Here is a 72,089-nt window from a genome sequence, read left to right as displayed (position 1 = left end):
AACATCTAGCAAAATTAATTCAGACTCCAAATCCCACACAAAAAAATCAAACTTCAAAAGTTAGATCACAAAAACTTGTATACCAGAACCCTGATTTAGCCGCCTCAGCTCATCACAATTAAATCAGATTTTGGAAATAAAACCCCAAATTAATTTAGCCTCCAGACCTCACAATTAACTTAGATCCAATATAGAAACATTTAATCTGACTTGAGAAGTCAGACCCCACAATTAATTTAGATAGAAGATTAGACTCTAAAGGCCCCATTACACGGGACGATATATTTAACAATATGTCGGCGGGGTCACAGAGTTTGTGACGCACATCCGGCATCGTTAGAGATATTCTACCGTGTGACACCACTGAACGACTGTGAACGAGCAAAAATACTCACCTTATCATTGCTCGTTGACACTTCGTTCATTTTCATAATATCGTCACACCTTCTCTGCGCCGGTTGTTCATCGTTCCCGAGGCAGCGCACATCGCTCCGTGTGACACCCCGGGAACGATGAACACAGCTTACCTGCGTCCCGCCGACAATGCGGAAGGAAGGAGGTGGGCGGGATGTTATGTCCCGCTCATCGCCGTCCCTCCGCTTCTATTGGCCGGCCGCTGTGTAACGTCGCTGTGACGCCGCCGAACGTCCCTCCCCCTTCAGGAAGAGGATGTTTGCTGCCCACAGAGACGTCGTCCGGGAGGTAAGTACGTGTGACGGGGGTTACCGACTTTGAGCGACACGGGCAACAAATTGCCCGTAACGCACAAACGATGGGGGCGGGTGCGATCGCACATGCGATCGCACGATAAATCAAAACGTGTAATGGGGCCTTAAGATTAATTCAAATCTCATAACAGACCCTAAATTATCCAGACAAACTATAACCCTAAATTAATTCAGATATCTGACCAGTTACCTCAATTAATACATACCCCAAACCAGACACAAAATGTATTCAAGTCTCAAAGCAGACATTAGACCATAGATGAAATATCTAAACTAATGAGACTCCACACTTGACCTCTGAATCAGACTCCAGGTCAAATCTTAAGTCACAGAGCAGACTTCATATGTCCGCCAGCTCAAAGGTCCTACAAGGCAATGGGGCTGTCTGCTGTGTATGGGCAGTATGAGGTACCCTTGTTAGGAAATATTGAATTATATATTTTCTTTTTCTTCCTCTGATACCTGGTGGCCACATAATCATAATTCGGTGAGAAGAATAAAATCTCAACATTGTTGTCCAAATTCTTTTGGTTTCCAAGAAGATGTGACATATTTGTAATGACTGATACAATAAAATACTTATTTATGAGCTGTTCTTTGGAGACACTACCTTAGAAAAGCCGCTTTCCCACTGCATTCCAATCTCCGTTCAGTGGTTCCATCGGAGCTCCCATCAGAACCGACCCTAAAACGGGTTTCGGACATATGCGCCGATGGGGTCATTGACTTTAATGGTGCAGACAGAGTCACCGTGTGCTCTGTCGTGCACCATTTTCAGGAATATATGCTTTTTGGAGGTGGACAGAAAGTGGGGTGGTTCTGATGGAAGCCCCGATGAGGACAATTGAACGGAGATCAGAATGTAGTGTGAAAGCGGCCGAAGGCTCACACAGATCAGATTTAATACAGTTACTTATAGACTCTTAGGACACTAATTTTCTAGCCCTAAATATTTTGTTTACGTATGCTTATCAATAGTAACATTGGGCTTGTTTTTCTTTAAAAAAAAAAAAAAAATGCCACAAAGGAGAATCCATTTTTTTCTAAATACAAGTGTGTCAAAGCCTAAGGTAGAAACAAAATGAGCATATACCCTGCTGTAAAAAATAAGTAAAAAGTAATAGTGCATATACATAACATAGGGTACTTGGTACAAACTGTTTTTGAAATAAAATAAAAAAGCATAAAGCCATCCCACCGCGACAAGGTGTACCCAACCGGGACAGTCCCTAATCCTCTAATATTAAAACTTTATCTACTGCAGTGTTTCTCAACTCCAGTCCTCAAGATCCACCAACAGATCATGTTTTCAGGTTTTCCTCAATCAGATTTTCAAGATTTCCTTAATGTTGCACAGGTGATTGAATTTTTCCCTGTCCAATATTGAGGAAAACCTGAAAACATGATCTGTTGGTGGGCATTGAGGAATGTAATTGAAAAACCCTGATCAAGTGTCAAACGGTGTCAATGTACATAGATGGGGGTAGAGAAGGACCGGGGCCAGACTGCCATGGCTCATGGTGGGGTGTCTATGCAGTAGGGCCCTAGTCTCTACCTTATCTATATTGACGTCATTTGACACTGGATGAGGTTTTAATATTAGAGAATTAGGGACCACCTGGATTGGGGTACACTTTGTTACGGGGGGATGTCTTTACACTTTTTTTTTTTTTATCTAAAACAGTGCATATTAAGTACCCTATGTTATTTATACTTTTACTTTTTATTTACAGCAAGGTACATGCTTATTTTGTTTTGATCTTAGGTTTTGTCAGTTAAATGGTCAAAGTGTGAACATACTTCTATGATGTGCATGTATACCAACTTAAGCCCGCTTTACACGCTACAATATATCTTACGATGTGTCGGCTGGGTCATGTCGTAAGTGACGCACATCTGGCATCGTAAGGTACATTGTAGTGTGTTACAGGTACGTGCGATTGAACATTAAAACGTTCATCGCATGCACGTCGTTCAATTCCTAAAAATTGAACGTCAGATTGTTCATCGTACCCGGGGTAGCACACATCGCAGTGTGTGACACCCCGGGAGCAATGAACAGATCTTACCTACATCCTGCGGCTCCCGCCGGCAATGCGGAAGGAAGGAGGTGGGCGGGATGTTTACGTCCCGCTCATTTCCGCCCCTCCGCATCTATTGGCCGGCTGCCGTGTGACGTTGATGTGACGCCGAACGTCCCTCCCAATCCAGGAAGTGGACGTTCGCCGCCCACATCGAGGTCATATGGACAGGTAAGTACGTGTGACGGGGGTTAATCCTTTGTGCGGCACATTCAACAAATTGAATGTGCCGCACATACGATGGGGGTGGGTACGATCGCATGCGATACCGTATGCTGGATCGTAGGGTGTAAAGCAGGCTTTATACTCTGGCTCATGTCTTAAAGGGGTGGTTCACTACTCTGCAATAGTGGCCACATCTCTGTTAGGCCCCCTTCATATATGTTATTTTTTTATACATACCAGAATCACTGACATACACAGACCCATTATAATCAATGGGTCTGCTCACACTTCAGTGATTTTTCACTGAACGTGTCTCCGTGCAGCGTACACCCGTGGCTGTGATTCTGCACAGAGACAAGTCAGTTTTTTTTCTGGCATCACTGATAACCCACGGACTACACTATGGTGTGATCCGTGTGTGATCTGTGAAACACGTACCAGAAAATCACGGACATATTAAATCTTAAATATTTTCAACTTACCTTGCCTGCGATTCGCTCTGCAGCCTCCGCTCTCGGCAGCTCCTGCCTGGCTCATGAATATTCATGAGAGCAGGAATAGCCGACCAGGAAGTAGCTGCTGAGAGCAGTGGGCGGACGCTGCAGAGCTGGAGACTTCAGCACCATGGACAGCAGGAACGAAAGCAGGTGAGTAATGTCCATATGCAATCACGGATCACGGATTGCACATGGACAACCCACGTGTGCCGTGAATCACATGTTTTACATGTCAGTGAAGAACGTCAGTGTTTTTCCTGCTTGTGGCTCTCTGCAGCAAAGGAAAGCATGCACGACATGCTGGGCTGTAATGAGCAGTGAAACACCACCCACAGACCAGTCACTCAGGAAGTCTGCAACCTGGGCTCAGTGATGTCAGGTCAACTGGAAGTTGGTGTGACATCACCAGATCTCAAAGGTCACATAGCTTGAGGGGGTCACTTCATGAGGATGAGTAGACCACAATAGCGCCACTCAGAGGCAGAAATGGCTGAACAAGGTATTCAGAAAAGCCTTCCCTATCAGTTTTACAGGGATGTGGCCACTATTGCAGAGTAGTGAACCACCCCTTTAAGTTAAAAATATATGTGTGGTCAATACAAAGGACAGGCACATGACTTATTCCTTCAAAAGAACATGCAAAGGACCAGGGGACATTCCAGGGGACATTCTTTATATGTGGAGGAATGGCGATTCAGGCAGCTAAATATGAAAGGTTTCTTTACAGTTAGAGAAGTCAGACTGTGGAATGCCCGACCGCAGACAGTAGTAATGGCAAATAATATAACAGCTTTTAAAAAAGGGCTGAATGATTTTCTCATGTTAAATGACATTGTGGGTTAATCTAACAATAGAAAATCTATAACTGGTGGAGAAAGATTGAACTTGATGGACCTATGTCTTTTTTTAAACCTATATACTGTAACAATGCAACATTAATAGGTTGTATGTTTCATAGTTATTGTTGAAAAAAAAAAACTATCACAGAATCATCACTGCAGCTATTGGTCATTCATAGTTTGTCTATGACATTTCATGTCAAATATTTGCAATACAATCCAATAAGATTCTGCAGAGAAATTCCTAACAAGGGAGTGTCTGACTTCATCATTGAAGCCTCTTAAGCTTTAAAATAAAACCGTCATATGACAATAAGTAGATAATTGTAATAGGAGCAATTTTATCATTTTGTTGTTTTATATTATTAGAAAGTTCTAGTTTTATGTAAATGTTTTATCTTACTTCTGCTTGTACATTAATGACTTATCCAAAACTGCAATAATTAAAAAACTTATACACATTCTTTTTATTGTAAGAAAAAGGTATTTTGTTCACAATAAAAATAATTTGGTGCTATGCTAATAGAATCAAATATATAGCATGGATACACTAACAAAAATAAGCTTATTACTACATATATACAGTAACAGAACCCAGCTTAACACATGGTATGGTAATAGAACCAAGCATACTACACAGACAAAACCAAGCCTACTGTATAGATAGAATGCTAGAACCAAGTTTAGTTCATAGACACAGCTCCAGAACCAAGAATACTACATGATGCAGTAACAGAGCTAAGATTACTACATAGATATGAGAATAGAACCAAGTTTACTACTTTGTTACTATAAAGTAACCAAATTTACTACATATATATGATTATAAAACTAAGCTTAGATACATACATAGATACAGTAACAGAATCAAGCATTCTACATAGATACATTAAATTAGCCAAATTTACTACATAGATACAGTAACAGAACCAAGCTTACTACATACATATAGTAAATTAAACAAGTTTACTACATTGGTATAGTAACAAAAACAAGCTTACTTACATAGATACAGTTACAGAACAAAGCTTTTTTTTTTTTTTTTTAATCAGATACTTTTTTTATTAAAACAGAATACATACAACAGAATAACAAATCGGCATCCAAATTAAGATTATCACATCTATTACCCCTTTAACTCCCCCTCCCGCCCCCTCCCCCACCCCGACAGCAACACTTCTCCCCGATACTACATCCCATTTAGTACACACTTAGAATACCCTCCAACTGCAGTATAGCAATCATCCCGTTGTGCAGGAGGAACAACTAGTAACACAAATAAAACAAAACACACATCAGAGGTCTCCAACGGCTATCCCGGTCCCAAATCAGTTTACGGGTCCATCACTCGTCCTATTCACATTGCAGCCAAGGAGACCATAGCTTCTCAAACATTTTAACATTCCCCCTTCTTTCATACACTCCGTGTTCCAGCTGAAGAATACATTTCAAGAACAAAGCTTTTTACATAGATATCAACCTCCAAACAAGCTTATTACATACAGTAGATATGGTCATCAAACCAAATTAGTACATAGGTATGGTAATAAAACCAAGCCTACTATATAGATACAATACCATAAACAAACTTATTACATAAATACAGTAACAGAACCAAGCTTACTAGGTAGATACAGTAACTGAACCAAGGATACTACATAGATACATTAAATTAAACAAGTTTACTATATTGGTATAGTAGCAAAACCAAGCTTACTTACATAGATGCAGTGACAGAACAAATCTTTCTACATAGATGCAGTAGCAGAACCAAGCTTATTACATAAATATGGTAATTGAACCAAATTAGTACATAGGTATGGTAATAAAACCAAGCTTACTATATTGATACAATACCGAAACCAAACTTATTACATAGATACAGTAACAGAACCAAGCTTACTACATAGATACAGTAACAGAACCAAGCTTACTACATACATACAGTAAATTAAACCAGTTTACTACATTGGTAAAGTAACAAAAAGAAGCCTACTTACATAGATACAGTTACAGAACAAAGCTTTCTACATAGATTCAGTGCATACAGATCACAGTGAAGAGGGGGTTAATACTCGAAACGCGTAGACCGATGGAATAAAAGAATAAGTTTATAACATCAACGTGCTACATCTTCATTTTGGCTGATGCGCGGCATTAACCCCCTCTTCACTCTGATATGTATGCACATCCACGTGGCGCTGCAGCAGACGCCATCATCCTATGCTCTATCAGTGGTTGTGACTATCACAACCTTTTCAGGTGAGTGTATTTTTCCTGATCTACCTCACTGATCTGTTGGTATTACACTATCAGCGCTCCTTATTTTTCAGTTTATACATAGATTCAGTAACAGAACCAAGCTTATTACATAAATATGGTAATTGAACCAAATTAGTACATAGGTATGATAATAAAACTAAGCTTACCATATAGATACAATACCGTAACCAAACTTATTACATAGATACAGTAACAGAACCAAGCTTACTACATAGATACAGTAACAGAACCAAGCTTATTACACATTTACAGTAACTGGTCTAAATTACTACTTAGGCATGGTAATAAAACCAAGCATACTGCATAGATACAGTAAAAGAACTTAGCTCCGTTCTATTCGTAAAAATTACCATGTGATTTGCAAAGGGCCCAAAAATTGCCATCCATGTTTAAAACGTCTGCAACAGTTGCAAGTAACATGCTAATTGTGTGAAGTTATTCACCCACAGGAATAATAAAAGTCACAAATAACTTATCAAGAATTTGTAGCCACCGACTTAAATGTAGCTTAAGGCTTTGTTCGCATTACTTTTGTGACGTGCATTTGGCATATATGTCAAGAACTAATTATATACAGCCATATGTATATGTAAAAAGTATTTATCTACTTTTTCCTCCCTGATCCTCTGCATTTGTCATGATTTTAGTCATGTTTCTTATGGTTTTTTGTTTTTTTTTTATTTTAAATCATCAATAGTTAATTTATCTGCAATTAAGAATATCTGTATGTTTTTATGACTTTTTTGTTTTATGTGTATTTTTTTGTGGGTAGATGGGCTATTTATGTTGATACTTGCCAACAAGTGCGTTATGGTAAATGCTGCCCTGGTAGCCATCACAGCCATGTCCTTCTAAGTTTTTGGGGAAAAACAATGAGTGGTAATTCATGGTTGTGATTGTACGGTTGTCAAATATATAGTGATAAATGATGAAATGTGATGAAGACAAATAGAAATATGACATTAAAGGGAATATGTCACCACTTTGACCTTTTTAAATTGTTAATATGGGCATATAGATAATAGAATGCTGGAAAAATCCATACCTGTATGTCTCATATATGATGCCTTGTTGTGGAAAATGATCTTTTATCACTATGTAAATGAGCTCTTCCAGGCTATGGGGCGGATGCTCCCTGGAACTTAACTCTCCCTCCCCTTTTATTTAAAATAATCTCTGAAGGCGGAGTTATCTTCCAGGCAGCATCTGCCCCATAGTCTGGAAGAGCTCATATACATGAAGTGGTAAAAGATGATATTTTCACAAGACATCTGATATGAGAAATAAAGGTATGGATTTTTTTTGCATTCTATAACCAATATGCCCATATTAAAAGTTTAAAAAGGTCAAAGTGGTGACAGATTCCCTTTAAGTGTTGGGTCACCACTATCAAAAACATTTTAAAAGCACAGAGAAAGGGTCACTTATGTGTCATACATAAATTAAGCAACAATTTACATAGAATTAGAAATGAGCCTACTGTATTCATAAGCCTGGCATTACGGTAATTCTCTCACCAATGATTGACAGACCTCAGTGTGTAAAGGCTTATAGATTACTTTTCGTCAGTCATTCTTAAGCATATGATGATGTAAAAGTGCTATAAGATCAATAAACAGATACATACAAAGAAAACAAGGATGAGAAGCATAAAGAAGTATAAACTGAGAGGAGGAAGGAATCCAGTATGATGCAACCAAAGCAATGAGGGTCATAGTTGAAATCTGCATGAGTCGTCTTCTGTTTAGTGGTTGTGCTCTCACATAAATACTGTGGTAAAGAACTCAATTGTTAAAGGGTTATTCCCATCTCCAAAATCCTATCCCAATATTTAGTAGGTATAATAATAATATTAGCAAATACCTGTACTTAGAAATGTAGTATAGTTCTCCTGATATATCCATGTCTCTTACCTTATGTGCAGGGCATTACAGCTTAGGTATCCGTGGTTACATCCACTCATATAGCCGTAATGCCCTGCACATGAGGTATGAGACCTGGCTATATTAGGAGAACTATACTAAATTTCTACAAGCCCTGGCAAAAGGTATGGAATCGCCTGGCTCTGAGGATGTTCATTCAGTTGTTTACTTTTGTTTAAAAAAAGCAGATCACAGACATGGCACAAAACTAAAGTAATTTCAAATGGCAACTTTCTGGCTTTAAGAAACACTAAAAACATCCTGAAAACATAATGTGCTGGCCAGTAACTGTTACTTTTCAAGACCAAACAGGGGGAAAAATTATGGAATCACTCAATTATGAGGAAAAAATAATAGAATCATTCTGAAAATTTTCATTCACAAAACTAATACCTGCATCAAATAAGATCTGCTCGTTAGTCTGCATCTAAAAAGGAGTGATCACACCTTGGAGAGCAGTTGCACCAAGTGGACTGACATGAATCATGGCTCCAACATGAGAGATGTCAATTGAAACAAAGGAGAGGATTATCAAACTCTTAAAAGAGGTTAAATCATCACGCAATGTTGCAAAAGATGTTGGTTATTCACAGTCTGAGTCTAAAATATGGACCAAATACAAACAACATGGGAAGGTTGTTAAAGGCAAACATACTGGTAGACCAAAGAAGACATCAAAGTGTCAACACAGGAAACTTAAAGCATTATGTCTCCAAAACAGGAAATGCACAACAAAACAAATGAGGAACGAATGAGAGGAAACTGGAGTCAATGTCTGTGACCGAACTGTAAGAAACCACATAATGGAAATGGGATTTACATACAGAAAAGTTAAACAATAAAAAGATGAATGCCTGAAGAGAACATGTTAATTTACACAGTCATTGATGATATTGGGCTGCATGTCAGGTAAAGGCACTGGGGAGATGGCTGTCATTACATCTTTAATAAATGCCCAAGTTTACATTGAAATTTTGGACACTTTTCTTATCCCATCAATTGAAAGGATGTTTGGGGATGATTAAATCATTTATCAAGATAATAATGCATCCTGCCATCGAGCAACAACTGTGAAAACATTCCTTGAAAGAAGACACATAAGGTCAATGACATAGCCTGCAAATAGTCCGGATCTCAATCCAATTGAAAATCTTTGTTGGAAGTTGAAGAAAATGGTCCATGACAAGGCTCCAACCTGCAAAGCTGATCTGGCAACAGCAATCAGAGAAATTTAAAGCCAGATTGATGAAGAGTACTGTTTGTCACTCATTAAGTCCATGCCTCAGAGACTGCAAGCTGTTATAAAAGCAAGAGGTGGTGCAACAAAATACTAGTGATGTATTGGAGTGCTCTTATGATTGTTTGTTTTTCATGATTCTATAATTGTTTCCTCATAATTGAGTGATTCCATAATTTTTTCCCCGTTTGGTCTTGAAAAGTAACCGTTACTGGCTAGCACATTATGTTTTCATGATTGCTATTAGTGTTTCTAAAAGCCAGAAAGTTTCCATTTGAAATTACTTTAGTTTGGTGCCATGTCTGTGATCTGCTATTTTTTAAACAAAATTAAACAACTGAATGAACATCCTCAGAGCCAGGGGAGTCCAGAATTTTGCCAGGTGTTGTAATTGGAGTTATTTGCTAATATTATTATTATTATTATTATTATTATTATTACACCTGCTACATATTGGGATAGGGTCTTGGAGATGGGAATACCCCTTTAAATCGGTTTTCCCACGAACAACATACATTTTACTCAGCTGATTTTGGAATAATAATACGTTTCACAACTGGATCTGTTAAAAGAAAATGTCCGTGTGCCAGGCCCGGACTGACCATAGGGCAATTCTGGCAAATGCCAGATGGGCCGGTCCCTGTTGTGGGCCGGTCCCTGTAGAGGGCTGCTGCATCTGCAGCCACCGCCACACTCCTTAGCAGTGTGTGCATGGCGGGCACACTAGCTGCAGCAGGACCAAGAGGCACCGCTGTGGTGTGCCGGCCCTGCTGTGTGATAGTGTGCCCGGCATACACACTGCTGAGGAGCACAGTGGTGGCGGTGGCGGTGACCACAGCTTCCTCCTTCTGTTCCTATTCAAATGTATTTGCGTCTTTCAGACGTAAATACATTTGAACAGTGCGCCCGGACTGGGCCTCTCCCCCGACTTGCAGCAACGTGATGAGATCAGAACTTTGCTGATGTCATCACAGTGCTGCGGGCGCCACACTTGATGCATCAGGCAGCAGTAAACGCTCCATGGAGGAACCGAAGAGACAGGTTTAATTAATGGGGATAAGTGGGGAGGGGCTGAGGACACATAACGGGGAACACTTGTGAAGGAACACAGCTTTGTGACAGGCAGAGGAGGAGCACTGTATTCCGAGGGAGGGGGGGGGCAGTAGTGTGTAGTGATGGGGTAGTGTAATTTGTGTGTGTAGGGTGTGATGGGGGGTGCATTGTATTATGTTTGGGGAGGGGGTAATGGAGGGTGCATTGTATTGTGTGTGGGGGAAGGGGTAATGGGGGGTGCATTGTATTGGGTGTGGGGGGAGGGGTAATGGGGGTGCATTGTATTGTGAGTGTGGGGAGGGGGTAATGGGGAGTGCATTGTATTGTGTGTGTGTGTGGGGAGTGGGTAATGGGGGGTGCATTGTATTGTGTGTGTGTGTGTGTGTGTGTAGTGGGTGATGGGGAGGTGTATTGATTGTGTAGGTGTGTGTGGGGGGAGGGGTAATGGAGCATGCATTGTATTATGTCTGGGGAGGGGGTAATGGAGGGTGCATTGTATTGTGTGTGGGGGGAGAGGTAATGAGGGTGCAATGTATTGTGTGTGTGGGGAGAGGGTAATGGGGGGTGCATTGTATTGTGTGTGTGGGGAGGGGGTAATGGGAGGTGCATTGTATTGTGTGTGTGGGGAGGGAGTAATGGGGGGTACATTTTATTTGTGTGTGTGTGTGTGTGTGTGTAGTGGGTGATGGGGGGTGTATTGTATTGTATTGTGTGTGTGGGGGGGGCGAGGGGTAATGGAGCATGCATTGTATTGTGTGTGTGCGTGAGGGTAATGGGGGTGCATTGTAGTGTGGGTGTGGGTGTAGGGATGGGCGCGGAGTCATTAAGCGAGGACTAATTAGTGTGATATCAGTGATATTAGTCCTGGACCTGTCCACACAGGTACAATCCCATGTAGTGACTGTAAGACACATAAACAATTGGGCAATGCACATCTCGTATTTAATGCAAATGCCACTCCATAAGGGACATTCAGAAAAAAGATTGAGAAAAGGAGTTTTCAGGCTGATTATAAAATATAACAACTTTATTTGATATGAAAATTTAAAAGAAATTCAGTTTATATAATTACAATATCAAGGTGCAAAATAATGGGTGAGAAACCCACATGCTAGTGAGAAAGCCCAGGCAAGAACACCCAAGGAGTGGAAAGTCCAGAGAAGCAGGACTCAATAACAATATAGTCCCATAATAGCTGACAGGTGATGAGCCCTCATGCATATTCAAAGAGATAATAGATGAATTAGGTTATCACTGACCAGTGTCAGGCTATTTCTATGCAGAAGGCAACAAAACGAGTCAGCATAGGGTTAAGAAAAATAATGTCCTAGGACTTACACATAGCTAAGGTGGTCGCCTGGACGCCTCACAGCAGCAACCACGCACATTTTTCACGGACGTGTCAGAGGTGCGTTTTGCTGTGTTTATGGGCTCCGTGTGTTATCCGTGATAACACACGGAGAACGGGAACTTTCTACTCACCTGTCCCTGGCGTGGCTGTCCGTGGTGCTGATCTTCGGTCTCCGGTCCTGCGACTCCCCGCTGCTGCAGCTTCCGGCCGCAGGTAAGAGAATATTCAATTAGCATAATGAGCGGCGGTCGGCACCAAGTGACAGCAGCGGCAGAGACAAGAGGGCTGGAGAAGGTGAGTAAAGATTTGGTTTTTTTCTCACAGACATGTCTTCTCTCCAGTGCGTGTCACACGGAACACCTCCGTGTGGTCCGTGTGTGTTACGTGTGACACGTTTGCGTTCTGTGTGACACCCGTGATGCCGGAGAGAAAACTGACATGTCGGCGTGAGAAACACACTGACACACGTAAGTACGGAACGGACACACGTTCCGTGCGCAAATACTTACGTGTGTCCAAAACTATAGGAATACCTAGGTCTACGTGTGTACGTGTCTCCAGTACATGAGAAAACTGCCAAACACGTACCAGAGGCACGTACGTGTGAAAGAGGCCTTAAAGGGATTTCCCACCAACAAAGTTAATTTTAAAGTTGATTTTAATCAATAGATCTTTGAATAATAATAATTTCCACAATTGAATGTATTTAAAAATGTTTTCCTGTGCTGAGATAATCTTATATATGTGTTCCTGCTATGTACTGTGTAATGGCTGTGTCTGACCGTACAGGGACATGGTCTGATCATACCACATCTCCTGGGCAGGGGAGCATGCAAAAAAGTATATAGACCCTTAGAGCGTGGGATTGCAATTGATTCTTTCTTTGAGGTAAAACATTTTTATAAACAGACAGGGAAATGTTTTACCTCAAAGAAAGAATTATATGCGATCCTATGCTATAATGTTATGTTTGTATCATTTTTTTTTCTACCTCCCCAGCCCAGGAGCTGTGGTATGATCAGACCATGTTCCTGTACACGGCCATTACACAGTAAATAGCAGGGACAGATATAAGATTATCTCAGCACAGGAACATTTTTTTAAACACATTCAGTGGCGAAACTTATTATTATCCCAAGATCTATTGATTAGAATGAATTTTAAAATGATCTTTTTTGGTGGGAAAACCCCTTTCAGCAATGGTTTAAATATTAGTTGGCCTGGGTTTTCTACCCTAATAGATCTTTAAATATTATTTCTCCTAGGATCCATATAAATACTTTGCTTTCAAGCTGCAGACTGACACTAGGATTTAATTGACAAAAGAACATTTTCTCGTACCTAATCCATTCTGTTTTAAAGGTAAAAAATGTGTTAATGGAGGCTTATGGTGTTTGAAGCTTAGAGGTAATTTTACTTCTAAATTTACTCATCAATTTGAAGATACTTTAGTATGTAAGGGGTCATAAACATTACCTTACAGGGCACTCCTCTGAGCTGTTACATGATTAAGGAGCCATAAATAAAGTGTATTGTATTTTACCAATGATTGGCAAATTATGTGCTTAGAAACAATGGGACAAGGATGTGTGTATTCAGAGGTGAGCCAAATTATATGCTCCAATTGGAAACATTTGCAGCGTAAATATTTCCTTATATGAATTTGCTGTCTATATATAAGGGGTGTCCTTGAGGATGTCTTGGTTCTTGCAAAGTCAGAAGTCAAACACTTTCATGCATTAAGCTTCTGAACTTCATTGTGGAGATGCTACCAAAACTTTTCATGATGATTCTTCAATTTTTGGTCCTTTTGCTCTTGTGTGATCAGAGCTTTTCTGCAATAACTACGAGTAAGTACCATTAAAATGCAGAGACCTCTTTACCAATGCGGTGTCAACTGATACTCCACTGGAGGTTTATGATTAGGGATGATCGAATACTTAGATTATTTGGCTTCGCGAATATTTTCCGAATACCTCGCCGCTATTCGACTATTTGATGCACAATGTAAGTCTATGGGAATCGCAAATAGTTCTGAATAGTTGTTATTCGGGTTTCCCATAGACTTACATTGTGCATCAAATATTCGCTAATAGTCGAATAGCGGCGAGGTATTTGGAAAATATTCGCAAAGCCGAATAATCGAAGTATTCGATCATCCCTATTTATGATACTATATTTGTTGCCCTTTTTAGATTTTTTTTTTTATAAATCTGTCTCCATAAATATAATGCATGTTGTGGCCATATCCAGGGTGTTCAGGCATAATGCTATGATTTCGCTGAGACCTGGACCAGGCACATCACTTTTTGTGCTATCACAATATTATTATTTTTCGATAGTAGCACCTTATTATTAAAAATTTACTTCTGCTGCCTCGACAGCAGACTAAAGTTCCTTGGCCTCACATTTCAGCAACATACATCATGGGCATGACCACATAGGATAGGATATATCATTGGTCTAACAAGGTACTTGTAAATCATGTCATAAGAAGTAGATGCTGGTGGCCAATATCAGACTGGGGTACCAAGGTCTCACTGTTCAGCTACGTGGAAAAATAACTTGACCCTACTACATAAATTAACTTATACTTTTATATAATAATAAACTGGAAGTTTGTTTAGTTAATTATTAGATTCTTTCTCTGTAAATATTTATTCATGTAGCTGGGGCCACCAGGGGATTCTCCTGTTCTCCGGTGGGCCAGTAGCATTTTGATCAAAAACAGTGTTTACTAAGTACCCTATGTTTATATGCACTATGCTTTTATTTAGTTACAGCAGGGTATTTTTTCACAATTTTTTTCCTTGGTTTCTCTTTGTCTCATGGCCAGTGTGAACATGGTCTCACAAGTACCATGTATACCATCTCATACTCCGGCTCACTTTTTTGTTTTTATGTAGTTTTTTTGTATTCAGTACAAACAGGGAGTGGCCCCCTTCTCAGCGAGCTGGACATTTCATTCTGTGAATCCCCCTGACTGTGTGTGTCCTGTTGGGACCCGGTCGCTCTCAGCCCTTAGCCACATTGAGGCCTATTTTAGACCCATGGTAAGGTTTTAATATTAGAGAGTGTAGGTACTATCCCAACTGGGTACACCTTGGCGTTGGTGGGATAGCTTTATGCTTTTTTTGATCAAAAACAGTGTTTACTAAGTACCCTATGTTTATATGCACTATGCTTTTATTTAGTTACAGCAGGGTATTTTTTCACAATTTTTTTCCTTGGTTTCTCTTTGTCTCATGGCCAGTGTGTGTGTCCTGTTGGGACCCGGTCGCTCTCAGCCCTTAGCCACATTGAGGCCTATTTTAGACCCATGGTAAGGTTTTAATATTAGAGAGTGTAGGTACTATCCCAACTGGGTACACCTTGGCGTTGGTGGGATAGCTTTATGCTTTTTTTGATCAAAAACAGTGTTTACTAAGTACCCTATGTTTATATGCACTATGCTTTTATTTAGTTACAGCAGGGTATTTTTTCACAATTTTTTTCCTTGGTTTCTCTTTGTCTCATGGCCAGTGTGAACATGGTCTCACAAGTACCATGTATACCATCTCATACTCCGGCTCACTTTTTTGTTTTTATGTAGTTTTTTTGTATTCAGTACAAACAGGGAGTGGCCCCCTTCTCAGCGAGCTGGACATTTCATTCTGTGAATCCCCCTGACTGTGTGTGTCCTGTTGTCTCATGGCCAGTGTGAACATGGTCTCACAAGTACCATGTATACCATCTCATACTCCGGCTCACTTTTTTGTTTTTGTTTTTTTGTTTTTAAATATTTATTCATGTAGCTGGGGCCACCAGGGGATTCTCCTGTTCTCCGGTGGGCCAGTAGCATTTGCTTAGCACCAATGTCGCCTTCAAAGAGAGTATTTTTCTGCTAAAACTTTGGAACCTTGTTAAAATAGAGCCATATTATTGCATCAGGGTCTGGGTCCCCACCAGAACATTGTTTAATACTCTGGTCAGATCATCCGACCTTGAACTGTTGCTAAAGCAGGAAGTTGAGGAACCACAGACCATAAACTTCTCACCATGCATAGATGATTTTGTTAAGGCCAAAGTGACCATTGTTTGATGATTTTGTGGTGTATTTAAATTCCCCATAGGGAGGTGTCCCATGTCTCTATGGGCCCCTTAGCTTCTATTGTGCCTACATCTATGGCACTTTTCTGAATGTATAGGTTGTAAAATACAAGTGTACAGTCCAGCTGTATGGATCTCGGGCATCTAATGGCGTGTGAAGTGTTTTCCCCCAATACACAGATTTTGTAAAGTTCTCTCTAGCTTCAACTATTCTATACTGAAGAATTAACACATTACAGACATGTATCCGACAGCACAAACATGCCCACACTTACATGTTTAAGGGTGATTTGCTATATTTCATAACAAGATGTAACTGTTTCTTTAACTTTGCAGTTTAAAATTAATTAATCTTTAATGAACTATCAACAGTGTTGGTTTAAAGGGGTATTCCCATTTCCAAGATCCTATCCCAATATCTAATAGGTGTAATAATAGTAATAATATTAGTAAATTCCTCCAATTAGAAATGTAATATAGTTCTCTTGATTAGTTGTGTCGCTTATCTCATGTTTAGGGCATGGCAGAAGATAGGTATCCATGGTTACAAGCATGCAAATAGTGACAGTTAGTTGCTATTTATCGTAACCATGGATACCTAAGCTACTGGAATACCCTGCACATGAGGTAAGTGACATAGCATATCAGGAGAACTATACTATATTTCTAATTGGAGGTATTTGCTAATATTATTATTATTATTACACCTACTATATATTGGAAATGGAATATGTCTTTAATGTTTATGTTTTAATTGTATAGGTCCGTGTATATAAAAAGTGATTAACTTATCAGCTATAAAGCACTTTATAGAGTAAGTTAGTGCACACCTTCAAATCACTACTAAAATACTTACAAATCTTAAATCATTCCTAGTGGGGAATAAAAAACTAATCAATAGGCGCTATATATAAATTGGGCCAAATATATAATCTTGTAAATTGTGACATAAGCATTGATATCTCCCATGTTTTGTTTTTGCAGGTCCAACCACTTTTAATGAGAGATGCCTATCACAAACAGGTAGGAATATATTGCTAGACATTTAAGCTTTGGGCAGCTATGGATGTTGGGTCCATTTTGATGTTTTCTTCCTCGCATGGAGATTTGGTTATGGCTTAAGTTAAAGGGGTTGTCCTGAAAACAGCTGATCGGGGGAGGGTCAAACCCAGGGTTAGTATCAGCACCTGCTGAACCCAGGAAAGTGCCAGAGCCTACAGCACCTACTTTGTGAGACAGTTATGCCCCGGCCATAGCAATGTCTATGATACGTCTACCTGTCCTTTGTCTTTTTAATTATTTCAGTAGGTTATTTGGATAGTAAAACAAAATCTAATCCAAAAATAAGTACAGTATGTTATATATGATAAGTAAACCTACTCCCAATTCAGACCTGTCACTTCAAAGCCATGGGTTCTGGACCTGTTTTTCTAATTTCTTTTCTAATTTGGACTTTTATGTATATCCCTTCATAAAGCATAGATTGTCGTGAACTTTTTGGTGTTCTACAGAATTTAGTAAACTGGAAAGAAACTTCTCTCTTCTTTTTCTTGATAACTTATGTTCGGGAGGTTACAAAGAGGTGGTAGAAGACAGTATGGCTGCCGGATCCGATTAAGTAGGAATATGACATTTATGTACTTTTATTCTATTACTACAGACACCAAGTCCTCTTCTCTGACATATGTGGTGGACGTAAGTGGTTCTATGACCGATGATCTAAATCAGCTTAAATTGGTGAATGGTTGGCTTCTTGACCGAGTTTCAGCACGATTTCCATGCGGAGTTCGCCAGTATACAATGGTGGAGTTCAATGATCCAAGTAATATATTTTATCTTTTAATTTTCATCCCATATATGAAATTAAAATATGTAAAATAAAATATGACCTGATACACCATGTATAGTAATATTTACAGCTTAAGAATCAAGATCTCCAAACCAATAGATATTGCCCGTGGTTTATACTTAGCACTGACTTCCTTATAATGATGTATGGGATAAAATACTTATAGGTTTTGTCTACTATAGACCTCCTATTATTTACTGTATTATAGCATTTCATACAATAGATTGGACCTCCTAATCTGAAAATAGTGATTATCTATTTAGATTAGAAATCAATAGCAATGTACTAGGAACAGAATGGTTTCCGTATGCCCACAGGAAGCAGTGATATTCATAATAAAAGCTTAAAGGAGCCAGTCGCTGGATATTTAACAGTTAAACTAAGTACTTCTTCCAACTGCTGTTGTTTTCCTGATTCTGGACCAGTTTTTCTTTTTCTTCTGTGCCCCTTCATTCTAAAGTTATTCTCCCGGGAATAATGGTATAAAGTTTCCCTTCAATCAACTGGGCGTATACCATAGATCTTCTCAGTGGATGTTTTGATTGGCTAGTGTAAGTGGTGAAAAAGGAAACGCCCACAAAGAAGTTCTATGGTGTAAGCCCAGATGGTTGATGGGAAAATTTGCACCTTTATTGCCAGTGGACATAACTTTGGAACAGAGGGGCACAGAGGAAAAAGGAAAACTGTTCCAGAATCAGTGGATCCGTGCCAATTGAAGCAAATACTCAGTTGAAATAAAAAAGAATCCAGTGTAAGGTATAACTCCTCTATAATCATTTCTGTATTTCCAGTAGACATATTAGGAGCTCACTGCAGACCCCCAATCATCTCCCCTCATTTGCTGTTGCTACATTCATTTGCCCTATGCCCAATTTTATGAATCCTGCATGTGCTGTATCTATCATGTTAATATAATCAGTCACAATTACTAAATACTTTATCTTCACACTTGCACTTAGAAAAAACTGATTATGTACATTGTTTCTAATCACTTAATCTGTTGGATACATAGATGTCAATCAAGATTCTACCCATAAATAAGCAGCATGTCTGACTGACTCTGCCCCGATAAGAAGCTAAGTTCAGTCAAAATGAACTCCAAAGGGTTTAGAGAGTGCAAATATGTATAAAGTTCAAGCAGATAAAGAGGCGCTGTGTTCTCTTTATAGAATGACAGCAACTGACCATCAACATTGATGTGTGAATAGGGTCTAACTCCTTACAAAACTCTTACAAGTTGTATTTCATTCTTTTAGTGATTGGACCAACCAGAATTACCGATTCAAGAAAGGTGTTTGGATATTTCTTTGATAATCTGTACGCAAGTGGAGGCGGTGATTGTCCTGAATTGGCTATGGGGGGTCTTGAAATGGGCCTGGAAACTTCACCTGACAACTCCGTGATCATGGTCCTAACTGATGCGTCTGCAAAAGATTACAACAATAAAACTTCACTAAACAACATATATTCACTTATATCATCAAAGAACTCCCAGGTAATAAGAATATCTATCTATCTATCCATCCAACCATCTATCCATCCAACCATCTATCCATCCATCAAGCGTCCCTGGTACATACCAAACCATCCAGATAAAAAGAAAAACCTTTTGTACACCTTAAGAATGTACAAAAGTTGATTATTTATATGCCCATTATAGTGACATTTTCTTGACTGCTGTATCTGCATTGTATAATACGCTGCATACAATGACGAGCAAAAGGGTAACAATGTTTTGAACTTTTTCACTTTCAGGCTCCATATCTCACCATCCGCTACAGCTTTGAACATGAGATGACCTTCATTTTATATACAATCATATTGGCTATCTCATACACATATTTGACTTGCAAATATTTAACATATGATTAGTTTTGTAGATTCTGGTCATGTCACTGCATTGTTATTGTTTTGCTCCGGTACTGCAGGACGGCTCAGATTCAAAGAATATCGCAAGTGGTGAAAACCGCCATAACATTTGCAGCATAAATTGACATCCTGCAGATTTCTAATATTCTCTTGCCCAATGCTGGTACTCTAAAAAACAGAAAATGTTCAGTCCGAAAAATCAACCTAGAAAATCTGTTGTTTGTGCCTTATCGAAAAGTAAATGTAAAGGTTCCAAAGCGACACATTAACCATCTCTTTTCTCTTCTCACCTGTCGATGTGTATATATTTGTCACATAGTTCAGTATATATTATTGTGGGGGGGTTTTAACAACCACTCTCTCTTTTTTGTAGGTTTTCTTTTTGATCACTGGTCTGTGTGGTGGATTAGATGACCCTCAATTTTTGATCTACAGAGACATTGCATATAAGAGCTTTGGCCACGTTTTTCAAATCAACCTTTCACAAATAAGCCAGGTAAATCAGCGCACCACCTATATTACTATCTCAATAGTATATAAATTATTGTAATTAATTAGCTTGCTGTTTAAATGTAGAAAGAGTGAATCTCGCCAGTCTCTCTAGTTTATATATACTTACTGATTCTCTGTCTGCACATACCGGAGACACAGACACAGACACACACAGATCCATTAAATTCAATGGGTTTGCACACACGTCCGTGTTTTCACACAGATAGTCTTTCTGTTTGGAGCACACGCATGTCCGTATGCGCCACATGGTGACTTGTCCGTTTTCTGCCCGCAGCATGGGTGTCACACTGATGTGATCCATGTGACATCAGTGTGATATGTACCTGAGAAAACACATGTCACTTAAAAAAATAATATTTTATACTTACCTGTCTCTGGCGCTGCTGTAACACTTGCTTCTGGGTCCGCTCATTATGCCTCATGAATATTCACTGAAGTGACCTTGAAGCAAGTGTGACAGCAACGCCAGAGACAGGTAATTATACAAGTTCATGATGTCCGTGTGCTTTGCGGATGTCACACGGAGAGCACACAAACAGCACACGTTACACACACGGACACATATATGCACCTACACCACAGACCGCGCAAAATGTACGTTTTTTGCACGGATGTGTGAAGGGGGCCTTATCTGTTCAAACGACAGAAACACAGCTTTAAGACCATGACATGTGACTTTTTTTTTTTTTTTTTTTTTTTTTTTACATTTTTGTCATGTGATTTTTACGTTTTTTCTTTTTGTGACCTTTCTGTTATTCAGACAATTTATAAAATGCACTTCTAAGATTAGCATAGGGAGTCACTATGTGATCGGTGGTGGTCAGGCAGGCCATGATTAGCAACAAAACAGAGTTAAGGGTACTTTACACGCTGCGACATCGCTACTGATTTATCGTCGGGGTCGCGTCGTTAGTGACGCACATCCGGCGCCGGTAGCGACATCGCAGCGTGTAATACCAATGAGCAACGATCAATGATCACAAAATTGTTCAAAAACGGAGATCGTTGACACGCCGTTCATTTCTTTAATATCGCTGCTGCCACCGGTACGATGTTGTTCGTCACTCCTGCGGCATAAAACATCGCTGTGTGTGACACTGCAGGAGCGACGAACATCTCCTTACTTGCATCCACCGGCAATGAGGAAGGAAGGAGGTGGGCGGGATGTTACGCCCCGCTCATCTCCACCCCTCCACTTCTATTGGCCGGCCACTCAGTGACGCCGCAGTGACGTCACTATGATGCCGAACGCACCTCCCCCTTGAAGAAGGGATTGTTCGGCGGTCACAGCGACGTCGCTGACAAGGTATGTGCGAGTGATGCTGCCGTAGCGATAATGTTCGCTACGGCAGCAAGCACCACATATTGCATGAGCGACAGGGGCGGGTGCTATCGCACTCAACATCACTAGCAATCGCTAGCGATGTCGCAGCGTGTAAAGTACCCTTTACTGAACACTGGTGATACCAGAGCCTTAAGGGTACTTTACACGCACACGCTCATACCTTGTCCGCGATGTCGCTGGAGATATTAAGGAAATGAATGACGTGTGAACGATCACCGTTTTTTGAACGATTTTGTGATCGTTGATCGTCGCTCATTAGTGTTACACGCTGCGATGTCGCTACCGGCGCCGGATGTGCGTTACTAACGACGTGACCCCGACTATATATCGGTAGTGATGTGTAAAGTACCCTTTAAGGGGGGTATTACATGCAACGATATATCGGGCGATATGTCGTCGGGGTCACGGATTCCGTGATGCACATCCGGCATCGTTTGACATATCGTGGCGTGTAACAGCTACGAGCGACTGTTATCGAGCAAAAATACTCATCTTATCGTGGCTCATTGACACGTCGCTCATTTTCATAAAGTCGTTCCTCCTTCTGCGCGACGGTTGTTCATCGTTCCCGAGGCAGCACACGTCGCTCCGTGTGACACCTCGGGAACGACGAACTGCAGCTTACCTGTGGCCACCGGCAATGCGGAAGGAAGGAGGTGGGCGGGATGTTACGTCTCGCTGATCTCCACCCCTCCGCTTCTATTGGGCGGCCACTGTGTGACGTCGCTGTGACGCCGAATGTCCCTCCCCCTTCAGGAAGAGGATGTTCGCCGCCCACAGCGAGGTCGTTCGGGAGGTAAGTACGTGTGATGGGGGTTAACGACTTTGTGCGACAAGGGCAACAAGTTGCCCATGACACATAAACGATGGGGGCGGGTGCGATCGCTCATGCGATCGCACAATTTATCGTTCCGTGTAACGCCGCCTTAAGGCTGCTTTACATGCAGCGACATCGCTAACGAGGCCGGATGTGCATCACGAATTCCGTGACCCCAACGACATCTCGTTAGCGATGTCGTTGCGTGTAAAGCCCCCTTTAGATTAAGTTCTGACTTTTTTTTAAAGCCAAAGCGAAAATATAGACAATAACATATACTATATATAATTAATGTGAATGGTAATTCTCCATTGTAACCTTCACAGTGCGTAGTTATTTCTAACAGGTAATTAAAAATGCATTAATATCAGAGCCACAATTGCTATGAAGGAGGGATTTTCATGTAGCAATCAAAGTATTTTGACAGATCACATTCTTTTATAATTGCTCAATTAGGCTTTTGTAGCATGTGTAGTGAAAAAAAGAACTAGGAAATAATCCCTGATAATCCCTGGTGTTATTTATTCATTAAACTCATCATAATGAATTAGAGTGTCCAGAACAATGAAAAGAATTAGTTATTAATATACCAAAACAGCTATTATAATGACACATTCTCAGCCAATTCTCCTTTCTGGTATAATACTATAATTTATTATGACTAATTACTGGTATCATTGAGTTTAATGAGGAATACGCTCACTTTTATCATGACGTCATACACAGCACACAGCGGGTAGACCATACTATAAATATAAACAGCAAAAAGTTATTGAGGGTTTATGACTTATTTCCTGTTAAATGCTGCAAGTTATTGTCTTCATGTTCTCCGTGTGTCGCTCTGGTTACAACTCCGTACCCTCAGTGGTTATGTCGCCTGTCTCAGTCACCTCTCAATATTGCAGATAAAAAAGTGCATTGGGATCCTCTGCACCCCTACCGGCTGCTCACTCAGTTACCATTTACCAGTCTCTTTGCCACCTTCGTGGTGGAAAACTTTATCTATCCCCACAGGCTTCAAAGGTGGCGTAACTAGTGTCCTATGGGATCCAGGTCTAAAATTGGACCTGGGACCCTCATTAGATGTATATCCAGCCACTTTAAAAGACTGTGTGTTAGCCCCCCATAAAAAAAATATTACTAATACAATGTATGAATCTAAAGGCCCCGTTACACGCGTCGATTTATCGTGTGATCGCATATACGATCGCACCCGTTCCCATCGTTTGTGCGTTATGGGCAATTTGTTGCCCGTGTTGCACAAAGTCGGTAACCCCCGTCACACTTACTTACCTTCCAAATGACCTCGCTGTGGGCAGCGAACATCCTCTTCCTGAAGGGGGAGGGACGTTCGGCGTCACAGCGACGTCACTCAGAGGCCGCCTAATAGAAGCGGAGGGACGGAGATGAGCAGGACGTAACATCCTGCCCACCTCCTTCCTTCCGCATTGCCGGTGGACGCAGGTAAGCTGTAGTTCGTCGGTCCTGAGGTGTCACACGTAGCGATGTGTGCTGCCTCGGGAACGATGAACAACCTGCGTCCTCCACAATCAACGATATTTTGAAAAATGAACGACGTGTTAACGATGGACGATAAGGTGAGTATTTTCCATCGTTAACGCTCGTTCGTTGGTGTCACACGCAACGACGTCGCTAACTATGCCGGATGTGCGTCACGGAATCCGTGACCCCAGCGATAAATCGTTAGATACGTCGCTGCTTGTAACGGGGCCTTTAGTGATACTTCTAACTAATAACCAAATAACTAATATTACCCCCTTTACTACTACTAAAGAAAATCCACTAGACGAAGACAAATACACCAATAACTGCATCCACACTATGACCATGTATTACCACCAAATTTTGTCCAATAACACCATATTGATTAATTAATATCACTGTACTACAATATTTTTTCCACCTATTATTCCTCTTTGTGGCTCCCATATCTTACAATGTCCCTTTTATTTGGCCTCAATACATTAATAATGTTCTTCTATGTGGCCTCTATATATTAAACATGTTCTACTATGTGACCCCTATATATTAATGTCCTCCTGTGTGATCCCCATGCAATAATAATGATCCTCTAGGTGTCCCCCATTGAGTAATATGCATTAATTATATCCCCCTATGTTGTACCTTACTTTACAGGTGGCCACCTATGTGGATCCCATATTGTAATGTCCCCCTACATGGCCTCATATATAATAATTTCCCCTATGTGGCACAATCCACCATACATCCCCCCCCAAAAAAATGCCATGTATCACTTTTCTTATACGTAAAGATGAGTGAATCCGAATGGTCTGAATCAAAAGTGCTCCAGTTGCTGTGAAAGGATCTCTTATGTTCTGAGGACTTTCCAGACTCCAAATCAGAATAAATGGTTAAAAATAATAAAACATTTTATACTTGTTTGTCCTAGGCCCTCCTCTGTCCATGTGGCCCATCTTTCATGGCCGCAGCTCCTCCTCTCCTCAGTGCAGGTCTTTAGTGCTCCCTACTGGAGATGAGACCAGTGATTGTCCTCAAGTGGTCATGAAGAGCATTGACCCCATGTGACAAATTGGATTTGTTATGGATCGATTTGTTCATCTCTAGTTATAGTTTTAATATTGGAGATATTGACATAGAATAGGGCAGCAGACTGAAATAAAAAGGTCCAGTCCAAGTCAAAAGTATTGGACCTACCTGTGTATGGAATGGTATTCCTTGTTCTTATTGAAATGTGCACATTATAGATTCAGAATGAAAGCAGTAAAACAAGGAGTAAAGACACACGAGTGAAACAAAACAGAATATGTGTTAAACTTTAGATTTGCCAAAGTATATCCTCTTTACTGTGATGACCACTTTATACCCCCTTGGCCTTTATGATCGATTTGCTGCAAACAAACCGCTACTGAGGACCACGAACAAGAAGAGATTTAATTGGACCAAGCAACATAAGGACTAAACATTAGATGAAAAGCTGAACTATGGTCGGATGAGACAAAATATGAGATTTTTGATACCAACTTCCATCCCTAAATGTTCTACCATGGCCTGCAGCATCTCCAGACTTGTCTCCTATTCAACACATCTGGGATGTCATTCATCGGCAATTGCAAATAAAGCTGTCAGCAGTGGATCTGGATGATTCATATGCCCTAGTGCAGTACATTCTTTAGATAATCATTAATAACCTCATTGATCGCAGTCAAGCCATGTAAGTGCTTGTATTTCTGCGCGTGGTGCTCATACTCAATTTTGAATAAATCGAGATGCTTCTGTCGCGGGCGGAGGAGGGGACGCTGCGCTCACCCACTGCTCGGGTCCGGCTGCTGCTGCTCGGTGGTGGCTCGAGCGGTGGCCGGATCCCAGGGACTCGAGCGGCGTTCCTCGCCCGTGAGTGAAAGGGGGTGGTTTGGTGTGGTTTAGGGATATTGTCCGTGACGCCACCCATGGTTGTGGTGAGGTTGTGACACCACCGCTGCTCTGGACGGGGATCCCGGGAGCGATGACAGGGAGCAGCTTGGATGTTGGTTCTCCCCTCCGTGGGTAGGGGGGTTGGTTGTCCCGGGGCCCAGTGAGGGGTAGGGATGGATGGCAGGCGGGTTACGGGCCTGGTGAGGTGCAGGGTCGCGGGGGCAGCGCTGTGCCGCACGGCACGGTGGTACTCACTCAGCCAATGATGAACACAAAGTCTCCGGTAAAACAAACGGCTGGATGGACGGGTCCCACAGACGGCTGCGGTGTTTCTCCTCCCGGCAGGTTGATGGTGACTGCCTTTCCCTGCACCTGTGTAGTGTGTACGGTTCCAATGGGTTCCCACCGGTAACCCGCTCCCCAGCTTGGATGGGTGCCGAAGGAGCCCCTTTTGCCCGCAGGCTCTGGCCCTGGGAACTGTAGCCTTGGCGGTGACTGTGTTTCCCTCTATCATTTGAGCTGTTGCCTTCAATCGGGACTTGGCTGCTGGGAAACCCCGGAGGTTCCCTTCGCTAACGGATTTGACAATTTCAACGGTGACTCCTAGCCTTGTCGGGGTCCGTAAGCCCTGCCGGATGGTGCTGGCTTCTCTTCGCGCACTGGTCCGGTACCGCCGGGCCACCGCCCATCCACGGTCCTTACGGTTGGCTCCAATAGGCCTCTCCTGCAGATGGTCACCACCGTCTGCCAACCTTGCTGTACCGTCCGGGCCACACACCCGGACCAACTTCAGACTGCTCTGCTACCACTTCTCCTGAACTCCAAAACTAATCTCATCTTCACTGCTGTCTTTCCCGCCTCCAGGACTGTGAACTCCTCGGTGGGTGGGACCAACCGCCTGGCCCACCCCCTGGTGTGGACATCAGCCCCTGGAGGGAGGCAACAAGGGTTTTGTGTTTGGCTTCGGTGTGCCTAACCGGGGTGTAGGGTGTGTTGGTGTAGTTTCTGTGACGACCGGCTTGTCCAGGGCGCCACACTTCAATAATTAGATTTCAATATTTTCATCATGTTTATCCATTCTGTGGTTTCTGTAATTCTATGACTTTGCATTATTGGTGTTGCAATGTTGATGAGGGCATGTATGATTACAGGGAGTCTGACCACTTGGACCTCAGAATTAGGGGGTCCCAAAGTTCTCCTTGTGAATGATGTGGAAGTGTGCGTGCATTACCAAAGCTCCATTAAATTCTATACAGACAAAACAGCTATGTAGGTCAGTCTTATGAAAATGAATAGAGTGATAGTGATACATGTGAACTTCCACTTCATTCACAGAAGAGACTTTCAATCAACTGAACCCTATTCTTTTGACCAGTAGAGGCCCTAGTGGTGTGACCATCAGTGATCATACATCTAGTTCCTGTCCTGTGGGTAATAAGTGTATTTAGTGTGAAAACCACTTTAAAGGGTTTCTCTTATGATCTTCTGCAGGAGCACACCACTCCTCAACCTCCTGGCTTCCTGCTTGCTGGGGGTGTGGTGTTCTACTGCTGGATTAACTGTTTAGCTCAGTTTACAGAAATAATGCTGAACTATCCAAGGATGGAGAGCGGGGGCTCTCACATATCCAAAAGAATTAATTCCACCTACTGTATGTATTATATTCTGTAGCAGCTGAGATAATCATCTGTTGAAATGTTCTACCTATAAGAATTCACTTTCTGAGTGTCCTGTTGTTCACAGGTATTTTATTATTTGGATTTCACCCTTTCAAGACCAGTAAACACATCAGCACGACTCCTCTCAGTAGAGTACCAAGGTGGCAATAATTCTGACCAATTCGTTATTGCTTTGGTATTCAGTGAAGTCATAATAATGACCGATGGAATACTGACCACAATATCCATAGTTGATCAGGATGGTGAGTACTATCTACAGGTGATATTTCCAGAATACTAACATTTCAGTATCTATAAAATTAAAGTTTGTTTTTTTTAATGATAGGAAACCAAGGTCTTCTTTTTCCAAGGAAGGCGCTTCTAATAGCCATGGTTTCTGGTATAACAGCTCATTTTGTTTAAAAAAAAATAATGGATTAAGATGCAGAATTAAATGTTGTAATGGACAAGGGTTAGGATTGGAGCTGTTACTGGCAATTCTGAGTATAAATTATGCAATTACATAACTGGAAATTCTTTAATAGGGATGATCGAATACCTCAAAATTCGGCTTCGCGAATATTTTCCGAATAGATCGCCGCTATTCGACTATTCGCAAATATTCGATGCACAATGTAATATAATATAACAACTATTCGGAACTATTCAGGCTTCCCATAGACTTACATTGAGTATCGAATATTCGCATAGCGGCGACCTATTCGGAAAATATTCGCGAAGCCGAATATTTGAGGTATTTGATCATCCCTATTTTTTTTAACACATACTTTTCAAGAATTAGTTTTCAGGGTGTGATAACACGCTCGAGGATCGCCTTTGCTGGGTTCAAAGGGCACGTATTCACCTCAGGCAGACAACCGAATTCAAGGTGTAACTGACGCTTGGTCAGGTTTATTGCAGTGAAGCATAAAAAAAAGAAAAATACCAACAAAATAAATCCTTACCTGTCCGGCGCTAACTATACAGGGTGATATCCTAACTACAACCTGGAGGGCTTCTCCTTTCCAGCTAAACCATACAGACATCAAGCACTGCTCCCACTCAAAAGTGTCTCCTACACAGACAGGCTTTCTGTGTTCCCAGCTGGAGACCCTCTCCCAACTTCCCAGACTCCTTTTACATCAGTCCTTCACCTCCCATTAATCCATTAGTAGCCAGGTTATCCTAACCAGACTAAGTCACATAGGACCGATACCGGGGTGAGATATACCTGCCCTCATCCACTAATCCCACATGAGTCTCACAAGGGCTTCAGGAGTTTCAGATTCCATATTATTGATTCTTCAGTATATAGCAGGTAAAATAAGTATTGAAAACATCACCAATTTTCTCAGTAAATATATTTCTAAAGTTGCGATTGACATTAAACCTCAACTGGTGAGGTGGGGTTTGCAACGCCCCAGGGAAATTTTGTTCAGCTTGCATTCATTGGAAAATGCTGGTATGAATCATCAATTGATTACATTTTCCGATACTTGTGGGTGTCAAAAATTTGGTATACTCATGTGTAATCAATCGCCAATAAGAAAATGATTAAAACAAATGTGATCTTTGCATTTTCTGTAAAAATTAGAGATTTCTAAACACTGGGGTATAGGAAGCCCCACATCACCAGTTGCATGACAAAAATCCCACCTCACCAGTTGAGGGTTAATTTTTCATCTGACATCAGTAACAACCCATCCAATCCACACAGGCAAAGAAATCAAACCATAGATGTCCATAAATTTAGTGTAGAGTAATACACCTTTAATGGGGCTGTCAGTACTCAGCCTTATGTAAAATGAAAATAACAGATACTCACCTCTTGCACCATTGCCATTCCAGAGATAACAGTGCCAGGTCTCCTGAGGCTCATGTGACATTGTTATTCCACATGAGAATTGCAGCCAATGAGTGGTCGCTAATGGGCTGCTTGACTCAAACTTCTCCGGACGTCCATGGTTCATCTGCAGGAAGTGTGAGCACATCATCCTATTATTGACCGTTGATAGGCTGCAGTGCTCGTGTGGAATAATAATGTCACATGAGCCTCGGGAGACCCGGATCTGTCATTTGTTGAACAGAAGGTATGTGTTATTTTTATTTTCCATTGGGTCTCCCCTCACCCACATCAACCAGAAAGAGGAGGCTGCAGCACTACTGTTAATTTATTGATTACACACCACTGCCGATTCATTTCACTCATTGACACGAGTCCTAGAGACACATGGAATTGAAGACACCTGACATAGACGACATAGACTACCCATATAGCAACTACAACAGTTTAATGATTTTCGTAACTTTAGTTTAATATTTTGTATTTAATGGGTATGATGCTCCAATGTAAAGACCATGCAGAAAGTGCTCTTACCACTGTGAATTACCTTTGTGCTTTCATTGTAAAGTTAGTGTGCCGCCCCTGCAGCGGTCGAACCGCTCGGATCCGGGGTCTGCTGTGGCTTGAGGGTCTCCGGACCTGGGGGCTCACAGCCCCTTCAAATGTAAAGGGGGTATTTACAGGGGATAAGAGTTGTTTGTGACGTCACCCGTGGTTCACGGTAGAAGGAGTACCGCTGCTGCTAATGGGAGTACCCAGGGAAAGAGGGAGTGGGGCAGCCAGATGACGTTCCCTCCATGGGTATGGGAGGCCACGGGACTCTGGATGGTTGAGGTGGTGTAGGGGAGTGTGGTGCAGGTTGGAAGCAGGGGAGGACAGCATACTCACTCAGGCAGTGTTGTTCGTAGTGATGCGACCGCAAAACAGACTCTGACACAAAGGTGGACCAAGTCTCTGGGTGCCGCTGCCACTTCAGGGGAGCTCGTCCGGGTGTCTGCTCCCTTTGGTATTGCTGATGGTCTGTACCTTGCCTCCATGCACTATATTTTAGATGTTCTGAATGACCCCTATGCTTGAAGCTGTCAGGGTCCCGCTCCCCACCGTTAAGTAGGGAAGCTGTGCTCTCAATGGCTGACACTTGGGATTTCAGTGGGCTGCATAAGCTGGAAAGCCCTATCCCCCTCGTTGTGTTGATGCCTTCGATCTCTGAGCTCTTGGGGAAAGTTCATAAAGAAACTATCCTCCACAGGTTAATTATCAGGTTGCGTGAAACTACTCCCTGATCTATGGTCCAGTCCCCCTCCGTGCTCGGTACCGGTTCGGTTACTAGGAACTCCGATGCCGACCGTTCCCTAAAACTAAGCATGGCACCTTTCTCCAATACCCTGCAACCGGGTTTCCGACTCCTTCGGTCCCAGACCACCGTCTGCGATCTAGCCAACGTCTCCCGGGGAGCTCCAACTCCCCCTAGCTTTTTGAGCTCTTGGGGAAAGTTCATAAAGAAACTATCCTCCACAGGTTAATTATCAGGTTGCATGAAGCTACTACCTGATCTATGGTCCAGTCCCCCTATGTGCTCGGTACCGGTTCGGTTACTAGGACCTCCGATGCCGACCGTTCCCTAAAACTAAGCATGGCACCTTTCTCCAATACCCTGCGACCAGGTTTCCGACTCCTTCAGTCCCAGACCACCGTCTGCAACCTAGCCAATGTCTCCTGGGGAGCTCCAACTCCCCCTAGCTCCTCACTCTCTGAGGGCTACCACTCAACTGACTCAAACCCTCCCATCAGTCTGTCTGACCCCTAGGTGGGTGGCCCTGTTCCAGCTAGACCACCCACTGGTGTGCCTGACAGGGTGTGGTGTGAGATGTGACTAGGATTTGCATGCTGATGGAGCAATACCAAAAGTTAGGATCCCAGAACCATGAGGGGTTGAGTCCTGCACCAGACAAAAAAGACGTGCAGTACCCTGTGACACCCTGACTAGTTCAGGGGCGTCACATTAGCAGTTTGTTTCACAACAGAGGACTTTGTAATTGTACAATGAACAATTGCTAGATTGAGTGTATAATCTGACACTTTATGTTCTGTTACTCAACATATGTCTATCGCCTTAAGCACAAGTAAATAGAAGCGTTGAAGAAACTAATCCGATTGCTACATTTCTTTCTTTAACCTGACTCTAGAAAATGAAGGACGTCTCACAATTAGTTGTGGACACCACTAGTGTTTACTTATATTATCAAACCATTTTACGAATCCCTGCCAAAACCAGCAGGATTTTTTTTAAGTCAAATTATTTTGCATTTCCAGATTGTTTTGTTTCAATGGAAACAATTGTGTCTGAAACGTGGGGATCTGTGTATGTTGTCAACAACCCTGGGAAAGGAACATGGACAATTAATTGTGATGGAAATGGACCGTACTCTGTGACTGTGGAAGGAGTAAAAGGTATAAACCAGACCACTTCTGATCTTATACCCTTATTATAGTACTAGAAGGTGGCCCGATTCTACGCATCGGGTATTCTAGAATTTACGTATTGTGTAGTTCATGTATGATTTTTGTTATATATATATATATATAGATGTTGTGTGTAGTTACCAAGTGTTTGTGTAGGGGCTGTACATGTTCTGGGTGTTGTCTGGGTGTGATGGGGGGTGAGAGCAGTGTTGTTTGTGCGTTGCGTTGTTTGTGGAGCGCTGTGTGTGTAGCGTTGTGTGTGTGTGTTGCGCGGTTTGTGTGTGTGTGGTGTGTTTTGGGGGGAGGTATGTTTTGTGCAATGTGTGTGTTGTGCGGTATGTGCGTATATTTGTGTGTGCAGCGTTGTCTGTGTGTGGGTGTCTTTGTAGGGCAGTTGTTTGTGGTTCCCAGTGTGTGTGTGTGGTGTGTTGTGCAGTGCGCGCGCGCGCGTGTGTGTGTGTGTTGGGGGGAGGTGTGCACTTCCCATCGTGCTCCATCCCCCATGCAGCGCACTCCCCATCGTGCTCCATCCCCCATGCAGCGCACTCCCTATCATGCTCCATCTCCCATCCTGCGCACTCCCAAACGTGCTCCATCCGCCATGCTGCGCACTCCGAAACGTGCTCCATCCGCCATGCTGCGCACTCCCAAACGTGCTCCATCCGCCATGCTGCGCACTCCCAAACGTGCTCCATCCGCCATGCTGCGCACTCCCCATCGTGCTCCATCCCCCATGCTGCGCACTGCCAAACATGCTCCATCCGCCATGCTGCGCACTCCCCATCGTGCTCCATCTCCCATGCTGCGCACTCCCAAACGTGCTCCATCCGCCATGCTGCGCACTCCCAAACGTGCTCCATCCCCTATGCTGCGCACCCTCCATCGTGCTCCATCTCCCATCCTGCGCACTCCCAAACGTGCTCCATCCGCCATGCTGCGCACTCCCAAACGTGCTTCATCCGCCATACTCCGCACTCCCCATCGTGCACCATCCCCCATGCAGCGCACTCCCCATCGTGCTCCATCCCCTATGCTGCGCACCCCCCATCGTGCTCCATCTCCCATGCTGCGCACTCCCAAACGTGCTCCATCCGCCATGCTGCGCACTCCCAAACGTGGTCCATCCGCCATGCTGCGCACTCCCAAACGTGCTCCATCCGCCATACTCCGCACTCCCCATCGTGCTGAATCCCCCATGCTGCGCACTCCCAAACGTGCTCCATCCGCAATGCTGCGCACTCCCAAACGTGCTCCATCCGCCATGCTGCGCACTCCCAAACGTGCTCCATCCGCCATGCTGCGCACTCCCAAACGTGCTCCATCCGCCATGCTGCGCACTCCCAAACGTGCTCCATCCGCCATGCTGCGCACTCCCAAACGTGCTCCATCCGCCATGCTGCGCACTTCCAAACGTGCTCCATCCGCCATGCTGCGCACTCCCAAACGTGCTCCATCTGCCATGCTGCGCCAGCATCAGCCTCTCTACCCGCAGCATCAGCCTCTCTGCCCGCAGCATCAGCCTCTCTGTCCCCAGCATCAGCCTCTCTGTCCCCAGCATCAGCCTCTCTGTCCCCAGCATCAGCCTCTCTGTCCCCAGCATCAGCCTCTCTGTCCCCAGCATCAGCCTCTCTTCTCCCAGCATCAGCCTCTCTCATCCCAGCATCAGCCTCTCTGTCCCCAGCATCAGCCTCTCTGTCCCCAGCATCAGCCTCTCTGTCCCCAGCATCAGCCTCTCCTCTCTGTCCCCAGCATCAGCCTCTCTCCTCCCAGCCTTCCCCAGCATCAGCCTCTCTCCTCCCAGCCTCCCCCAGCATCAGCCTCTCTCCTCCCAGCCTCCCCCAGCATCAGCCTCTCTTCTTCCAGCCTCCCCCAGCATCAGCCTCTCTCCTTCCAGCCTCCCCCAGCATCAGCCTCCCTCTCCCAGCCTTCCCCAGGATCAGCCTCTCTCCTCCCAGCCTCCGTCCTCCCAGCCTTCCCCAGCATCAGCTTTCCCCTCCCAGCCTCCCTCAGCATCAGCCTTCCCCAGCATCAGCCTCTCTCCTCCCAGCCTCAGCCTCTCTCCTTCCAGCCTCCCCCAGCATCAGCCTCTCTCCTTCCAGCCTCCCTCAGCATCAGCCTCCCCTTCCCAGCCTTCCCCTGGATCAGCCTCTCTCCTCCCAGCCTCCTTCCTCCCAGCCTCCTCCTCCCAGCCTCCTTCAGCATCAGCCTTCCCCTCCCAGTCTCCCCCAGCATCAGCCTCCCCCTCCCAGCCTTCCCCAAGATCAGTCTCTCTGCTCCCAGCCTCCTCCAGCACGCCGTGCTCCTCTGGCGACACTCACACACACGATCGCATCCACTCACACACACGATCGCATACACTCACACACACCCGATCCCGACACTCACACACACGATCGCATCCACTCACACACACGATCGCATCCACTCACACACACGATCGCATCCACTCACACACACCCGATCCCGACACTCACACACACCCGATCGCATACACTCACACACACAGACACTGACGATATCGCACATACGCGCTCACAGTCACAACATCCGGAGATACCACATGCTTCTGGCCATGTGATCCTCCGTCAGGTCCTGGAAGGTCACAACAGCACAGTATCGAGGCCGAGAAGCAAGCGATATCGCCGGATGCTGTGAGTGTGTGGATGCGATGTGATGTGTGTGTGAGGTGTGTGTGAGGTGTGTGTGAGGTGTGTGTGAGGTGTGTGTGAGAGTGAGTGTGAGCTGATGTGTGTGTATGTGTGTGTGTGTGTGCGTGTGGATCTTCCGCCGCTACAGGACCTTGATGCGCTTGTAACCATGCCAACGTATCCCGTCCCCCGCTCGCACGGGAGCCCACACCACTTCCGTGCGAGCGGGGGATGGGGGGGGGGAGTACAGTACTCACCCCCCTTAACAGCCGTGTCAGTTCGGGGAATGCGCGGGGGGGGGAGAGGGGGGGGGGAGTACAGTACTCACCTCCGTGACAGCCCTGTCAGTTCGGGGAATGCGCGGGGGGAGGTGGGCGGGGCCAGAGCTAACGTGCGTTGCGTGAGGGGAGCGGGGCGTGGCGTGGCCGAATTGCCAATGCCTGCAGGGTGCCGGGGCGAGAGGCCAATCTGTGGGGGGGGCGGAGGCTGGGCGAGCGGCTGGCCAATCCGTGTGGGGGCGCAGCCTGGGCGAGCGGCCAATCGGTGTGGGGGGGGCGGGGCCATGGCAAGCCCAGCGGCCAATCAGCTTTGTGTCACCGTAAGGACACAATGTCACCGGAAGGACACAATTTTGAAGCATGACAGACAGACAGACAGACAGACAGAATAAGGCAATTATATATATAGATTTATATTATATTACATGGGTGATCAGTAAAAGGGATGTGGCATTATAGAAATCTACCCTTCTTAGGCCCCCTTCACACGTCTGTGAAAATCACGCACGTGTTTCACGGACGTGTCAAAGGTGCGTTTTCCCCTCCGTGAGCCGTGTTTAGGGCACTATGTGTGTTCTCCATGTGTTATCCATGATAACACACAGAGAACGAGAACTTTCAACTCACCTGTCCCTGGCGTCACTGTCTGTGGTGCTGATCTTTGGTCTCCAGCCCTGCCGCTACCCCGCTGCTGCTGCTTCTGGCCGCAGTGAAGTGAATATGCAATGAGCATAATGAGCGGTGGTCGGCAGCAGGTGACAGCAGCGGCAGAGACGCAGAGACAAGAGGGCTGGAGAAGGTGAGTAATGTTTTGGTTTTTTTTTCTCTGACACGTGAGTTTTCTCCGGCGCGTGTCACATGGTACCGCATCCACACAACATCCGTGTGGTCTGTATGCAGGCCGTGTGACACCCGTGATGCCGGAGAAAACGTGGCCATGTCTACGTGTGGAACACACGGACACGCGTATGCTCCACACGTACACACGTTCCATGGCAAAACATGCACGTGTGCACAGACCCATTGATTTTAATGGGTCTACATGTGGCCGTGTCTCCGGTACGTGCAGGAACGGACCTAAGGGCTGCTTCTCACTTGCGAGTTTCTCGCAGTAGAGCAATGCGAGAAAAACTCGCATTGGAATCGGACGCATGTTAGTCAATGAATCAGCTCGCATCTGCGATTTTTTTCTCAGTCCAAATCGGACCGAGAAAAAAATCGCAGCATGCTGCTTTTTTGCGAGTTTCTCGCACCATTTGTCCCAATGATTTCCTATGGAAGGGGATTAAAAGTAGCATCACACACGCGCACCAGCGTTCACATTTGCGAGTGTGGCAGTAACTTCGCTCATTAAATATTCAACAGATGAATGTGACATCACATTCCCAAAGGTAAATTAAATGACACATGTGTAATAGCTTTTATCTAATTAAGATGTTGCATGAAACTAGCATCGCAATCGCAACACACACGCGAGCAAAAAGCATCGCACTTGCGTTGCACTCGCACCTAACGTGAACTAAAATCAGCCGAGTTTTTTTCAGCCCAGTCGGACCGATTTTACTCGCATAGATGTGTTTCCACCCTAACACGTACCGGAGACACGTGCGTGTGAAGGGGGTCTTATGAGAATCACTCTAGAGACCCTGGCAAATAGATGATTTGCAATATGAAAGGGGTTGTCCGGTGAAAACAAGTTCCCACCTATCCACAGAGGAGAATAATGGAGGAGCGAGCAGACGGATCCCTCTTCCATCATTGCTTTCAACTGTATCAGAATCTATGATGCCGATACAGTTAAAAGTGCAATGCCAGGAGGGAGGGAGGGACGACTCACCCAACTCACGGGCCCCATAGCGGCTGCGTGGTCTGCCACCATTGATACTGCAACACTGATCACCGCACTCATTAGCCAATTGAACACATGAGCAGTGGCACTAATGTGACGAGTCCTAATGTCATCCAGCTGTAGGAATCCTTCACACATTCTTTTTTATTTTATTGCAGCACATTTTATTTTTAAAGTTTGTATTTACTTATATATTTTGTATTGAACTAATAATAGTATACATGTATAATTTTTTTTTTCCCTTCCTTTTCAGCAACAAATATTTCAGGTGAGTAACTACCTTAATTTTAAAAACACAATTGACCTATAAAAACCACACACACAAACTACACATTTTTTTACTTTTGTGATAGTGTGAAAATATTTATGTAATAAAATACCCAAGATTTGTGGTGATTATGAAAATCTTCTCCTTCAAAATTGACTATTGCGTGTTTGATTTCTGATTTAATCCGTATAACTGCAAAAGATTTAAGGCTACATTCACATTTTGTTTGTCTCTATAAACCTCCATTCACTCGCCATATGTCAAAAGGGTATAACTTCTTTTTTTTCTGTATCAAATAACACAGTAGCCTGTTATATCAAGAAGGGGTTAAGTAAAAAAAAAAACCAAAACACTGCATACATTTTTTTCCAGTACTACTATTAGGGCTCATTCACACATCCATTTTTTGCATGCATGTTTTTCACCGATGGCTCTTGTGCCTATAATAGTGAATGATGCCATTCACATGTCTGTAATTTTTCCTAAATGGAGTGGTCCACGCAAAATCTCGAAGACATGTACGATATTGATCTGAGAGTTGATCCAAAATCGCCAATGCAAATCCATGGGTCTGTGAAAAACGTTGGACAACACTTGGATGCAATTCATCTGATATTTGATTTTCCCAACTGCCAGATAGGAAACATTCAGAAAACTTTTTTTTTTTTTTTTTTGTTCATTTGTTTCTTCTCTAAGAAAAACTGATGAAACTCGGACTAAACTCTGATGGTGAAAAATGATATGAACCAAACGATGTTGGTAAATACTTACACTGACCAAATTCTGATGTTGAAAACTGACATGGACCAAACTATGTTGGTAAAAATATACACTGAATAAACTTCGGACCAAACTCTGATGGTGAAAAAGGACATGGACCAAACTATGTTGGTAAAAATATACACTGACCATACTTCGGACCAAACTCTGATGGTGAAAAATGACACGGACCAAACTATGTTAGTAAAAAACTTACACTGACCAAACTCTGATGAAATTCTAATTAAAAAAACATTGACGGAATTTGAACCGATATTTTTGTACAAGAAAATCACTGATGTCTGTATGAGCCCTTAGTGACATATTTCACTATATGCCTACAGTAGTACTCACTGAAAATTTCCTGTATACAGCACAAAATTCTCCCGACAGATATCTCATCCAGAAGGTTTTAGCATAGTGTAAACAATGCCTACAGCTCGTGCTGAAATTCAGGCCAAACAAAGCCTATAACTATGCTTAAAAAAAGTAACAAAATTTAAGATTGTTCTCCATGTCATACATATTGATGATAAATCATCAATACCAGATTTAAGATCATCTGACACCCAGAAACTGCTTAAACAAGCTGTTATCAACTCCAACAGCAGCCAGATGTAACCAGTGTACGGAACTGGAACAGCACGGCCCCGTAAACTGTGTAGTAGCTGTTACTGCGGCTCAACTTCATTAAGAGCTGAGAAGCAGTAAAGAGGAACGTCCGCTACCTAATGTATAGCGCTGTTTTGTTCCAGCTGATCTGTGACAGTGTTGGGTGTCAGCAACACACCAATCTGATAATGGTTACTTATCGTCGATCAGTCCTGGACAACTTCTCTAACATTACCAAATCTGTTTTTTTATTATAAATAAGCCAAAATTTAGCGTATACTTTTAACTACCATTAGTTTTGTATTGTTTCTCCAGTGATTGTATATTGTTGGTCTATTCTTCAACCAAAAAAACCCTTTTACTTTCCTATAGATTAGCAGCTATCATCGTACAATAAGCATGACAGTTCTTGGAACTATCTCAGAGTAATATTAAGTTGCATTAACTACTTTTTTCTTAATTTTCCAGCTACCTTTAACTGCTCTGAATGTCACCCTAATGCCACATGTGAAGTGTTCTCGGACAGGAAAGAGTGCCATTGTAATAAAGGGTTGATCGGCGATGGATTTGACTGCTCGGACATTGATGAATGTGCCTATTCTTGGTCCAACAACTGCTCCAGTACCTGTGTAAACACATACGGGTCATATAGATGTGAATGTCCAAGAGGCTTCACCAAAAACTCTTTAGATACCTGTGTGGACATTGATGAATGTTCTAACCGAAATCTAAGTTCTTGCCATCCCCTAGCAAACTGCACCAACTATGATGGCGGCTACACATGTTCATGTCCATACGGCTACTACGGAAATGGCTTTGATTGTGAACTGAATGAATGTATAAAAGGCTATTGTAGCCAAGGTATGGCCTGTATTAAATCTAAGGGGAATTTTAATTGTTTTGACCCTTGTACTAATTATACTACACTTGACGAACCTTGGAGAAGCATCAACAGTGGTTATGGTTATAACTGCGATATTGGCTTATCCGGATGGTACAGGTTTATAGGCACTGGAGGCATTCGGATGCCAGAAACCTGCGTTCCTGAATGGCAGTGCCATACCGAAGCCCCAATGTGGCTAAATGGATACCATCCCTTGGAAGGTGAAGGCATTGTGAATCGTACTGCTTGTAGTCACTGGGGAGGTGACTGTTGCTACTCATCAACTATGCTCCAAATCAAGGCTTGCCCAGGTGGATACCATGTGTATAACATTCCCAAAGTTCCGTTTTGCACCTTGGCTTATTGCACAGGTACAGTACCTTCAAAGTGATATCAACTCATTTTTCTTTTTATTTTGTTTTGTTGTAACTTCTTTATTCATTTCATGTTACTATATTTTAGACCCTTCTACTTTGAAAGATGCTTGTCCCTGTAGAGAAAATGAAGAATGCAGAATGACTGATGGGAAGTACACATGTGCTTGTAAAAATGGACGTCACGTTGACGGTATGTTAAACTTATTTATACTGTTTGCTTGAGTGTATAACACAAATTACATTTATTTAAATGAAAGGGATTGGTCTCTTTATCTTTATTTTAACAAATGTCTTGGGGATATGATATTGTGACATTTCTAATATATAAGTATTAGTGCTCATTCACATGTCCATTTTTTACATGGGAACAATATCCATGTTTTTCACGGATAGCACACTAAAATATAATAGTCATAATAACATTTGTTCACTTATATAGCGCCAATAATTCCGCAGTGCTTTACATATATTGGCAACGCCCCATTAAGGCTCACAATCTATCTAAATTTCCTATCAGTATGTCTTTGGAGTGTGAGAGGAAACCAGAGAACCTGGAGGAATCCCACTCAAACACTGGGAGAACATACAAACTCCTTGCAGATGTCCCTGGTGGGATTTGAACCCAGGACCCCAGGACTGCAAGACTGATAGTAAATAGGGCCATTCAAATGTCCATGTTCCTTGCAAAATCTTAGAGTGTTTCAGAATATGTTAGCACTATATAAATCCAATTATTATTATTTTAATATCAAAATTAGCAATTCAAGTCTGTGGGTCTGTGAAAAAAATAAGCTAGCTCTTGGATGTCCATTTTCCTGAACTGATGGATAAGAAAAGATAGAGAAATGTTTTTAATTTGTTTATTTCTCATCTTAGAAAAACTAATGAAACTAAGACCAAACTCTAATGGTAAAAACTGACACTCTGCTCAAGCTCTGATGTACAAAAAAAGTCACTGATGAAGAAGAAAATCACTGACGCTGTCACGGCTGTCTCTCTGCATTATGAGACTGTCAATTCAAGACTTGAGTCATTTTCCATTCTTGACTCTCAATATTAAACATGTTTTCGTTTTCTATGGCAGTTGTAGGGTTAATGTCAGTATTCCTTGCCAGCAAGCAGGCTAATTACCAGCTAAGGTGTTTAAGGTTTGGGACCACTCCCATTCCCTTTATTTAACCTCTGCTACAAGAAAAGGGTGCCAGTTATTCTCTTTGCCATTTAGATTCTGGTCCTAGAAGTGGAAGGAGCTGCTGAAAACCCTCTATTAGAGTTGCTGTGGTGACTGCAGTTTTGGTGCTGACTGCAGCAGTCTGTTGTGTTTTCCCCTGTCTGTCTTCCTTTCCCGATGTGTTGTTTCAGTACAGCAGTGAGGCTAGCGTCCTTCACCTGCCCACTCTCTAGTCAGGGACTATTGTAGGGTCTTTTCAGGGCTTCAGGTTCCTGCTCAGCGACAGGTGAGGAATCTGTATAGGGACTGGCTAGGAGTGCAGGGTACAGCGGCAGGTATGTTGAGGAGGTGTCCATCTTCCCTCTCACTAGTATCAGGGCCCTCCATTGTTAAAGTGTCCCCAGTGTACTCCTTGTTTGTCATGGTGTAACCCCTGCTGTTGTGTGTTGTGGCTCACGCTGGACTCTCCCCTAGTCCGCATTGTGACAGACATCTGAATGATTCCTTACAGTTTCTCCTTGTGCACTTGTTAGGACAGCTTCATCACATACTGCACAATTGTATAAATTAAAGGGAATCTGACAGTAAGATTAACCCTCCTGAGCCATCTATAAGGGCACATGAGTCATAGGAAGCTGAATAAAATGGCACCTTAAAATCTGCAATCCGATGTCCTATTGGAGAGATATCAACATTTTTCTTATATGTAAATGAGCTGTTCCAGTCTGTGGACTGGACAATGATGTGCATGAGAATCTGACTCCATTGATTTATTTTTAATAAAAGAATGAGTTAACATTGTGAAACATGTAACTAACACAGAACAGTAGAGCTGAACTCTGCCTTCTTACAAACACATTTGCTGCAGCTCTCACAGTTCTGCTGTATTACAACCCTGGCTGCCTGTGATATGGAGGCTGAACAGAGAGGAACCTGCAGATTATAGATGAGCAAACCTGAGGTTCGATGTTCTGAGTTTGGGTTTGGAAACTGACTTCCAAAAAAACTAAGTTTGAGTGAGCTACAAGTGCAAACCACTCAAGCAAGCAGCGCTGTGCTTGGATATTAGTGATGCTCAGCATTGTGCGAGTTTGAACGACTTGCACTGGGGGTAAAATCAGAGTGATCAGATGTAGTGCGTACACACAAAAATGTTTTGGAAAAGCCTTGCCCGCCCTCCCCTGGAAGTGTTCTGTTTATGGCTGGCAGCATGTGGTTGGAGCCACAAACTGCCCAATAACTGACTTCCATTGAGATTTGGATAAAGTTGGGGTCAAAAAAGATATTTTGTTAAGGTTCAATTGTACCTCCTAAACCGAACTTCCAAATGTTCGCTCATCTCTACTGCAGATGTGTCAGTTATAATCATACACAGCTCTGCAGTGAGATCAGGAAAGCAGACAGCAGCCATGACGCTGCTAACTCCACCTTCTACGACGAGGGGTGTCGCGGGCGGAAGAGGGGACGCCGCGCTCTCCCTACTGCTCGGGTCCGGCTGCCGCGGCTGCTGCGGCCTGCTGCTGCTCGGTGGCTCGAGCGATGGGCCGGATCCCGGGGACTCTAGCGACGCTCCTCGCCCGTGAGTGAAAGGGGATTGGGTTTTGGGATATAGTTTATTGTCCGTGACGCCACCCACGGTTGTGGTGATTTGTTGACACCACCGCTGCTCTGTATGGGGATCCCGGGAGTGATGGTATGGAGCAGCTAGATGTTTGTCCTCCCCTCCGTGGGTAGGGGGTTGGTTGTCCTGGGGCCCAGTGATGAGGTGGGAGATGCAGGGCTTGGTGGGCGCAGGGACGCGGGGGCAGCGCTGTGCCTTGCGGCACTGTGGTACTCACTCAGCCTGAGACGATGACACAGTTCTCGGTAAAATACACGGCTGGAAAGACTGTTCCCACGGACGGCTGCACTTGCTTTTCCCCAGTAGTTGACGGTGACGGTCCCTTTTCCTGCACCTAAGATGATGATGGTTGCGATGGGTTCCCACCGGTAACCCGCTCCCCGGCTTGGATATGGGCCGGAGGAGCCCTACTTTGCCCGCAGGCGCTGGCCCTGAGAAACTGGTGCCCTGGCGGTGGCGGTGTCTCTCCGTTACGGTTGGACTGTTGCCTTCAATCGGGACTTGGTTGTTGGGAGACAGTCGTCCCCTTCACTGACGGATTTGGCAAATTATGGCGACTCCTAGCCTTGCCGGGATCCGAAAGGCCCCTGCCCTGGTGCTGTCTGTTCCTTGTATACTTCTCCAGACCGCTGGGTCACCACCCGTCCGCGGTCCTTCCAGCAACCTCCGAGCAGTCCCCCTGCAGACTATCACCGCCGTCTGCTGACCTTGCTGTCACTGTCCGGGGCACACACCCGGACCAACTTCAGGCTTTAGCTTTACAAACTGTCACTACTCCTACTTTCCTCCTTTACCACTTCACTTCGCTTCCTTTCACTTTACTTTTTACTCCTTCACCTCCTAAACTGATCTGCCTGGTTCTTCCCGCCTCCAGAGCTGTGAACTCCTCGGTGGGCGGAGCCAACCGCCTGGCCCACCCCCTGGTGTGGACACCAGCTCCTGGAGGAAGGCAACAAGGATTTTTGGTTAGCCTTGATGTTCCTAACTGGGGTGTAGGGTGTGGTGGTGTTATGACCTGTGACCCCTGGCTTGCCCAGGGCGTCACAAGGGGCTGCTGATAAGTCTTTGGCTTTGTAACCTTTTTGTGTTTCTATGGTAACAAATGTTCCATCACATGAAAGCCTTATGTGTCTAATATATGTTTTCAAAATTTTGTTTACTGCTTATGGCAACAGTGTTCTACACACGTGGGAAAACAAAATGGCAGAGTCTAATGCGATATTGACAGCAACTGAGAGCAGAGGAGTGATTCTGCAAGGAAAGTCTGTGAAGGATATTCATGGTGATATGTCGCAGACATTGGGGGATCAATGCCCTTCATATTCCACAGTTAAGAACTGGGTTGCCAAATTTAAAATGGGCCACTTCAGCAGCAATGATCAGGAACGTCCTGGATGACCGAGAGTGGTTGTTGTTCCGGAGAATGTCGATGCTTTGCACAACCTCATACTGGAGAACCGACGAATTTCAGCTAAAGCAATAGCAGACATCATGGGGATTTCCTGTGAACATGTTTGTGTCATTATTCATGAACATTTGGACATGAGGAAGCTATCTGCAAAGTGGGTCCCCAAATGTTTGACAACAAATCAGAGAAGCAGGAGAGTGAAAACTTCCCGGTCCATTTGTCAGCGTTTCCAGACTAATAAGAACGTCCTAGAGCAGCTGGTCACTACGGATGAGACATGGATTTATTTGTATGACCCTGAAAACAAGGAGCAGTCAAAAGAGTGGAGGCACAGTGGTTGTCCTCGTCCAAAAAAGTTCAGGATGCAAAAATCAGCCACTAAGGTGATGGTGTCTGTGATCTGGGATAAGGAGGGTGTGCTGCTAGTGGACTACCTTTAAGAGGGTTCCATCATCAATCCAAGGTATTGCATTGAACTTTTGGACCAATTGAAGGCAGCTCTGAAGGCCAAAAAGAGCGGCAAGCTGTCCAAAGGAATCTTGTTCCTGCAAGACAACACCTCCGCTCACACTGCACAAGCGACCACGGCAAAAGTGGCAGAGCTGGACTTCCAGCTGGTTGACCATCCACCACTTTATTCACCAGATCTAGCCCCTCTGACTGTCATCTGTTTCCAAACCTGAAGAAACACCTCAAGGATACCAAATTTCACAGCATTTCTTACACCATGGCTGCTACGGATGCCTGGTTTGAGGCACAACCGAAATCCTTCTTTTTGTTAGGCTTACAGAACTTGGAATACTGATGTACGAAGTGTGTTGACATCAGTGGAGAGTATGTGGAATAAATGTAAAGTTTCATCATCCTATTTCGTTTCTTTATGGGTAAAGCCAAAGACTTATCAGCAGCCCCTTGCATTTAAAATAGTTTCTGGAGGCAGATTCTCATACAGATCGGTGTCCAGCCCATATATGAAAAACATGGATTTCTCTGGAATAAGACATCAGATCACAGATATCAAGGTATCATTTTATTCAGCTTCCTATGACCTACGTGCCCATGTAGATGGCTTAAGAGGATTGATCCTACAGACAGAGTCCCTTTAAATATACATTTTTTTTTATAGTGGTCCCATCTATGTTTTATGCATAGTTAAAGGCGATTTCCTATATTACAGAAGGATGTCATATCGCCTTAACCAGTGGCTCAGGAGTGCAAACCAATTTGTAGTGAATGGGACACGGCTTTGCAGCTTTGCATACCAGAGCTCCTGACATCCTGGGTATGCAGGTGACTGGAGCTGGCTCTAGTTACTAGAATTTGGCTGTATTGCCGCTCCCTAGGCAGTGATGGTAGTGGTGGGCTACCAATGTGTATGGAAAACAGTGAAAGGGATGCAGTGCTGAACCAGTGCTGCATTTGCTCCATTCATAAAATTTGTTATCGCTTACAAGTTTACTTTAAAATGCAAGTGGCATTATAGAAGGATTCCTAAAAACATGTTCATTACCTAGCTGTATGTCTAATCATGGTTAGTATCTATACGTGTAAAGGCCACTTTACACACAACGACATCGCTAGCGATCTCGTTAGCGATGTGACACGCCCAGATCGTTGCTACAATTTGCCGTGATCGCTCATAGGTCGTTTTGTAACGGTCACACGTACCCATCTTACAAACGACGCTACATCGTGTTTGACCAAGGCGGTCGTGTGGACACCGTCGCACAGCATTTCTCCCAACAATTCTGGCAACGACAGAGGCGTATAATTGTCCATAGCATCAACCATGGCTGCCAAATCAGAACGCAGTTGGGACCACCAATCAGAGCGGAGGAGGCGTGGAGCATTGCTCGTAACGACTCGCCTGCGTCGCTGATGACAAACGCACTAACAGTGCTGTTTGTCGTTGGCAGGGTGTCAAACGTAGCAATATGTCTGCTACGTTACAAACGACGAACAATATTTTGAAACTGAACGACGTGTCAACGATCAACGATTTTCACAACTTTTAAGATTGTTATGAGTCGCTTGTAGGTGTCACACGCAACGACGTCGCTAACAACGACGGAACTGCGTCATGAAAACCGTGAACCCGACGACATATCGTCAGATAAATCATAGCGTGTAATGGGGCCTTAAGTTTCTCTTCCTCTCATTGCAGTTGTGCTGATGATTTAGATCTCTATTGAGTTCAGTGAAAGCTGTATCCATTATGAACTTACATTATGAGTGATTGTGGGAGATCATGGCAGAATCTGTATATCTATAATATGGTAATTTCATATATGACCTAGAAAAATATTATTTATTAATGTTCCTATTATTCCACATTTCTTTGTATAGATATTGAAGACCTTGGTCTTGAACTAGTGTGTGGTACACAGGAAATTACAGCTTCTTTTCGCACGTGTCAGCTGAGAAGTCTTCACCTTAATGTCACCCATATTCACCTCCTTGATGGCAACTGTGTTGGCACTCCACAAAGGAACAACACTGGGGTTATTTCCACTACTGCTTCTCTGCAAGCTGGAGCATGTGGGAACCATGTGACAGTAAGTACGCTTATATAGTGCATTTGCCAATTATGGAAAAAAACATTTCCGAGAAAAGACTACCACATCATTCTGATAAATCACTCAACAGCAGACATCACATTTTTGGTGAAGGGGCACTTTGTAGAGAATTGTGCTGCGAATATTGCAGCTCATACCAATGGATGAGCCCTATTTGGTACCAACAAATTTGGCTTGTATTGTCTACTGCTGAAGAGGGGAGCCAGGTGATGACTGTCAGTGCTTTCCCCTTGCTTCATTAAATGTGTATGTCCATGTGATGCTCCCGTTGGGGCATGCGGCAGTTACAGTTACGTCCGGTGCTATCATCATCTTCTGTTGCTGGGTCCTAGTTGTAGATGGGAAGAGCGACACAAAGCACACACAAATCTCTTGTAAAATAATCAGGAACCAGTTTATTGAAGGTCACCACTTCTCTCTTACTTCATTCCCTCATGGCCACTTGTGCTGTTGCTGCTCTGCCAGGGGGGGTTCTGTCTTGCTGGTACTCGCCCTGGGAACTCTCCTCCAGCAGCTGAGTCCACTACATGCTTCTTCCCCCTGTAACCTTTCCTTGTTGCTGCCATGTCTCACTGAGGCCCTCAGACGACTTAGCAGCTCCTCACCAGTTCAGGGTACCGCCGGTGGTTTTTCTATACCCTGATGTCCCACTGATCATAGGACACTCTACAGCCCATCCGCAGGGTGAGGTTTTGACCCACGGGAGGATTCCTCCCTTCCTGAACAGGCCCTAGGTTTGGGCCCTGTCCACACACTTGAACTTCTGCCGCTAAACTGTCTTCTCCCTTCCCTGTGTTTCTCATCCTACTCTGCTCACTCTTCCTTCCTTGTCTCTGTCTCCCTGTTACCACTTTGCTACTTGCCTCTGTTCCTGCTCTATCCTTCCAAACTAACTACCACTGCACCCTACTGCACACTTGATCCCTAGTTACACTACACTAAAACATCCTATATTATTAATACTATATCTATCCTATCCTTAAGCCTTTATCTACAGTAGTCCTAAATCTTCCCACTATGTCTCCCGTCTGACAATAACCACCACTAATCTTAAGAATGAATAATTTACTTTATGGAACTTTTTAACCCAATTGGCACTGCTGTTATTGAGATCCTGACAACTTTTGGACCTCACATTCACTAATTTGAATGGTTTGTTGCTTAAAATGTTCTGTCAGGCATTCAGTAACGTATATTCCAAAGAAGTGCCATGAGACTTTAAAGAGGATCTGTCATTTGCTCAGAAAAATTGTATTAAATACCCTAAAAAATCCCTGCGCTGCCCTGATTCTCCTTCCCTTTTCTGATTTGCTCTGCATCACTCCATTGCAGAAATATTCAGATTTGTTTCTTATGGAGCCCAGCATGTGAATTTGTCTAGAGGTGTGGTGACCACCTTGTACCCACAGGTGCATCACAGAAGTTTATAATGGTGAATCATGAAAAGGAAAGAATGAATTTTTCCCACTAAAATGTAGCTTGAGCCCCAATTTTTTTATTGTTACAAGGAATCCGGTGAAAATGGACCATACAATTTTCTTTAGCATAATGCCTCATATATTGGGGAAAACTACTGTTTGGGATCATGGTAGGGCTTAGAAGGGAAGAAGCGCAGTTTGAATTTTGGAGTACTGTTTTGATTGGAATAGATTGCAGATGGCATGTCATATATGAAAAGCCCCTTACATGCCAAAACAGCAGAAACCACTACAATTGATCCCATTTTGTAAACAACCTCTCGCGTAATTCATTTAAGAGAGTAGTGAGCATTCTTAACCCTGACGAATGCATACGATTGTAAAACATTGGGACGAGTAAATGTAAAATTATCATGTTTTCCAATAAAATGTTGGTTTGGCCCCAAGTTTTTCATTTTTAAAAGTAATAACATGCGAAAAAGAACAGAACAATTTGTTACATAGTTTCTCCTGAGATCGTCAATACCCCATATGTGGTTGAAAAATTCTTTTGAGGCACAATGCAAAGCTCAGAAGTGAAGGTGCACCATATAGCACAGATTTTGCTGTTATGGTGCTCCACAGAATTATATACCTTTGGGCAGTAAAGAAAACAGAATTAAATTTTACCACTAAAACTTTGATTTAGCCCCAGATTTTACCTTGTCACAAGAGGGAATAGGTAAAAATGACACCAAAATATGTTAGACAATTTCTGTTAAATGTGGCACTACCCCCATATGTGGCTTTATACGAAGAGTCCGTTTGACCACACGACAAGGATCAGGAGTGAAGTAGCACTATTTAACTTGTGGAGAACAGATTTTCCTAGAATAGTTTGCAGACTCATATTTCAGAACTCTCAATTGCTAGACAAGAAGAATCTCCCTCTCAAGTGACCCAATTTTGGAAATGTCACCCCTCTGGGAATTCATCTATGGATGTAGTGACTATTTTGACTCCATGGGTGATTCCCAGAAACAAGTAGAGGATATACAGATGCAATACAGATCACCGGTTAGCCCTGGGTCTAACAGGCCAACATACATGACAGAACCGGAGGTCATCATTTGACCTCCGGCTGCCATGACAACCCTCAGCTTTCCCATGATCATGTTGTGGGGGGTGCCAGAGGGGTGACAGAAGGACCGCACTCCTTCTCACAAACTTCTAAAAGCTGCGATCGCTATTGATTGTGGAATATAGAAAATAGCACAGGACTATCATTGTGACCTGAGCCAATCAGGTCTCGATGATGTCGCTGGTCAGAATTAGCGTTGTGCACCAGAATCCCATCACTTGCAGGACTCTAGGGGTCCCGATCACAGCCTGATCGCCGACCGTAAACAGACGTCAGCACTGCAAAACCCAGCAAGCAACAACATTTATTTACCGTCAGCAGTCAGGAACAGGTTACGGAAAGGCCGTCAATATAACTTTTCGTACTATTGATTTATGCAAAGTTGGTTGAACGTACAGTTCCCATTTAAGTTTGCTTTTTTAGACTAATGGAACACATGCAACTTACAAAAATACAATGTTTGTGCAAATGAAGACCGACCAGATCATTATAAGACATTATGAAGTTCAGCTGGAATTCTCATGTACCTATCCCCTGGATTTACAGCTCACTCTGCAGAACACACTGAAACCAGTTGTGAGGTAATGGCATTCTATACTTATTATTTTATTACTATTTTTTAATTATATATATGTTATTAATATTCTGGCATTTAAACTATATAATATACTACACCAAAATGCTCCATTTGTGGTCACAGATGAACTGTGCTACTATATTTTCATGAATATTATTGTGCCCATTGAGATTTTTCATGAGCTTCCTACAAATTGGTGTCACATATTATTTTTTTTTAATATATAAATCACACATTTTATTGCATCCTTACTATTCCCCAACATTGAAATTATAACACCAAGAAGAAAAATCAAGGAACTATGGAAATTGCAGGATCAATAGATAGGCAAATGATGAAAAAAAGGAAACTTGGCAGTACCACTGGTTCCACCATCAAACCAATGTAACACTGAGCTGTTAGAGTACTTAGAATGAAAACTAAATTGTTCCAACTACTGTATATTATGCCACCCCACACCATAATCCTAGGAGTAGGACTGCTGTAATGTTCCCCAGTGAAGGCTTCTTTATGGCGATGCCTAAGTAAGTGGCCTCCAGACCAATCTTCAGCTATCACTGCGTCCAAAACACAAGCTGGACTCATAACTGAAGCGGGTAGATCTCTATTCCAGCCTCCATTGCTGTTTCCTTGGCATCATAACAGCTTTTGCAGGTGGTGGTGTGAAGTCAATGGATATTGCTGATAGTCGAACGTCTTCTGATAGTTTGTAGACATTGACGACTTAGGCTTTGTATGTAACATATAATTTCACTTGAGGTACATCATGAATCAATTGTGGTACCAGTGATACAGGCATTTCTTCACAAAGTGTCCCAGACGCCATTTTTCAACGCTGCCTTCTATCAAAACACATTTGGATCGTCTTTGGATTGCAGTTATAAAGGATAGCAGAGAATCTAGATGATTTGTGTGCCCAAGAGCCCAAGTGCATTCAATTCAGCTGAAGATTCCTGAGACAGTCATTAATACCTTCATTGATAGCAGCCAAGGTGAACAAGTGCATGGGACTCGTGCTCAATGCTGAATGAATTGAGACGTTTTTAAAATTGTTTCCATTTTCTCATAATTTACATATCATTAATGTCATGAGTGTATCTTGCTCAGGGGAGACCCTGAGTGAATATGGTGTCAAAAGGTCACAGCGCCTTGCCGCTGGCAGGTTCACTACTGTTATTTAATAACATCTCCTTGCTTGTGGTGCTGTAAGCGTTAAATAGCCTTTCCTGTCTGGCTGCGGGCTGTAGCTGCTAATCTCAGGTGAGGTTCTTTGGGATCACTTCCCTTCCTTAATTAAGACATGTGATCTGATCACTTGATGCCTGTGATAGAAACTGAATCCTCATTTCTATGTGGTCTTTTTGGAAGGAGCCTGCTCTAGAAGAAGTCTGTCGTGTGGTGTGCAGCAGTGGTGTTTGCTGCACTAAAGCCGCCTGGAGTGTATTTTCCTTGCATGTCTACTTCCCCTGTTTGTAGTCCTACCCTTGTGTTTCTGCATTGTAGTGGCGAGTCTAGTGATCTCGTTGGCCTACACACTAGCCAGGGTGAGTGGAGAGCTAGCTGAGGGCCTAAGGTATCCGGCTTGGCAACAGGTTGCAAGAATTTGTATAGGAATGCTAGGGAGCACAGGAGTCAGCTTCAGGTGAGTGCAAGAGGTGTCCCCTCACCTCTCTCCCTAGCGGCAGGGACCTCCATTGTATCGTGACCCCCTGTGTGTTGTAACATCTTTTAAGCGTTTACCAGGTACTAGGTAAACCCTGCTAGTCACATGCGTGACAAGGAACATGTCTATCCATCACGTCAGTTTCACAAATCCACGACTTTCCCTTCTTGGTTTTACAATGTCAATGTTGAGAAGCATATTTACATCTATGTTTGACTTACTATTTTGACAAATCCAAAAAGTTGATATAATTCCTGCCCCTGTTGTTAGAAGCAAATTTATATGATATTCATATAAGATATACTATGTGCATATATATACTGTATATATATATATATATATATATATATATATATATATCATATTCATATAAGAGAGGTTTTTTTAGATCACAGCGCCTTCTACATTTAGAACGTCCTTAGCATATATGTCATACTTGTGTCACTAGTGATACAACTTCATTGCATGAAAATACCACTTTGCAATGGGTTTTCCTTAGAGCTTCTTAGCAATATCACATATGAACAGCTGATACCTTGTGAGAAGGCCACCATCACCACAACTCTCTACACTGATTGGTGACTGTCCTCGAGTCCTACAACTGCAATACCCAGAATCAGACACTACACAGTGTACAGAGCTTTGGCGATCCAGATTCATTCCTTGTACTACTGGCAGGCTCACCACCAGATTGTTTGATTATATCGGCATTATACTACAATTATTATACTTTAGAAAAATGTTTTCCAGGAACACGTTCGTTTAATTCCTTAAAAAGCCATTAATTTCCAAAGATTAAAACAACACTAGGTTGTATGGATATGCATAAGAGAACATAAAACACGTCTTTACGCGTTTTGAACCCTGTGGGTTTTTAATCCTAGACATTTACCTATACTCTAGTATATCTTGTTGCATTTACTTACCTATTATGTCTAGGATTAAGAACCTACAGGGTTCGAAACGCGTAAGACGTGTTTTATGTTCTCTTATGGATATCCATACAACCTAGTGTTGTTTTAACCTTTGGAAATAAATGGCTTTTTAAGGAATTAATCGAGCATGTTGCTGTAAAAAAATTTTGATTTTGTAATGCTTTTGGACCTCACCACTTGGACACAGAGCTGACCTCGTTGCACCGCTCCTTGAGCAAGGACCCAAGTGATTCTATTAGCAGGTGAGCTTAAAACCCTTTTTTCATTACCTTGTACAATTATTATGTACAGTACAGACCAAAAGTTTGGACACACCTTCTCATTCAAAGAGTTTTCTTTATTTTCATGACTCTAAAAATTGTAGATTCACATTGAAGACATCAAAACTATGAATGAAAACATGTAGAATGAAATACTTAAAAAAGTGTGAAACAACTGAAAATATGTCTTATATTCTAGGTTCTTCAAAGTAGCCACCTTGTGCTTTGATTACTGCTTTGCACACTCTTGGCATTCTCTTGATGAGCTTCAAAAGGTAGTCTCCGGAAATGGTTTTCCAACAGTCTTGAAGGAGTTCCCAGAGATGCTTAGCACTTGTTGGCCCTTTTGCCTTCACTCTGCGGTCCAGCTGACCCCAAACCATCTTGATTGGGTTCAGGTCTGGTGACTGTGGAGGCCAGGTCATCTGGCGTAGCACCCCATCACCATCCTTCTTAGTCAAATAGGCCTTACACAGCCTGGAAGTGTGTTTGTGGTCATTGTCCTGTTGAAAAATAAATGATGGTCCAACTAAACGCAAACCGGATGGACTAGCATGCCACTGCAAGATGCTGTGGTAGCCATGCTGGTTTAGTATGCCTTCAATTTTGAATAAATCCCCAACAGTGTCACCAGCAAAGCACCCCCACACTGTCACACCTCCTCCTCCATGCTTCACGGTGGGAACCAGGCATGCAGAGTCCATCCGTTCACCTTTTCTACAAAGACACGGTGGTTGGATCCAAAGATCTCAAATTTGGACTCATCAGACTAAAGCACAGATTTCCACTGGTCTAATGTCCATTCCTTGTGTTCTTTAGCCCAAACAAGTCTCTTCTGCTTGTTGCCTGTCCTTAGCAATGGTTTCCTAGCAGCTATTTTACCATGAAGGGCTGCTGCACAAAGTCTCCTCTTAATAGTTGTTCTAGAGATGAGAAGGTGTGTCCAAACGTTTGGTCAGTACAGTACATGTACACATAGTTTTAGTGTTGTATTCCATGACCCTACCGGAAAAAAATATAGATGATCCACTTTGCTATCATTGCATAGAGAGGTAGTCAATAAGGTCTTAAAGGTTGTATGTGCAATCTCCAGTGGCTCCAAATTCAGCGCCAAATGGAGTTGTCATCTGCCTAACCTGTGTCTGGGACTAGACGCACCAGAGTAATGTTGGGTCGACCTTGCCTATATTGTATCAATGTATTACAATGTCCTTTGCATGAGAAGAAATGTGACGCCCTGGCGCCACCAGGTGGTCACAGAGGTACATTACACCCTACATAACACCTTCCCACACAAGGTTCCATCAGCCACAAAATCCTAGCCACCCTCCCAGGGTAAGAAGGGCACACCAGTGGGCAGGACCAGGTGGATTGGGAGGGCCCACCTAGTGGTCTTGAGGATCCGGGGGCGGGAACAGATCAGATGAGTTTTGAGTTTGAAGTGGAAGGTCAAGTGGAGAAGAGTGACAGTGACAGACTGTCAGAGGAAGGCTGAGCCTAGTGGAGAGTAGACAGGGTAGTGCCCTGGTTTTTTGGCTAGGTGGCAAGCAGTGGACCGTGTCCAAAGGCGATGGGTATACGGTCGCGGGAGATCCAGAGTGGATCGCGACAGGGTTGGAGCCCGTCGGTACCAACAGCTTTGATCCAGTCCGGAAACCGTGCACAGGCGGGGTACCTGGACCCTAGTTAGAAGACGGTTGCAAGCCCCTTCTCTAATTCACCAGGCCGGGAGCAGGTTTCAGGCCTAGCTCCAGAAGTTTAGACCAAAACGGTTTAGAGCAAAACGGCAGCCCACCGCGGGGGACAGGGTATCCGAAAACACCCACTGAAATCCCAAGGGTCAGTTTTCGCGGGCACATCTCCCAACCAAAATGCACCAGGAGTGGACTTCCCCATTCCAGACGGAGTCGTCCAAAAGAGAGGAAAATTGCAGTGTGCCGGAGGAAGGGACATCGGTACACCAGCCGGCTCTGGGACCCAAGTACACCCGGACGCGGATCCGGATGCGAGCAGCCCGGCTGCTACTGATGTGGGGGTGGCACAGAAGTACATTGTGTAACACTCACCGGTGTTGGGTGAGCAGTAGTAGGAGTGGACATGGGCTTACTTTGATGTGGGAGGGGCTTAGCTAAGCGACTACTCGGGTGGACACCAGGTGCCACTCCCAGGGCAGTGTCCAGTACTGTGGCAGATGACCCCCAGAGCAGGGAACACAGGGACAAACACAGGTGCAGACAAGTACAGTCTCTGGTGCAAGCTCGTGCAGCCGGTATGACTGAGGCAGACAGGACAGCTGGAGCAGACAGAAACGGTGGGCACGACAAGGACAGACAGCTATGGGAAGGCGGGCACAGGAATAGACAACTGGACAGGAGCCCGGGACGTGACAACTAGCAAGCACACAGGAACACTGACTAACTAAAGGCATTGCACAGGCACCACCCCTAGTGGAAGGAAGTCTTAACTTCCAAGAAATGGCATGCCGACCCTTTAAGAGTAGGGCAGGCGCGAGCTTGCACCCTAAGCATATTCCCAGGAGACCTGTGTGGTGTGCACAGGCCCCAGGAGGAGGATGCAGAGAAGCACATGGATGGCTGTGGGAGTGCGGGAGGAGGAGGCAGTATGGCAGCAGCAGTGAGAGAGTTGGTGTCCCTGCTGGGGAGAGGCACGGTAGTGCAGGGACACCGCCGCTACACATTGCAGAGGTTCCACTGATTTTTCTGAGCAATCCTTAGTGATTACATTGTTTTAATCATTCTCCTTATTTCTTACAGTGCATATACCAGTCTTTGGAGCTGAATTCATTTATTTGGTTGGGTTCAGGACTTGGATACATATTTATACTATGACTAGTTCAGCAGATGGTGATTTTCAGGGTCAGTAATTTATTTCTTTCTTTTATAGTTCACTGACTTTGAACATTGAAGGAACTGGGCAATTCAAGGCACAAATGGTTCTCTATAAAAATGAGAATTACGCATTTCCTTATGAAGATCATGAGATTACGCTGTCAACCAAAGCCAAGCTGTATGTTGCCGTCATTCTAGAAGGCAAAAACACAGATCAGTATGTTGTGGTGATGAAAAACTGCTTTGCGACTCCGACAAGAAATTTCTATGACCCGGTGAAATATTATATAATAAAAAATGGGTAAGTCTAAAAAATGTAGATACAACCTGAATAATACACAGTAAAAGTAGGGAATATGGAATGAACTATGCTATGTGTCTTAACCATCACCAACGTGATTCCAGGTTATCTATTGTATTGTATGGTACAAAAACAGAAGATGGCCCCTGTACAAGAACAGCCTGTGGGCCCTTTGCTGTCCAATAGCTCATCATAATACACCCGTATATCTGTTTATGACAGATGCTACTAGCTGCTTTAGAGGTAGAAATGGGCCTCCCTTACTTCTTGGGCCCCTCTACGGCTAACAGATTGCACCAATAGTGTGTCTGTCCCTGGTATGGTACGCTATATGGGGGCCTTGTCACAGTCAGTTTATTGGGGCTTTATGATTGTCACGGACTGTGACTTGCCTTATATGCTGTAGGAGTGGAGCTCTGTGTATCTCATTGAAGTGATTCTCTGACTATTTGCTTTGTACCTTATGGTTTCTCTATAACTGTGTTGTAGATTGGCTGTTTAGCTGGTGCTACCATGTTTCCCCGAAAAAAAGACAATGTATTATATTATATTTTTTGCCCCCCCAAAAATGCATTAGGGCTTTTTTTTGGGGTAGGGCTTATTTTCGGTGTAACACCGGTTGTGGGTAAGTTTACCCCAAAAAAGGCAGACAACCCCAGGAAAATCATACTTACCAAACCTTGGACATCTGCATTGCTCCCAGGTCCTCCTGCGATCCACAGTGGGAGCTCCCAGTAGGTCCTTGCATGTTCCACAGAGGTCCTCCTCTGCTTGCCCCTAGCACTCACACACACACACAAACATCAGATCACAGGAACATCACACGCACAAACTCACGCATGCACGCAAGCAGGCACGCAAGCAGGCACGCACACCTGCACAAAGAGCAACATCCAGTGATACCGTACTGCTACTGGCCCGACAGCACTGTGGAAAGTGAGGACCTGCTGTGTTCCACTGCAGGTGCTCATGCTCCACTTCGTCCCAGGTCCCCGGAGCAGTACAGTATCATTGCGTGTGCGTGTGTCGCGGGCGGGGAGGGGACGCTGCGCTCACCACGCTCGGGTCCGGCACTGCTGCTGCTTCGCTTGCTGCTCGGTGGCTTGAGCGGTGGGCCGGATCCGGGGACTCGAGCGGCGCTCCTCGCCCGTGAGTGAAAAGGGGAATGGTTTTGGGGATTTATTGTCCGTGACGCCACCCACGGTTGTGGTGAGGTTGTGACACCACCGCTGCTCTGCATGGGGATCCCGGGAGCGATGACGGGGAGCATCTTGGATGTTGTTTTTCCCCCTCCGTGGGTAGGGGGGTTGGTTGTCCCGGGGCCCGGTGAGGGAGGAATGGCAGGTGGGTTACGGGACCTGGTGAAGTGCAGGGTCGCGGGAGCAGCGCGGTGCCGCACGGCACGGTGGTACTCACTCAGCCAATGATGAATGCAAAGTCTCCGGTAAAACAAACGGCTGGATGGACGGGTCCCACAGACGGCTGCGGTGGTTCTTCTCCCGGTAGGTTGGCGGTGACTGCCTTTCCCTGCACCTGTGTTATGTTCTCAGTTCTGGTGGCTTCCCACCGGTAACCCGCTCCCCAGCTTGGATGGATGCTGAGGGAGCCCCTTTTGCCCGCAGGCTCTGGCCCTGGGAACTGTAGCCTTGGCGGTGACTGTATTTCCCTTCACGGTTTGGGCGGTTGCCTTCAATCGGGTCTTGACTGCTGGGAAACCCCGGAGGTTCCCTTCGCTAACGGATTTGACCAGTTTTACGGCGACTCCAAGCCTGGTCGGGGTCCATAGGCCCTGCCGAATGGTGCTGGCCTCTCTTCGCTCCCCGATCCGGTACCGGCGGACCACCGCCCGTCCCCAGTCCTTACGGTTCACGTCAATCAGCCCCTCCTGCAGACGGTCACCATCGTCTGCCAACCTTGCAGTATGTGCCCGGGCCACGCACCCGGACACGGTCAGTCTGCTCCACTACCACTTCACTTTTCAACTCTCCAACTGCTCTCCACTACACTGACTTCTTTTTCCTGCCTCCAGGACTGTGTACTCCTCGGTGGGTGGGGCCAACTGCCTGGCTCCACCCCCTGGTGTGGACATCAGCCCCTAGAGGGAGGCAACAAGGAATTTTGTCTGACTTTGATGTGCCTAGCCGGGGTGTGGGGTGTGTTGCTGCAGTACCTGTGACGTCCTGGCTTGTCTAGGGCGCCATACGTGCGTTCGTGCGTGTGTGTGTTCCACAGCAGGTTCTCGCACTCCACTGCATCCTAGGTCCCCAGAGCAGTACAGTGTGTGTCAAGCTCTCACCGGGGCCTGGGGGATACTCATTATCGGGCCGGATCTGTCCTGCTTGGAGGATGTCACGGAGGCAGAAACCGGCTCTGTTACCCCGGCGGTGTTGTTATTTAAATGGCGGTGGGGACATGTATATAGGATATGTCATGACTCTACCTGTAGAGCTGGACCCAGAGCTGTTGGGAGTAGTAGTCTTTACAAATGATGGAGGGACTTAATGTTGGGGTGCAGGACTGAGAACACCGGCAATAAATAGACAACTCAGGGGCCATATTTTCCTTTACCTTTTACTCGGTAGTAGATGATACAGGTTCGGGAGACTGGTCCAGCTGATAACGGAGGTGCAGTCAGCCTGCATGCAATTGAGAGGATCCACCTAGCCGGGTGGGTTCAAAGGACTTCCTTCTTACACTGATGTGTGGTTCCCTGCGGCTTCAAGCTATGCTGTAACCCTCTTCCTTGTGTAGGTTCTGGTTCTCACCTGTATGGCAGGCAGCGCAAGCCTTTTACTGGTGCCGATTCGCTGGTCACGGCTCCAGGCTCTACTATGCTGCTGTGTCCCGGGCATTCTGTGGCCCAGAAGACCTGCAGTCTCCTGCCCTATGGATTCAGCTGCGGGAACTTTAGAACCCATGCAACCTCGGAATCTGGTGTCCGGTACTTTGCTCGCGGCCATGAGGAAGCTATGGCACAGATCCCTTCTCAGCGACAGTCTTCTCTCTACTCCTGACTTGTTTTCTCCTGCTTAGTTTCGTGTGTGTGTGTGTGTGTGTGTGTGTGTGTGTGTGTGTGTGTGTGTGTGTGTGTGTGTGTGTGTGTGTGTGTGTGTGTGTGTGTGTGTGTGTGTGTGTGTGTGTGTGTGTGTGTGTGTGTGTGTGTGTGTGTGTGTGTGTGTGTGTGTGTGTGTGTGTGTGTGTGTTTGTTTGTTTGTTACTAACCCCACTTCCAGGCCAGAATGCACAGGGAAGCTCTCCATGAACTAGGTGTTCGAGCTCTCCCTTCTGGTCTGGAGTTAGGATAGTGTTGACTGCAGATTCTACCTAGCATGGGGACCCCACTCTTTGCTTCCAGGCATAGCATCACCCCCTGGGAGGAGGGCAACGCTACTGCGGCAACCGGACCACTGGGGTGCTACATGTATATGTGTGCGTTCCACCGCAGGTTCTCGCAATCCACAGCGTCCCATCCAGGGTCTGGTGAGTACGATTGCGGTGTTTGTCTTCTCTCTTTTGGAGATGTCTGCTTTCTATAATGAAGTGTCCCGCAGTATTCTTTAATTTTTTTAGCTGCATGGACACTTCATTATTAAACCGCAACTAGGGCTTATTTTCAGAGTAGGGCTTCCTACTCTGAAAAGGCCGAAAATTCCTGCTAGGGTTTATTTCAGGGGTAGGACTGATTTTTTGGGAAAACACAGTATTTAGTATTTAAAGACTCTGTGCTTGCCACTGAATAGCTACTCTGTGGCTGGCACTATATGCTGTATCATAACTGACACCATATGGGAATGGTGCAGCTGGTTCTCTAGCTGGTATTCTGGCTGGTACAATATCTATGGCCAATAATGTATCAAGGCTCTTTACCTGCCACTGAATAGGTTCTCTGTTACTGGCAATGTTTGGGTCTTGTACCTGGCATAATTATGGTCATGATATGGATGGTGTGATATGAGGCATTCTGTATGGCACAATTCAGGGCTGTATGGTTGACACTCTATACACTTAGTGGCTGTCACTAAGTAGGTTCTTTGTGACAGGCACTATATGTGGATTTTGGGACTGACAATATATTGCTCCTAAAAGAGTTGGTATAGGGACCTTGTGTCTGGAACCATGGCTGCTTTGTAGCTGGTTCTAATTGGAAGCTATGAAGCTAATAATATATAGGAGATACTGATATGTGGTTAGTACTATATGGGAGACCAAGATAAAAGGGGACTGTGGTTTCTACTGCGACACAGACATAGTGGCTGCTGACGTTCTGGAGATCTGATATAAGTATGTTGATTATGACTGTGCTGACTTATCTAGCAGTGATAGGTGTAACGTCCTCTTCTACCACTCACTCCCCTCTGTTCAGCGCAGCCCTCCCCGGTGTCCTCCACCATGGCTTCTGGTTTCCAGGTCCTGTACCCCCCACACAGGTCTCCTGGGAGCTCGCTTACAATATGTGCTCCCCACTTCTTAAAGGGGCAGCCCACTTAATATGGAAATGCCTCTAGCCTATCGCTGAGAGACACTAGGTACGTAAGGCATCCTCCCCCTTTGGAAGGTGACTGAGCAATATTGTTTATAGTTAGTCCTGTGCCTGCTAGTTAGTTATCAAGTTCCTGAGCCTGTATCCTTCCAGCTCGAACTCTTATCTATCCTGCCTGTCTGAATCCGAACCTAACCTGTATCTTGCCAGCCTGAACCCGTATCTGTCCTACCTGCCTGAACTCGACATTCTTGCCTGTACCCGAACCTGTTAGTCTGAACTCGTATCTTTCCTGCCAGCCAGCATCCCATTCCAGCCATCTAGTTTGAACCGGTACATGTATCCACTCTGTCTGTGATCCTCATCTAGTCCTGTCTGTTACCATAAGCCCTGTATGTGCATCTGTGGTGCCCCTGAGGCTACCGTCGCCACAAAGATATTGCACCTCAGCCAGAGGTGTGGTATCCCATCCCGGGTAGGAATGGGGGTCAATTGCCGGTGTACAGACAAAACTTGCACACACCAATTGGTAGGCATACACCGGGTCAGTGATAGTGGCAGCAACCCCCATAGATGTTTAGCTCATGGGGCCGTAAGTCCCATTTCTGGTCCCAATGGTGTGGGTGGGGCCTAGTCAGTGGGTGTGTGGGAGGAGTCAGAAAGTGAGAGTAGACAAAGGAAACTAGGAAGTTCAAAGTCAGTCAGTCTAGACAGTGGAGTCAGTCTGTCAGAAGGAGTAGAGGAGTGAGGAGGTGGGCTGTCAGGAGAGGACAGCAGACAGAAAGAACAGAGACAGAAGGAGGTTCCTGGTGGAGATCCTGGGGTCTAGTTTTGCCCAGGTGACACCCAAAGAAAGAAAGGATTCCAGGGCCACAGAAGGGCAATTGTCCCGTGACCTGTTCCACTGATAACATCGGGTGGAGGGATCTGGCTGCATTCAGGGACGGTCCCTAGACAGAGGCAAGAAAGACAATGTCTCAAAAGTAACACCGAAGGCCTGGGAGATCGTTGCAGGCGCCCAGGGCCATTACCCGCCACAGATCCCCGGTGAAGAGGACAAGAAACAACTGCGGTTAGCCCCCTTTGTACAGGCCCTGTGGTGGAGGCCAGGACCAGGTCATCTAAAACAGTCAAGGCTAAGAAGTCAGTCAGAAAAGGACACACAACTAGGGGTACACCGGGACTGACCCTTGACCTATCCGGGATCGGCAGCAGCCCCTGACAGCAGATCCTGGCACTCCGTGGGCAACCGGTCCGCTGCCGAATTGAACTGAACAGTGAGTAAAACATCTGAACTGCAAGCCCTGTGTCATCTGCTTTATACCGCCCTGTCGGCCCTGCACCTCAACCACAGCACATAACACCATAGAACCTACAAAGAACCAAAGGTTGCCCCGGGGTACCCGCTCTACCTGTGGAGAGCAAGCAACATCTCAGCTGCTACAACATCAGCCCCGGAGGTCCCTTCCAGCAGCTGCGGCCCTAAAGAGCTTCAATTTACCACAGGTGGCGTCACGAATCTTTCATAAACTTTATTATAATCATCACCCCCACAGCCGTCATATTAATTGACCCCGCCAGGGTCACGGAGTCGGGCCCCGCCACCGCTGACTACCCAGAACTAGTCCAGCCCGACACAGAGTCACCTAAGGCCCTGGGGTGGACGAGTCACATCCCTGACAGTTTGAGCCAGCTGTTGAAGTCTGGGGACTGCCCTGGAGTGGTACCCGGTGTCTACCAGCAGCCAAGTTGATCCTCAATATTAGAGGCTCTGGTTCTGGTTAATACCCTTAGACACTTAGTCACACCCCTCCAAGGTAAGCCCGATCCGTGGCACAGTTGGTCCACTTCCACGTGCGTGACAATGTGTGTATGAATGCTAATAGCAATGATACCGAGGCATTGATTGAGGGTTTAAAGTGCATGGGTGCACACCCCTCAGGCTGTAGAGATAGGGAAATAGTAATATGTAAGTTCTGAGAATACTTGGATTGCTTGTCGTCCATCTGATTAGTATCTTTTAAACAGATGTCCTAATAGGAAGGATGGAACTGTAGACATCAAGGAAAACGGGGTCTCCACAAAAGGACGATTCTCAGTTCAGATGTTCAAATTTGTTGGTGATTACGAGTCGGTATTTCTGCACTGCGAAGCAAACATCTGTGATATCACCAGAGACAGATGTAAACCTGTAAGTAAGCTGATTGGTATTGTTAATGTGTCATCATTTCAGTAATGCTCATATAACCCATCATGCTGATTTTAAGATTTATGCTAATTCTGCAGTCTTAAACTGGTCCTTCACCTTATATATAAATTGCCTGAATCGTGAAAATTTCAGAGACCAGGCATGTCAGGGGAGATAAGGATCAGGCTGACTGATTTCAACAGCCTGATCATTTTGTTTTAGGAGAGATAAGCCATTGCCAGGCCCCTTGTCGTACTTTGCACGCCTCTTACAGCACATGTGGACTTGGCTCCACTGAGTGTACGTATATATTGGGTAGGGTCGTGACTGGTAACTATTAGTCAAGAGAGTGTACAACCAACACCTATCCTATCTAATGTATTTAACTAAATTTACCCCTACATATCTTGCAATTCCTCTTTCATTATTTACCTTTATATACGTAAGCGGGCTTTACACACTGCGATCTCGCTAGCGAGATTGCAAGCGATCGTGCCCGCCCCCGTCGGTGTGCGACACGGGCAAATCGCTGCCCGTCGCGCACAACCTCGCTTACCCCCGTCACACAGACTTACCTGTCCTTTCTAAGGGGGCGGGTCGTGCGATGTCACACGGCAGCCGTCCAATAGAAGCGGAGGGGCGGAGATGAGCTGGAAGTAAACATCCCGCCCACCTCCTTCCTTCCGCATAGCTGGTGGAGGCAGGCAAGGAGATGTTCGTCAAAATATTCATATGTAGTGAGCTCCCTCTAGTGTTAAAAATATTTATATGTAGTGAGCTCTCTCTAGTGGTGATAAAAATATTCATATGCAGTGAGCTCCCTCTAGTGGTGATAAAAATATTCATATGCAGTGAGCTCCCTCTAGTGGTGATAAAAATATTCATATGCAGTGAGCTCCCTCTAGTGGTGATAAAAATATTCATATGCAGTGAGCTCCCTCTAGTGGTGACAAAAATAATATTACCATATTTTCTCTTTATTTTCTCCTTATCATTGTTTTGAACTAAGGGAATATAAGAATAATGGTATAATATTTGTTTAATTGATTTAATATGTAAATATGTTTTTTTTTTTGCAGACATGTTCTGGTGTCCGCTCACTTTTTAAACAGAGTGATGATAATGGATTTGTTTTAGCCTATGGTCCCATAGTCGCATCAGGTGAGAATTGAAACAAAAATTACAGAAAATGTCATCTCATCACAAAATATAAAAGAAGATATGTCTTGTAATGTAATCCAAAAGAATATAAAAAAAAAAAAATACTAAAAATGTAATAGTTTTATAAATGCCACTAAACTGAGTGCGAAAGACATACATAACTATAATTGGGCAACAAATTAATATCTTTAGTAAACTGCCAATACATCTACTGTAGGTTTATTAATGAATTAATCTGCCCTTTCCATGTAAGTAAATTTATTCCTGATAATATAGATTAGTGAAGCCTATGTGCTAATCATAGGCCTTGCAAATAAAAAAAATAATATATATTTTTAATATGATTAATTAATTAATCATTTTAATTTGTGCATTAGTTCATTGGCCCATTCTCTTATTAAACACATGATATTTTAATTTTATGAAAAAATTAATTCATCAAATATATTCATCCTATTATTTACAAATTATTATTATTATTTATAATCATGTTTCCGGAAATAAAAAAAAAAGATACCGTATGTAACACATTAAAATACTTTTTTTTTTCTTGATTTGTTACTTTTTTACTTCTTTTTGTATCTTCCAATTTCTACAATAAAATAAATGCCATTAGTCGCAATGAATAAAATCTGTCCCATTTATTAGGAAACTTTACAAAGTTGAAATAAAAAAAGTAAAAAAAAAATTGGATAATTGTTTAAAACAAATGCTTTAAATAATTCTATTGAAATAAGATTTTATTTATATAAAAATCAAGCTCTGGCTCAAAATACAGAAATGTCTCATCTAATATAAGTAATATGTTGGCCCTACAACCATTATGAAGGCCCTAGAGGTAGAAAAATAAACTTTTTATTCTTGTGTGGTATGATATTGGAGGAGAAAAAAAAAACTGTTCTGCAATTTACTTTTGGTGCATTAGATAGTGATTAAGATGATGTTGTCTAGGAGGGTTGGAGTTAACTCCTAAGCCAGTCTATCCTATGGATAATAAGGCAAAGTTCACACATCGCTGATAGCACACCGTAAATTTGCAGCAATTTATAGTATAATATAAATAAATGAGCTTTTAAAAACTTTCGGATTTCGTTGCAGAATTGTAACCAAATCCGCAACTGACATTTTCCGCAACGTGTGAACGTAGCCTCACTCTTTGCAACCAAATCTGCAGCAGAGATTTTCCGGAAAATGTGAACATAGCCTAAGTTTTTGTAACCAAATTTGCAGCTAAGATTTTTCGTAATGGTGAGCATAGCATAAGTCAACAAAGTCATCTCTAGGGAAAAGTTGTATAATAAAGTCACAAAATATATGTTGCACAATGTGTTTGGATATTAAAAAATTTAGGACTGCTATTTAGATCAATGAGGATGTCAAGGACTGCAATATTGATAACATATTTCTTAGGCTCCTTCACACATCAGTGATTCTGGTGCGTATGACGCCCATTTTTATACGTACCGGAGACACAGACATACGCAGAGACATTAAAATCAAGAGGTCTGCGTACACATCATTGTTTTCACAGGGACCGTGTTTCCGTATGGAGCACATGCGTGTCCATGTCTTCTGCACGGATACAAGTCCGTTTTTCTCTGGCAGCACTGATGCCACACGGACCACACAGTGATGTGATCCATGTGACACGTACCAGAGAAAACACGTGTCTTTGACATAAAATTATTTTCTAGACTCAATTGTCTCCAGCGCTGCTGTCTTCGACACTGCTGTCACTTGATTCCAAGCCCGCTCATTATGCTCATGAATATTCACTGCACAGTGGACCAGGAAGCAGCAGCGTCGGAGACATCAGCACTATGGACAGCAGCGCCAGGGACAGGTGAGTAAAAAGTTCCTGCTCTCCGTGTACTATCATGGCTAGCACATGGTGAACACTAGTGTGTCAAAATCACAACACATGGATGGGCCATACGCACCACTCGGCCATGCAAACCACAATCATTTTTCATGGACGTGTGAAGGGGGCCTTAGAGATGGCATCAATAAGAAATTAATGGGAATCCGCCAACACTCAATACTCCTACAAATAGCTACATTCTTAAAGAAGCCTGTCACTAACTTTTTCTATTAATTAAATGTGTGTGTGCATGTGAATGCAGTGTGAGTGTGATAATATACTCACCTACCGCCACTGTCTCCGCTGTTCAGGACCGTTCTTCCCTGCTTCTCGCAGATGTCCCTGCAGTCCTGATCCGGCTCCTTTTATGATCTATACATGAGCTGGAAGTCAATTTTACAATGAAAGCCTATGGAGCCTCGTTCTGACGCTCCATAGGCTTTCATTGTAAAAGACTTTCAAATTACGCAGGGTGCAGTGTGACCCGGAGAAACTGAAGAGCGGTGACGTCAGTAAGAAGCAGAGAAGAACGGCGCTAGACACCAGACAAATTGTCGGTAGAGGAAGATATTAATACACTCACCCTACATTATATGCACATACATAGAATTAACAAAAAAGTTACTGGGAGGCTTCTTTAAAGGTAACATGTCAGCAGGTTTTTTCTATATAAGCTAAACCAGTATTCTGTAGGGGTCTAAAAAAAATAAAAATTAACTAGGCATCTATTATCAGGCTCCGTGCTGTTGTTTAGTTAAACTAAAGGCTTTATCACTTGGTAATTATCATTGCTAGGTCTAGCTGACATGTGCACAGCAGTCCAGCACACTGCCTTCTCTGATAGATACCTCACTGTGAATGTACAATCTCTATACAGAGCCTGGTGTGGGCGGCACAGCCCTCTCAGCTCTGCTACTTAATAAATCTAAACATTCTGATTGTGTCGGAACGGCTGCAGCCAGTAATCTAAGTGATACATCATTGAATTCAGAATCTCATTGCCTTCATCATGCTGCTCTAAGATGAGGTAGCAAAAACCTGCTGACAGTTTCCCTTTAAGTATTTCAATTTGCATATAATCCATTTTATGTTATGGCAGGATTGTATTTATTTTATGTTTCTTTTTTCCCAGATGATGAACCAACCTCAGATGCTTCTGGTAAGTTCTCAATAGACCACTTTGAAAAATATATATATTTTTTTTCATTAAAATATTATTTTGCATTTCATAGTACAACAACAAAGAAACATCGCTTTCCACCATCAAAACAAACAGTGAGATACAATCCTATATTAACCCCATATATAAGTATACAAATAAACAATACACAACATGGTTTATACATATTGATTAGTGATGAGTGAATAGTAAATGTTCGGGTTATTCGTACGGACTAACTCGCATTATTCCAGTATTTCTCACGAATAACAAACCTAATGCAAGTCAAGGGGGAACCCGATCATTTTTCTGGGAAATCTTCAAGAAAAATTCTCAGTTTCCCACTGACTTGCATTAGGTTGGTTATTCTTGATGAATACCGGAATAGTACTAGGAATTTGGTATGAATAACCCAAACCCAAATATTTAGTATTCGCTCATCACTAATTTTGATGTAACCAGTTGAACATTTAAGGTATAGTTAATCCTGCATCGTTTTCACTTGTCAGTGGCGCTGGGGATAATCCTGACCCATGTAAAGAGTTCCCATTATTTTCATTGTAAAAGACCACTAAACCGAAGAATGTCGATTAGCAGGACTAGATCTAGTAGCCACATTGGCACTTAAGTGTCCACTTGACAGCATCTCTGAAAACCGCCTCCTACCTGATGGAATCCGCGGCTCTTCTTATGACTAGCCAGCCTGGCGCGGCATCATATGTATCATACTGCAACGATGACATTACGTCAGGTTGGCCAATCAAAAGAAGAGCCATGGATGCTGGAAGGTAGGAGGTGGTTATCAGGGCTCCCTTTCAGAAGCCATAATTTACTGACAAGGCCGATGGACCAGTTCCCTCTAATCACTTCCCATCAACTCTAATTGCCACCTTAAGGGTGAATGGAGATGATCAGGGCTAGCAGTATTTTGGACTCAGTGTGCTTCGCTTTGTCCAAACAACTGCGTTGTACAGTACAAGCACGGTGGATGGGATTTATAGAAATCTCCTGCCCACTGTGCTTCTTTAGATGCTCCATACACTGTCCTGTGGCGCGGCCTTCCAAGCCTCAACATGTCAATATATGCTTGCAGAGATGCTAGTATTCTAAGCGGGAGAACATAGCGAAAATCCGCAGCACCCAGAATCCTCACCGTGTGCACAGATGCTGCATTCTCCCGCACAGGACACTAATGTCTCCGGAAGAGAAAACACACTGCGTCCAGAACGCTCCGTCATCCAGATTGTGGGCACATAGCCTAATCGGATACTGTTATTTCAACAAACTTTGAATAATCAATAATACAAATTTAAGAAACTTTGTTGATCTCGTATAAGAGAAATCTACCACTTTAAAGAATTATGAATAGGGATGATCGAATACTTCGATTATTTGGCTTCGCGAATATTTTCCGAATACCTCGCTGTTATTCGACTATTCGCGAATATTCAATGTGCAATGTAAGTCTATGGGAAACCCGAATAACAACTATTTGGAACTATTCGGGCTTCCCATAGACTTACATTGCGCATCGAATAGTGGCGAGGTATTCGGAAAATATTCGTGAAGCCGAATATTTGAGGTATTCGATCATCCCTAATTATGAACCACTTCTTCGGTTACAACCTACCTTCTGAAGACATCAATAAAGGTTTATACCAAAGATACTAATTTATCCCCTCTTTGCCAAATGGGGAATAAATTACTAATTGCTGAGAGTCCAACCCCTGAGAACCCCATTGATGCTGGAACCCTTGAACCCAGTAATTGGACTCCGTAGACCGGAGGTGTGGATAGTTGACTCTGCTCCCTTCATTGTCAATGGGCCTGCTAGGAAAAGCTGAGAATACTGCTTGTCAAGACTGCAAATTGCACATGACTGTGCACATTAGATGGGTGTGTGAGCTGCCTGTTTAGTGCATTTTTCACCATCAAACTGTTAGTTTTTTCACACATACCAACCGTAATTCTGCTTTGCAAATCGATTGTTTGCATTTTCACATAGGTTAAAGGGATTCTCCACTACTCGAAAAACCCCTTCTCAATCCTAATGTTTCATTCTAGTAAAATAGTTACCCCAATACTCACTTTCGGTGCCAGCATCAGTCCATCGGTGTCGGCACTGGTTTTCCCAGACCTCAGGTGATATTATTATGCCTCGTCATCCATGCAGCTAATCACTGAACAACGCTGCCACCAGAGGGGAGTATAGCTGTTATGTTACTGGGGGGAAACAGGGATTGAGAAGGGGTTGTCCGAGTAGTGGACAACCCCTTTAATATTGGTCAAAGTGCTGTCAGTTGTGCACAGGGAGAACACACTGGCTGAATATACAGCTGTCTGTACGAGGCCTTACCCCAATATATAGCAGTTAGCACTGCACTCTTGCAGTGCTGGGGTCCTGGGATCAAATCCCACCAAGGACAACATCTGCAAGGAGTTTCTATGTTTTCCCCGTGTTTGCGTGGGTTTCCTCTGGCTACTCCGGTTTCCTCCCACACTCCAAAGACATACTGATAGGGACTCTAGATTGTGAGCCCCAATGGGGACAGTGTTTACAATTTATGCAAAGCGCGCTGTAATTAATAGCGCTATATAAATGATTATTATTACATACAGTTGGGTCAGTTTAAAAGAAATAATACTTATGCACTTTGTTCCTTTTCTCACAATTTTTATTTTTTTTTACAGGGATACATGTGTCTTGGACAATGATAATACTTATTCTGCTGTGTCTCAAAAACAGCTCCAATTTGTATTGAAATGTTCATGTGATCAGGTGCATGAACGTATTTCGTCGCCATTCCCCCCCCAACCGCTTCATACCATCACTCCTGCGTGCGCTGTCCGTCACTGTATAATACCATGTTCATTCGTATTTCCAGCTTCTTATTAAAAGAAAATCTATTATGGTACTCCTATTCCACCTTCACTGTGTGCTGTCACATACTTGTTTGCAAAATCAATTAAATATTGTAGACATTGTTATATTGTTAGTGATGTTTTTCAATCCAATCTGATAGTTTAAGACATCATTATGTGTACTGAATGGATAACAGTAACAATATTGTTTCTGTAACTGCTGTAAACAAGGAAAAGTATACAAATGCAAAGATTGTTCCTAGAGATACAGCAGGAAGCAGAGTTCACAAGTTCAAAGTTATAGAAACACAAACTATGTTAACCTGGACGTAGCAGAAAGAGAAAACCGTCACCGGCGGCCACCAGATTTTGGACAGAGCAGGTAGGCAGAAGCCAAGGAGTTACTACAATAGGCCTGTAGCAAGATTTGATGGCGCAGGCACTGAAGTTTGTTTGCGCAGAAAAGTGCATTCTAGACACTGAAGATCTCAATGCCCAAACTCTAAAACACACATCTCTACTGCCCCAAAAGTAAAATATGCTCAGAACTAAATAAATAAGCCACATAGGTGTTGACATTTTGTTTTATGGAGGGATGAAACAAAATAGAAACTTCTTGGGTCTAAGGATCAGCAGTATATCTAGCCGAAGTTGAATGAACTGAAAAGAATACCCTGCCCACAGTAAAGCATGATGGTGGCTCTGAGATGCTCTGGGGAGCTTTTTTGTTCCCTCTGGCACTGGACACCTGCAACATGTGGAGGGCATGATGGGTTTAATTAAGTGTTCACCACCTTAACAGTGTTCAAAGGTAGTAATGGTCTAATTAAAATCCAATGCAAAAAATGTAATTAAATATGAATGAATACACTCCCCCCCCCCCAAAAAAAAAAAAACCAAACTGCCCATAGGTAAGATAGATAAACAGAAGCTCACCAACTTATTCCAATGAAAAATCAAAGGCAATTGTGAAATCATGATAAAAAAAAAAAAGAATACATCTACACATGGAAGGGTGTAAAACCATGGATCTGAGTCTATATATTCCAAACTGAATAATATCTTGAATAATACAAAGTATAAAAGATAGATATAATTACACACATAGGCCTCGGTTCCAATTGCATTTTGCACGGACAACTACAATCCGATAAAACATCGGATTGTTCTCACTCTAGTGCAAAACCATGGGGGCAGTGTCCATCTGCGATTGATTTCTCCTACCATAGCAGCCTGAAGAATGAATCGCAAAATGCTGCGTTTGGCAGTGAGTCTTGGCTCACACACCCCCATACAAGTCTATGGGAGCATGTGAAACATCGCACTGCACTCGCATGTCATCCGACCGCAGTGCGATGTACACAGAGACAGGCAGTGGAGGAGATGGGGAGAAAGTGCTCCTTCCCTCTTCTCCGCAGCTGTGATACGATCGCATCACAGTCGCATGATCCTCGGCTGACGCTCGCAGCAGAGGAACATTAGCATATCGCTTCCGATGCTCTTGCAGCAGAAATTGCGCAAGTGGAACTGTACCCTTACACTAATATCCTGAGCTTGCAAACTGTATGCAAAAAAAAGTGAACCCCAGGCTATAGCAATATTATAAGCTTTATAGCTATAACGAAGTCTCATGACTGTACCATCTATGTACAATGTTTAGTATTCCTTTATCCATTAGATAAGTGTAGTATAAAAGTTTTCCTCCCAGTCCATGTCCAATCCTTGATGAAGCACATTGTGCAGAACACAGATTGGGTGTGATGGACATCTGGTTTCCCAGCCATTCAGCTTTGATAATTTGCTTAGAATATTGATTTACATATGCTCACACCATTTTTAAAGCATTTAATTGTATATTAACTTGTAGGCTTATTCTATTTATACTTATATCTATGTCTTTATGATAGTGATAATCAGTTATCAGTTAAGGAGGTGTTCAGATTCAGCTATGCTCCAGAAGAAGGTGGTAATGGTGAAACCTGTGTCAGATTTGACTTGTATAAACACTAGCTTTTATAGAACTTCCTGGAAGTAGAGACAATAAAGGGAAAAAAAAGCTGTGATGTTTCGTAACTGTGGGCTATCAGCTTGCACTCTTTTCATTTCCACAAGATGAGGAGTAAGTAGGGATTAGGGTGTTCCAACATAAGAGAGTAACCTGATGCCAGAAAAGGGAATACCTAGACTCATTAAAAACTGGATCCTATGAGATAAATTCTCAGTCTTTGCATAACATTTAGATATGTTTTGCATACACTTGGATGTATATGGTCAGTATATGCGTCAGAACTTTTCACAGCATCTATGCCAATCGTGTTTGCACAAGCAGTATATACAGTGTGTCCACCGCCATTAACTTGAGAATGGCGGCAGCTATAGGCATAGAAGTGGTGTCTAGGTATAGTAAAGTATCCATGCGCTACACAATGAAACCACCTATAGCGCCACCTGGTGGAAAACAACGGAGTTACCATTTTTATCTCGAAAACGGAACGAGATAGAGAAAAAAAGTGACTTATAAAAATTGTAGGGCATCATCAATTCAATACGAATCGACACCTTGCATACAGAAATGCTATGATATGAAACCCACGACCCCCCCCCCCAAAAAAAACATTGAACATTGAATGCTGGTCACGCATATGGCGCTCATTTAACTTTGATGCTCAAAGTGGCCACCGTCAGCTGCAATGCACATCTGGACTCTGCACAGCATACTGTATCTTGCTGCACATTGTGCAATATGGTAGGTGACACGTTTGCACAAGCATCTGTGATACGTCGTCGTA

General features: G+C 43.7%; 1 protein-coding gene across 1 annotated transcript; it reads left to right on the top strand.

The window, feature by feature from the left end:
* Positions 1-17,233: 17,233 nt before the first annotated feature.
* On the top strand, positions 17,234-71,310 carry LOC142246672 (uromodulin-like). The gene is made up of 19 exons (XM_075319737.1): positions 17,234-17,268; positions 17,906-18,067; positions 19,351-19,589; positions 20,337-20,459; positions 27,796-27,973; positions 31,867-32,004; positions 37,045-37,059; positions 38,899-39,684; positions 39,776-39,880; positions 46,237-46,445; positions 49,428-49,585; positions 55,344-55,589; positions 62,098-62,260; positions 63,337-63,418; positions 65,129-65,261; positions 65,751-65,836; positions 66,412-66,438; positions 67,082-67,226; positions 71,208-71,310. Exons 2-19 carry the CDS (start codon positions 17,953-17,955, stop codon positions 71,308-71,310), a joined length of 3,051 nt encoding a protein of 1,016 aa, XP_075175852.1. The 5' UTR covers positions 17,234-17,268; positions 17,906-17,952.
* Positions 71,311-72,089: the final 779 nt, after the last annotated feature.

This window comes from Anomaloglossus baeobatrachus, chromosome 7, assembly GCF_048569485.1.
Source record: "Anomaloglossus baeobatrachus isolate aAnoBae1 chromosome 7, aAnoBae1.hap1, whole genome shotgun sequence".
NCBI classification, from domain to species: domain Eukaryota; kingdom Metazoa; phylum Chordata; class Amphibia; order Anura; family Aromobatidae; genus Anomaloglossus; species Anomaloglossus baeobatrachus.
Note: the sequence above shows the minus strand (reverse complement) of the source record. Positions and strands in the feature narration are given on the sequence as shown.

Bases quoted from the DNA above. Each gene is read 5' to 3' on its own strand.
- LOC142246672 (XM_075319737.1), top strand. From the start codon at position 17,953: ATGACCGATGATCTAAATCAGCTTAAATTGGTGAATGGTTGGCTTCTT. The intron at 19,590-20,336 runs GTAATAAGAATA...TCTTTTTTGTAG, and splicing joins TATCATCAAAGAACTCCCAG to GTTTTCTTTTTGATCACTGG. The intron at 62,261-63,336 runs GTAAGTAAGCTG...TTTTTTTTGCAG, and splicing joins CCAGAGACAGATGTAAACCT to ACATGTTCTGGTGTCCGCTC.